This window comes from Prunus avium, chromosome 8 (assembly GCF_965620075.1).
Source record: "Prunus avium chromosome 8, drPruAviu1.hap1.1, whole genome shotgun sequence".
Lineage (NCBI taxonomy): Eukaryota > Viridiplantae > Streptophyta > Magnoliopsida > Rosales > Rosaceae > Prunus > Prunus avium.
In genome coordinates this window covers 24,340,392-24,411,926 of record NC_142291.1, presented here as the reverse complement: position 1 = coordinate 24,411,926, position 71,535 = coordinate 24,340,392, and the positions used below count along the sequence as shown (strand labels likewise).

Below are 71,535 nucleotides of genomic sequence, written 5' to 3'. Positions count from 1 at the left end.
AACTCCATTCAACACTCTGGAATCTGTTGGCAAGCCTTCTAATTTCCAGAATTGTGGGAAGGATGGACCAAGCACCATTGTTAGTCTTTCCTTCAACACTCTGTTTTAAAATAGTTGAATCTGTCTCAAGCATTACTTTTGAGAAACCCTTCCTCTTAGCTAAAGATAAGCCACGAAGGGTAGCCTCAGCTTCAGCATGAAGAGCCGAACAACAATACAAGTTTTCCGCCAAACCACCACAGACATTCCCTGCTGAATCTCGAATTACCACTCCCACTCCAGAGCGATTACTTTCCTTAATCCAGGCTGCATCCGTGTTGACCTTCACAAAACCATCACTTGGGGGAGTCCAGGCTCTCGTACTGATAAGAGAAACAAAATCAGAGTGGGTGGATTGGGAAACATTAGCTTCAATAAACTCATTTGCAGCCCTCATAGCCTGATCAAGCACATGAATGGGATGAAGTTGCCTTCCTTCAATCACAAATTTGCAACGGGCTTTCCAGATTTCCCATAGAATGAAACTAATGATGGTCATTAACCAATTCCTGTCCGAACTGGAAGTAAGGTTGAGTTGGAACATACTGTTCAACCAGTTATCAAAGGTAGTGATACTTTGGTTATGGACCCTGTAGTTTAGTAGGGAGCCAAACCACACAGCTGCTGTCCATGGACGGAGAAGAAATAGGTGTTCCACAGATTCTTCATTATTTTCACAGACGGGGCACATGGGAGACTGGCTGATTTTCCTTTTAAAGAGGTTGAGCTTTGTAGCAATAGCATTGGATAATATTCTCCAGCAGAAAAATTTGATTTTCGGAAGTGATTTTAGTTTCCATAAGCCCTTCCAAACCTGAGTAGACACGACATGGGATGTCTGAGGTGGACCAACAATTCTTGAATTTGCCATTGAATGAGTGATATGATACCCAGATTTGACTGAGTATTCTCCATTTGAAGTCCAAGGCCAAATCCATCTATCTGGCAAGCTTGAAATGCCAATAGGCTGAGAAATAATGCATCTTATAGTCTCTTGATCTAAAAATAGGCTCACTCTGCTTAAGTCCCAAGAACGCTCGCGTTTATTCATGATCTCCTCCACAAAAATTGGAGTGTTAGCAGAGAGTGGTCTAGTGGGAACAATAACATCATTATGCGGAAGCTTAAGCCAGCGATCAACCCAGATATTAGTTTCAGCCCCATTAAAGATTTGCTTCCTTGCATGCCTGAGCACAGTGTCTCTCCCTTCTATGAGACTTGCCCATGCCCATGAGGCTCTGTGTCCCACCTCTGCATTCCAAAAGTCACCATTCGGAAAGTAACGAGCTTTTAGAATACGAGCCCAAAGAGAATCCGGGTTATTGATTAGCCGCCAGCATTGCTTGCCAAGGAGGGCAAGATTAAAATCCAAGAGGTCACGAAAACCAAGCCCTCCATTCTCCTTTCTCATGCCAAGTTTGTCCCAGGACCTCCAATGAATCTTGTGGTCATTCTCTTGATTAGCCCACCAAAACCTTGCTAAATCACTGTTGCGTAGATTCAGCTGCACCAAAATGGGCTCAACTGCATCCTCAACTTGTGATACTCGCAAGTGCACGAACCGTTGATAGTTTAGCGTATGTAAGTGCGAGGTCGATTCCACAGGGATTGGTGATTGAATGATCCAATTCAGTTTTCCTACACAAAACATAAATAAAAACAAAAGAAACAAAACAAGAAGAAAGAATGTACATTACAAGAAAAATAAATTACAACTACGAAAACATTAAGGAAATTAAGAGAACTTTGAGGAAGAGAAGAAAGTGTTGAGAACTTTGAGAGGGAGAAGAAAGTATTGAGAACTTGGAGGATTTTGGAAGAACATGTGTTTGAGAGCTTTGAGGATTTTGGAAAGGTTGAGACATGTGTTTGAGAGATTTGGAGACTTTTGGAAGAGAGGAGAGATGTGTTTGAGAAAGAGAAGGGAGGAGTGTTTGGGAACATTGAGAATTTGATGAAGGAATGGGAGAAGTGTTTGAGAACATGGGGAATTTGGAAGAGAATGAGAATTGTGTTTGGGAACTTTGTGGATTTTGGAAGAGAGAGTGTTTGGAAAATTGGAGAACTTTGAGAACTTTGGAAGGGAAGAGACATGTGTTTGAGGAATTGGAGAATGCTTGGAAGAGAATAGAGAAGTGTTTGGGAAGTGTTTGAAGATTTAGTAAAAGGATCATATTACAACAATTGAGAACTACAAAGGGAAACTAAGAGAATTTGAGGGAGATAAGGGAAGGGAGCTCTAGAGAAGTGCTTGAGAGCTCCCCCCCTTGGGGTGTTATTACAAGCTTAGAGAACCTCCCTATTTATAGGCCTAGGAGAAGTAAAAATCTGAATTCAATATGGCTAATGCATACAACACTTGTTTTATAAAATCTGAAATGGTTGATGCACTTGTATTAGAAAATCTTGAATGGTTGATGCACTTCCCCAATAAATCCCACCAGCAGCCCTAGCTCATCTTCATGTCACCATGACCAAGCTTCCAACCAGAAATGATAGCTCATGCCTAGCTCACCATGACCAAGCATCCAACCAGCACATGCTGAGATCAGCATGACCAGCAACTTCAAGGGCTTACAACTTGGGCTTCTCTTAATCAAATTAGGACTTTAAGCACTTGAAATTGAAGTTCAGAATGTCTTCTTTCCAGCCATATGTTATTTGGGCCAATCCAAGGTCGGAGTAAGAAGTTAAGGCCAAAACAAATTGCTAACTCATTTTCCGCGCTGAAAACAATCCATCCTGAGCATGGCTCTGTGTTTGCTAGGTAACGGACTCCAGATTTATCCAATGGGCCTGCAATTTGGATATGTTATAGTACACACCCATTGGAACAACTTTCATGAAGAATGTGGCCTCATCCGAGCTATGTAGGTTGCTGAAACAAAGCTTGCAATATGACCTACGGAACTGGACTGGCAGGGGGCTGTAGCCATAATGAATTTGTCTTTAAGCTCTTCATCAATTCATCCAAATTAGGCCTTAACATGCTTGAATTGCATGAATTATGTTCTCCAAAGCCATCATTGTTACCTAAAGCTCAATTAACTGAAAGATAAACACAAAAAGGATTAAAAGCACAAGTTTAACTCAAAAACATAACCAAATCATAAGCTAGAAGGGTAAGAAATAATATACAATTATGAACCGATCAATCACCATTTATTTCTTGACAAAGCCCTGCCGGAAATTTGAAGCAATGCATCGGGTAGGCCGGAACTGCCATAGCAACTGCCTTAATCAACACTTCCTTGCCGGCTAAGGAAAGACAGCTTGCTTTCCACCCTTCAATTTTCTTCTTGACTCTCTCTTTAACGAAGCCCAAAGCCATTTTTTTTTATCTGCCCCATATTGTTGGGAGACCAAGGTGGGTTCCAGGATTTGAAACCTCTTTAAATCCCAGTAATGAGCTGATGCTGGACATAGTGTTAGCAGGGGTATTCTGGCTAAAATACATACAAGATTTATCGTAATTTATAGACTACCCCGAAGCTAAACAGTAATCATGAAGTAATTCACGGAACCTGTAGCAGTTTCGTTGATTTGCCCTTAAGAAGAACAACGAGTCGTCGGCGAAGAAAAGATGTGATAGAGTAGGGCTGCCACGAGCAATTCTAATGCCTTTGATTTCACCAGATTCAATACACTTCATAATATTTCTAGAAAGGGCTTCAGTGATGATGAGGAAGAGGTATGGGGAGAGGGGATCACCTTGCCTCAAACCCCGAGTAGGTTGGAAAGGTTGCCCAGGAATCCCATTGACCAAAACTGAGAATGAAACAGTGGAAACACAAGCCATCACCATATTAATCCAGAAATCACTGAAACCCAATTTTTTCATTACTCCTACTAGGAAATCCCATTCGACTATGTCGAAGGCTTTACTCATATCAATTTTCAAGCCAGCTTCAAGCTTGCACCCGGTTCTCTTCAGCTTTAAGTAGTGGAAAGCTTCGTGGGCCACGATTATATTATCTTGGATTTGCCTATCTTGCACAAAAGCCGTTTGGGATTCAGATATCACCTCAGGAAGCACCGATTTGATCCGATTAGCCAAAACCTTGGACAAGATTTTGTAAGAGCTATTGCAAAGGCTGATTGGTCGAAATTGGCTTGTGGTTTCAGGGGCTTGCACCTTCGGAATTAAAGCAATAAAAGTTAATGATCCTCATTTGGGCTATGCCATTGAAAAGGTCTCCTGCTGCTCCTGTCACAGTTTCCTTAACATCTTCCCAAAATTTATGGTAGAAGGAACCTTGGAAGCCGTCAGGTCCAGGAGCTTTAAAAGCTCCTAGTTGATGCGCAGCCAAAGAAACTTCCTCCTCAGAGAATGGGGCAGTAAGCAAGGAGTTCATATCATCAGTCACTAACCTTGGGATTGCATCTAAGATATTCCCCCAACTTCTCGGACCTGCAGAATTTGATAATAGAGAAGTATAAATTGTGTAGTTAGATTTGGTTTAGTTCCCTCTTTTAATATAATTTGATCACCCAAATGCTACTGTCATTTACTTCAAGAGGCCAAGAAATGGTACTGTCATTTACATTGAATCCAATGTAGACCATGAAGTATGTAGCCATTGGTTTTGTTGGAACTTGAAAGTATTGCTGAAATATTGAATGAGGATTATCCCTCTCTCAGTTTCATTTGGAGGAGGAGGATGACATATTATTCTTCCTCTCTCTCTTCTACAATTAAGTATTAATTTTAACATGTTTTCCATATTTATCATTGAGCATTTAAATGTCATTTTGCTTATAGTACTTTGCTTCAAAGCTCAAAGACAAAGCATTTGTGCTCTTATTTCAATTTTTATTCATGCATTTGTTTGGTCAAGAATGATTAGAACATGCTATTGTTGGCTCTCTTGCTATTATTATGTTTATATTTTAACCATCAATATGTTCCACTGTAATAGTTATGATTTCATATTAATTTTGAAGCTAATAAAAATGGCTTTGAGGAAATGAGATTGTTTGGAGTCATATATTGTGCACAATTGAGTTCAAATTTTCTTTGCACTAATTTCAACCAAAAAGAGCAGCTAATTATATTTGGTAATGTATATGTGCACGATATGAGATGCCATTGGTTGAGGATATGTCATTTATTTTGTTTTTTTCCTGATATTTTCATTTTTTTTTTCTCTAAGTCCATTTTGATAGATGTACACACATGTACACAAAACTTAAACATCATAGTTAAGCTTTAATGTCTTCGTAAAATTAATGCATCTCTTTGCATCTCTTTTTCTTGCGTAAATACCCTAAACTTGAAGAGTTTATGATTACTAGCTGGTTATCTATTGTGGTAGATTCTCTCTCTCTAATGCCGATGCTCTTATTTGGCAGATAATGTGATTAAGGAGGCTCACAAAGGCAGACATAGGCACATAAAGGGTGTTTTATTTGGAGCTTCTAATTCATTGATGTTAGATACGTTCAGTTTTAAGTACAAGTTTTTTATTCAATTATTGTATCTAATCACTACATTAAGTGGAAATGAAATTTCAGTTTGTTATTTAATATATATATTTGGAAAATGTTTGAAATACCATACTATATTAAGTGGAAATGAAATTTCAGTGTGTAATTTTTTTATTTATTTAAACAATTGGCATTGAGCACGGTTTTGAAATTGTGCTTAGTTCACATATGTCAAATCACTTTATTTAACAATTCAGTCACTTGTCAAAATAAAAGCACAAATACTTGGTATTCGTGCTCTAAATGCCTGCCACAAAGTAAACCATTCGTGCTCTATAATCAATGGAAACTGCTATATAGTACACCGACTACTTTAAAGTGGCTGCACTGTGGCCTTCTTCATAGGGCACAATTATCCGTGCTATTTGACATAAAACAGCACAAATGGAATTTGTGCTTTTAGCCCAGTTTTTAGTAGTGTATATTAGTAATATGTTAATTGTTTTTGTTTCATTATAGTGCTAGAAAAAAAAAAACATTCTTAACACTAGTGATAGTGATGTAAGGGAGATGACGATCACAATCCGAAAGCTTCGACCACAAGTATGCACCTTCTTTTTAATTTTGTAATAATTGTTTGTTTTATTTTTATGATATATTTATTTTAATTTTTTCTTTTATCCAATAGGCGTAGTCGGCGAGCTTAGCATGGTTAGCGTGGTATTTGATATACATCAACATCTTTTGCCCTTAACTAAATAAACATAAACATTATTAATTTGTGATTTATGATTAATTGACTAAAATCCGATTCCGATCCAAAAGTGCAAAGGAGATTATCCTGATTCTGAGACAAAACCTTACTGTACATTGGGTTGAAGGTGGAATAAATTAATCAACCACCCTACTCACTCTATCTCTACCTTTTTACCATCTCCTTCATTTTTTACCCTACTAATGCTGCTTTCTTATTCAAAATCAAAAACCAAATCGATCTCCATTCTCACTCCTACTCCCACTACTTCGCATTCTTCTTCTTCTTCTTCCACAATGTTTTGTCGTGCATGGAAGGTGTTGAAGTCAGTACTGACGACAGCTTCGGGAGCACTTGTGCTTTGAAAGAAGGTCAAGCAATTGGGCACTTTCGGATCCTCTCTATTACACAGATGCAATAGCAGTAGAAGCTGCCAAAATGGTCAATAAGTATATCGGATACACCGGAGATAAGGTAACATATCATTTCTCTACTTGTTTTCTGTTTTCTTTTCGTTGTTATGCTTAGATGGTTGAATTTTCTTGTTGTGCCTTTTTCTCTGTTGTCTTTATGTTTTTTGTCTTTGTGACTTTCTAATGAAATATTTTCTCGACCAAAAAAAAAAAGGTGACAACTTGCCTAGGCTCATAAATATTAAGGAAAATTAGGTATTAGACATAGATAACTTTACTTATTAGTATTTAAGACATTTGATATTTTGGTTTGGGTTTTAATACCTAGAAAAGAATTGTTATTTTGGATTAGGCCAAAAAGGAAGACCAGATTTGTTGACCCATCTTACATTAGTCATTAAAAAGACAATTATACCCTTTTCATTTAAAAACCTAACCCAAATCCGTTAGTTTCTCAGATCGATCTCTCTCTCTCTCTCTCTCTCTCTCTCCACGTCTTCTCCCTACTCGTCCTTCTTCACCCCCTTGGAGTTCGGCTTCTTCAGAGGTCTGCCGAAGAACCTCTTCCTGCTCGAAATCGCAGGCTAGCTCGCCTTTCTCATCGACAATGTCGTCCGCTTCTTCGTCGCCGACCGCGACTTCCACTCTCACCGACTTGTCTACAATCGCAACCTCATCGCCCTCCGCTACTTAAAGTCTCGCTTCCTCCTCGATTTACTGGGTTGTCTGCCTTGGGACGCCATCTACAAGGTAAGCTAGGGCTACAATTAATTAACTTCGATTTCAAATATTAAATTAATTTAATAAATGATATCTCATCTTAATTGCATTGCAGGCTTCTGGAAGAGAAGAGGGTGTGAGGTACCTGTTGTGGATATGTTTGAGCCGAGCATGCCGAGTGCCAGAGTTTTTTGAGAAGCTGGAGAAAGATATAAGGATCAACTACCTTTTCACAAGAATTGCCAAGCTTTTTGTTGTGGAACTTTACAGCACACATACGGCTGCCTGCTTCTTTTATTATCTGGCCACAACCATGCCTCCCTCCCAGGAGAGATACACTTGGATTGGAAGCTTGAAGATGGGTGACTATAGCTATTCCCATTTCCGAGAAATTGACCTCTGGAAGCGTTACATCACCTCACTCTATTTTGCCGTTGTTACCATGGCCACTGTTGGTAATTAATCAATTAATTAAACTTCTTAATTCATTTCTTATTATATATCCCTGATTTATTTTCAAGATGGGTTATAAATGTGTATGCTTTTTCCTTTTTTGTTTTCCAGGATATGGAGATATACATGCAGTGAATGTGAGGGAGATGATATTCATCATGTTTTATGTGTCTTTTGACATGATTCTTGGTGCTTATCTGCTGGGTAACATTGCTGCATTGATTGTGAAAGGATCGAAAACAGAAAACGGAAACTGCATTGCAGAAAACGAAATGTGCAATGCAAAAAACAGAAACATGAATAACCTATTTTACATTCTAGGTGGTTTTCAGTCTGATTCCCTCTCTCCCAACATGTTTTGAATAAAAAATAAACTATTGTTTTGTTTTGTTTAACTTTAGAGCTGAGCATTTTTGCCCAGGCTCAGCATTTCAGTTTCTATTTCTGCATCGCAGTTTCTGTTTTTGCATCGCAGTTTCTGTTTCTGCATTGCAGTTTCCGTTTCTGCATCGCAGTTTCCATTTTAGTACTTTCATCTCGGTTCCTCCATTTTGCTTCTATTAAATTAATTATATATATATATATATATAATTGATATCTACATTGTATTTTTGTTGCAGTTTTTGTGTGAATATGTGGTGAAATGATTTTTTTTTTTAATTTTTAAAACCGTTGATCGTTTATATAAATATTGTTTAATTGAATAAATATTACAAAATCAAGTTTGGTGTAGTGGTTTGTGAGTGAGCCCTCTTCCTTTGAGGGTCAAGGGTGGCAGGCCGACGATGGGTGGTTGCTGGCTGGCGGCGCTGGAGTCTAGCGGTGGTAGATGGCCGATGGCGACAGGTGGCCGGCGGCGGCTGGCCGGAGGTGGCCGGCGGCGCTGGTCGGAGGCGGCCGGCGGCAGGTGGCTGGCTGGATGTGGACATGTGGCATAGTATGCTTGCCTTAGAAGGAGTGGCATTGTGTGTAATTTTGATATTTTTTAATGATATTTTTGTAAATTAGGTACCACATTTTGGTCTTTGGCCTTATGCTAATTAGATGAAATTGTATTTCTATCTTCCAAATTAGTAAACTATATTGTGGTTTAAAACTAAAGCTCCCTAAATATTATTAAGTCCAATGCAACTTATAGCCGCAAAGAGAGAGCTATCAAATTGCAGAAATGAATTGGCGTGGCAAGAACGTAATATATCTACAATTGTAGTTATGTGATTAATCACTAATGGTTATGCTTTAGTTATGGTTGGATTGATGGTATCCTTTCCTCATTTGTGAGTGTCATAGAAGTGATGATTTATCACTAAACGTCTACCATGGAAAATATGGTGGAGAGGTGATTAATCATGCATGTGTGAGGCTCCTTTGTGCGTGATTAAAAAAAAGGCCCCTTGCACTCATACATGTGCGACGCTCCTTTGTAAGTATATTAGTAATATGTTAATTATTGTTGTTTTATTACAGTGGTATAACACATACTTCTAACACTAGTGATGGTGATGGAAGGGAGATACGGACTTTGTCCAACATGATGAAACCACATACTTGGCATGCATTAACTCTAACATATCAAGATTTAAAAAATAGTGTGTACCATAAGAATAAAGTTCCATATCATACAAGTGTCAAAGTAACAAAAACAATATGCACTTGATTTGTCAATTATTATCATATTTCATATGTTGTGTATCAATCCAAAGCAAACTTCTTTAGTCTGTGGAAAGAACCAAGTATCAATGGAATGGAAGCAATTAGGATTCCCATATTTGAAACAAAATTGGAAGTGGCTCAAGTCTTATATAGGATAGAAACTTACAAGTATAGAATCTCTCTAGGGTTGAGAGTACATCGAAAAGGCTTAGGACCATCAGGGGCCGTTTGTTACATAGGCTTGTAGTAAAACGTTTGTAGGTATCGTAACTGGTAAACGCTCAGGAGACACAACTCCTCCTACTAGGGACACTTAGAGGTTTAACGGCTTGTGGCACATGCGAAGTGCCATCGAGATTTCCTGCGAAAGTGGTTTAGTTAGCTTTTCGTTTTATTTTTATTTTTATTTCTAATTTTGCTCGAGGACTAACAAAGATAGGTTTGAGGTAGTTTGATAGATTCATATTTTGCATATATAATCTATCTCTAATTGCATTGTTTTCGTGTGAAATTGGTTAGTTTAATGTGTTTAGTGAGGATTTTGTAGGCAATCGGCCCTAGCAAGGCTATAAAGAAAAAAACAATAATTTTGGAAGCTTAAGGGAGCAAAATGGGTGGAATTATCAACTTAACGAAATCTCAAAAACTTACTCTGTCATTTCATTAAACACCTGGAGTGCATCTATGCAAGTGTCAATTTATACCCACAACTAGTCACAGTGACCAAAGCCAGAAAGATAGAGTTAGTGGAGTTTACCATCAATTTTGGAATTGAAATCGTTTGCAACTATTTTGGAGAAGAACCATGTGTATTTAATTGGTGGAGCTAAAGAAGGTGTGTTGGCTAGTCTGTGTTGATTTGTGTGAGTGTGTTGGCGGATGCTTTAGCAAGACTTTTAGTTGTTGCCATCCCATTTGATAAAGGGCTAAGGTGTTGTTGTGCGTATGTGAAAGACTAGGTGGAGGTTCCAAGCCAAATGTTGGCTAGGCATCCACTTGCTTTCTTCTTTGTGTGGAGTGTTTGTGTCGTGACTTGAGAAACCAGAGGAGGAGTTGTCACAGATTGAAGTGTTGGCATTTGTTGAAGCAATGGCTAGGCTTTATTAATCATGAGATTCAATATCACATGGCTGGGCTTTCTTTGCCACATCACTTTTTCTCTCAACTAATAGGAGAAGTGCAGCCTTAGACTTGTAAAAAAATTAAAACAGCCTCAGCCGCTCATTTTCTCCTTTTCCAATTGGGACTTTCCCATTATTCCCATTATTCCTATATTTCCTAAATACTCTCTAAAATATATTTTCCTTATTTTTGGAGGATTCTCTTAGCCTATAAATATAAAGCTTTAACCTAAGAGCCAGACCCATCATCTTAATACACTCACAAATATATCAGAGAGAGAGCCAAGAGTTGTTGTCGCGGTGCTTTTGGAGCTTACGAAAGTGTTGATGTGAAGAATCTAGAGATCAAATCCATCTATCAAATTAGTTTTATGACAACAATTCTTTTGTTTATCTTTTCTTTTGTCATGAACAAATTTCTCTTGGGCTACGGTGAAGCCTAGCCATGAATACTTAATTTTTATAGTTATATTAATTTCTGATTACTATTCCATGTTGAGTATTTGGCATGAATCCATATTACTTAGAAATTATGAGAACTATGATTTCATACTGCATGTTGTCAATTAGATGCATACAATCTAAGATGATCAATCAAAGGAAGAAAACACATAGCATATAATTAAACTATAAGTTTTTTTTTATTATAGGACTTTTTCTATTGAGAGGGACGATATTATACTAAACTCACACACACTATACGGATGCTAGCATTCGAACCCAAGACCTTATTTGAGGGAGTAAATAATCCAAACCACTATAGTAGTGGGTCCTTTGCGAATTAAACTATAAGTTAAGTACTCATTAACATGAAAATATGTGAACTTATAAACCTAACACTAGTGAAATTGGTTGAATATGTCAATTGCTTGACGATTTGCATTTTTTTCGCAATCTCCTACTCTATGATATGATGTGACAATATTTGTGCTTTGTCTTTAGCTTCTAATCCAATTTTCTATGGAAGGACCAAGCACATTACATTGGAATATCACTTTTTTGGGAGCTAGCCACTAACCAAGCACTGTAGTTCAAGTATGTATTTTTTCAAAGTGAGATTGTTCATGTTTTTACCAAATCATTGTAATTTGCTCTATTCCTTTATCTCAAAGACAAGCGTCAAGTTGCTCTCATTTCTACATTCCTATATTTTTTAGAAAGTTTTAGATGGAGAAGTCATGCCAAATCAACCTTATGAACACCAAATTAGGCTTGTGTATTGAAATTATTCTAATTACTGACGTTCCCTTCATTTACTAACACACATGAATAAGAAATTATGTGGGTGACACATCACAATTCGTAATATAACACCTAAAAAAGGAGGAATTAGATTGATTATGGGAAGTAGTTAATCCAATTCTAATTCATTTTTTCCAATATCCCAAACATCCCAATTAATATTTTTCTCATTCCAAAGCATGTTTACTTACTTATCAGGAATAAGAGAAACCATGAATAAAAAAACTTAATAATAAGGGAATGAAGGAATTAGAATTGTTGATCACATTCCTGATTTTGAGAGTATTTAATTACAGATTTTAACGTAAAACCCACAAATTTTTTTATTTCTTATATGTTAGTATACACAAGAACACTTGGGAATTGAAATATTTTCAATACCTATGTGTTTGTAGGCATAGTAAAACTAGGAATTGAAATAATTTCAATATCCATTGGGAAGAGACGTCAGCCTGTGTTTATGAACAGTGAATATTTTGTCCCTAAAGCTGCGAAACGGGTCCTGCTGGCGGTGAATGACCCGACCCATTTCACATTTATGAAAGTCAAGACCGTAGCAGCTGGATAGTAAATTTTCCTTTTTACAAGTGCCCAAAGCCATTAACAACGTGTCACTCTCACTGCACAAAAAACCCAATCAGATAAAGTCCATCGCAGATGTATCAGATCAGAGTTTTCCAAACTCTCCAAAATACCCCAACTGCAGTTCCCATACTCCCACCCTATCCACCGAACAGTCCCCGTCATTTCAGTCAAACCCCAGGTCCTATTTCGTCAACCCGAAAAAAATCCACCCTTCAACTCTGTCCTAACTCCACCCAAAACCAAAGAGAGCTGAAAAGGAAAGAGAAGAGAGAGATAGAGTGAAGAGAGAGAGAGAGAGAGAGAGAGAGAGTGACATGGAGTTCCATTTCAACACAAACAGAGCGGAAGCGGAGCGGTGGCTGAGCACGGCAGTCAAGCTACTGACGACACGTGACCTGCACGGGACCAAGAGCTTCGCGATCCGAGCCCGAGAGTCTGACCCGAGATTGGAGGCCACCGAGCAAATAATCGCCGTTGCCGACACGCTTCTCGCCGGCGACTCGCGGATCAGCGGCCACAGCCAGCAGCCCGACTGGTACGCGATCCTTCAACTCGCCCACTACACTCAGAACCTCGAACTCGTTGCGACTCAGTACCGCCGACTCGCTCTCCTGCTCAACCCGCACCGGAACCGCTTCCCGTACGCCGATCACGCCTTCCGGCTTGTCTCCGAGGCCTGGAACGTCCTCTCTAACCCTTCTAAGAAAGCCCTCTATGACCACGAGTTGAGCATGTTCAACCGGTTCGACTCGGCTCCTTCCGGGTCGACTCAGTTGTTCGAGAGGCAATTCTTGCAAATGCATAATGTGCAACAGCAGCCGCCGCCACCGCCACCACCGCCACCACCGCAACCACAAACACTACATTTCCAGCCTCCACCACCACCATCCCAAGAAGTACAGAGAGCACAACATCAATTTCATCTACATCAATTAAGACAAGAGCAGCAGCAGCAGCAGCAGCAGCAGCAACAACAACAACAGCAACAACAGCAACAACAGCAACAACAGCTTCAACAACCACCACAGCAGCAGCAGCAGCAGCAGCAGCATCAACAGCCACCACAGCAGCAGCAACCGGTGAGGAAAAGCCCTAGGAGTAAGGATGGAAGAGTGGCGATGGAGGAGGAAAGGCCGAGTCTTAACAATGTGACCGAGTCGACTGCTCCTCCCTCCGAGTCGACTGCTCCTCCCTCCGAGTCAACTCGCCCCGTTGAGGCATCTCCCCCTTCTGAGTCGACTCGACCGGAATCGGAGCCCCGAACGGAGAGTTTCTGGACTGCATGTCCCTACTGTTATAATCTCTTTGAGTATCCGAGCGTTTACGAGGATTGCATGCTTCGGTGTCAAAATTGCAAGAGGGCGTTCAATGCGGTGGTGATAGAGGCACCGCCTGTGACGGGGAGTGACGGTGAGGTCAACTTCTGCTGTTGGGGTTATTTCCCGCTGGGGTATGCCGAGAATGGTAAAGATACAGGCGGGTCAGCTGAGTGGACGCCGTTTTCGACCATGTTTGCTTGCCCAATACAAGGGAAGAAGAAGAATGCTGGACGAACTAAGAACGCTAATTCAGGGCCGAGGGTCTATATTGACGATGATGAGGCGTTGCTTGATATTTCGGATTCTAGTGAGGAATCTGACGATGAGTGGCAGACGGATAGGAGGAAGAGGAGGGCAGTGAAAGCAAAAGGTAAAGCTTCAGTGGCTAAAACTCCAGTGAGGGCTTCGGATAGAATAAGGAAGGGGAATCAAAATGTGGTTGGGCAGGGGAAGGTAGGAAGTGGTGGGAGTTTGGGTGGTGGGTCTGTGTCGAAGCCGGAGTCGAGTAAGAAGTCGAGTTCTAGTGCAAGAAAGAGAGGTGCAGCTGCTTTGGGGAAGTTGGATTTGAATGTGGAGTTCAGTAATAATGAAGTGGAAGAGCCAGCAGCTCAGACAATGAGTGAAGGGAATGGGACTGCAAACGGGGAGGAGGATAACATTGAAGGGATTAGTTTTTTTGAGGGTCTTGATGAGTTTTTGAGTAGTCTGCCCATACTCAATGTTGTGGGTGATGACAAGGTTAAGGCTAATTAGTGAAGTAAGGGTAAGACTCGTTCCTTTTGGTTATTGCTGCTTTAGCTGTTGTACTTGCACTATGGATGCATGTTGTATTGAATGATGTAGAGCTTCTCGGCATTTTGTTTCATGGCTCTCACTCTTTGGATCTGTTACATAATCTGCAGCAATGTAAACTTAATTCAGCTTGTAGCTTTTAAAAATGTTAGTCTGATTTCTGTAGATTATCTTACGGTGTTAGCATTGATGGCTAAAATTTGGACTAACATGGGGAATCAGTTCTGGTGATAATCTCATTTTTCCCGTGTTGAAGTTAAGAAATTTTGGTATACTATAATGTTGAGGTTTCTTCGTGAATCATGGTTGAAGCTTGGTTTTAGGGTTTGTTTGGAGACCATTACATTTCTTGATGTTAGTATGTTATAAGTATTTTATATTCGTTGGGATTAGAATGGGAATGTAACATGTGGGCTTCGATTGTTTCACTCACTTGATAGATGAAATGCATCAAGTTCTCGATTTGGATTGCTTTATATACCAATTTAGGCTCAACCCAGTTGTATTTTAAAAACCCATATCCTATATTCCACAAATGGTTCAGGATCAACTATAATGTTATAGCGTAAAAGGTAGCAATCGCTAATGGAAGAAAGCAACACAAGGAGCAAGCTCAAGAGAATCTGTGTGTATTGGGAAAGCAACTTTGGCCACAGAAAGGTCTTTGGTGACGCTGCTCTTGAGTACGGCAATAAACTGGTGATTCAGATGGAGATGAATTAGAGGAATTTTCACAATTATAAAGAGGAGGGTTTGGGGGGTGGAGAAGCTTTGAGAGACGATGAGATTCCTATGGCATTGCTTTCTATTTAGGGGTCTTTGTCTTTCCACTATTATCCTAGTTTGGAAAACAGCTGCAGTTTAATTTCTTAATTTGTTTGCTGAAGTTTTTGTTTTTGCTTTTATCGTGTGGATAGTTTTATAGTTTTATATATATTATATACTTTTGGAAAGCTTTTTTTATAAATAAAATACGTTTCTTCTATGTACATATATACATATACATTCCTTATTTGCTGATGTGCTTCAGAGAAGATGCTTCGCTGACCTCTTTTTAATATTTATTTTATGTTTTATTTTTAAATCATTATTTATTATAGTTTCTAAGTTTCTTATTATACACCATCTCTTAGTCGTCAAAGAGTGAGTAGGATTAACTGTAGTTTCCCAAGCCCTAATTTGAATGTAGAAAAAACATGATCTCCCTTTTACGTTATTCTGAATTTTCACCTCTAATTGATTAACCATTCAACTGTGTTTAGTGCTCCTCTGTGGAAAGATATGTATCTATCTTTGCTAAAACAAAATGCTGGCTGCTTGTTATCTTATTTCTGCAAGGATAATCTTGGATGCTTAGCAGCAATTTGATTCTGAATTTGTGTGTCTGTTGTTCTAGGAAACATGGAAAACTTATTTACTGTGTTGCACTTGCAGCATGGTCTTCTCTTTGCTTGAGCCTATTATTGTGAGTTTGATGACTACTGTTGTACCTTATGTCTTATATATAATGTTGTCTTCACTATTGTTTCTTCTTTTTTCATCATTGTGACATTTGAAGTTAAATTTTAATTTTTTTCCGCCTTCCACTCCAGTTGTTCTGTACAATAGGTGTATAATACATAGCAAGCAAGGAATGATCTCAGGCAACATTTAGCTTATTTGGAAATGGCTTTATGCCTTTGAGCAGCCTTTTTCATGTCTAGATAGTTGAAGGGCATCTGAACGTTTTATTAAACGAACAAAAAATCAAAATGATGTTCTCGTGAGCACTTCATCATTTTCATTACCCTCGTGATCATTCTGGCGTCAGTTAATGGAAGTCGACATAATAGTCAAATTGTTGATACTAGATTGAGGATTCGAATTGAATTTTGGTGTTAACAATGAGGGTATAAAGTTTTCCTGATCATAGTGTTTAGAAATGTCCATTAATCCAGACTTCAGCAGCAATTAAACTTTTATTAGAATTTCTCATTAAATTTCCAATTTGATTTGGTGCATATTGTAGAATTTGTACTTCAATAAGTTGGTTGGTTGTTAGTTTGTTTTCTTGTTTTATTTATTTATTTTTGGTAAGATTTCCTTGCCAAATAAAAAAAGTAGTGTGGTGATTTTATAAGCTGAGTCATAGTGCTAGCATATTTCTGTTATCTTGTGTGTGATATATTCATCCTTGTCATTTTCTCTTTTCATAATGGATGCACAGTGGTAAAATTAGAAGTGGAGACAGATTTTTGGTGGCAATATTCAGAGATACAAAACACCTAGTGGTACAATGTTATGCAGAAAAATAGGTAAATAGGTAATGCAACACCTAGTGGTACAATGTTATGCAGAAAAATAGGTAAATAGGTAATGCTTTCAGTGAAATTGTTCCTCATATTGTTGACTTAAGGACTATTCATGCTGTGGGGATGGATATGGCAGCGGCATTATCGATGTTTGTAGTTGCTGTATTTCCTTTAGACCTAACTACGGTATCATTGCCTGTCATTCAGATGGGGTGACATGCAATGATTCAGTTGGGATAAGTAGTTAAGTTATTGACTGAAAGAAAGGTCCCAACAAGACTCATGGAGGAAAAGTTTGAACTGAATTGTTTTGAGAAGAAAACGAGTTGTTCTCATAGTCTGGGAGCATGATTTCGATTCGATTTGTAGCCTTGTAGGGTGTTGGATTTGATGTAATATTTTTGTATGATTGCAATTCTTCATGTTCTTAGATACTACAAGGCGGTGGATTTGTTGCGGAGACAGTACTCTTTAGAGCAAAAACTCGTCTTGTGAAGCTCATGAAGTAGGGAATAGGCATTCTGTGGTTCTTGTTAACCAAAATGAGAATGATGATCTTAAGATGAAATAAAGGGTAACTGGGAACTTGTATTGATTTGAAAAATGAGTTTCCGTTAAGTTTGAGTGATGTTGATTATGTTCGTCTCCGGCTCATTGTCTTTTCATAGTCCACTCTTTTGGTCGGAATCAAAGATCTAGCTGAACTACAACCAAAGACGGAGGTGGTGTAACTTTGCGATTCGCCGCTCTCAGCCCAATCCTTGCCGCCCTTGCCGCCTCATGGGCAGCACGATTCATGTCTTGGAATCGAGCAGCACTCAACTTCCTGAAAACCTGCTGCTAATCTTCTAATCTCATTGATCAGAAGAAATAAGGTTCATGCCCTGTTTTCCACACAGCCATTCATAGTCACTAGTGCCTCGGCAATCAAAGCAGACCGTTTTTGACCTTTGATAGTCTCTAGTGCCTACAAAAGCGTAGCAAAAAGTAAAAACAAATATTTAACTTGTATCTTTAATCTTTGTTTGTGTGTTTAGCTGTCCTCTATGTCTTTGGGATAGCTGGGGCCTTCTGACCGACGTGTTTGTTGTTTTGGCTTTTTGCCTCTTTCTTTGCCTTTTGGCTGTTTATGAAGTATCTTTTCACAAAAACAAAAGATAATAATAATAATAATCTTTGCCATGATCCATCAAATTCCAAATCAAACAGAAACTTCATCAAATTTAATCGATTTTCCATATTTATATTCAATTTTATATAGTTGAACCACAAAGACATAGATCCAATTCGATATTGGGCTATGACAGAAAATCAAGTCCAAGTACTGTCCAAGACTTCTTCAAGTTTTCAGAATTCAAAGCCCTATTTATTTGATGCCTGATTACTCGATTAATGAAATGACCTTGAGAATTGAAACTAAAAAATAAGTTTTTTGAAGGATGCTCTTTCAAATTTTCAAGATTATTTTGATAAAAACTAAACGAAGGAATTTATTTATTTATTTATTTTTTCAAAAAACCGTTTATTTAGTGGAAAATGAGACAAAATAGTAAACATGTGCAGGTCATGAAAAATGGTTGATCTGGTGAAATTTTAGTGAAAGTGGTAAGCTGTTGGTATGCAACATGCTAGTGGTCTGCGATTCGATCTTCCATGACACCGTATGTGTGAGTATACCCCCGTCTTCCTTCCTAAATCCGAGTAAAAGTTGAGGTAGTATTGTTAAATTATTTCCAAATAAAAAAAAGAAAAGGAAAAACAGGGTTAGAGAATTAAAAAAAAGAAAAGAAAATACAAAATACAGTGAAGTGGCACAAGGTGGTCTTGTTTAACTCCCAACTGTCTTTCTGTCCTCCAACATTACATTTTCGAAAGACAGTTCAGCATCAAACTTTAACAGCTTCTAGTGTTGCATAGAGATATAGATGTGGGGTGTCCATTGGCATTGTCTTCTATTTTATCTTCGTTTTCTCCGTCTTTCTGGGAGACTGACAAATGTTTCTTGATCTGACCAACCAACTCAACCAAACCCAACGTCTATTAAACACCTTCTTCTTCTTCTGCACTCTCTATGCTTTGTCTCTGAAACCCCATTTTCCTTTGGAGCTCTCTTTCACTTCTCTCTCTCTCTCTCTCTCTCTCTCTCTTCCATGGCTATTCTTGCGCCAACCTCTGTTTCAAAAGACCCCTTGTTCCTCCGCACCTCCTCCAATTCCTCCTCCTCGGATCTCCAGAGAATCTCATTGAACCCGCCAAGAGTAAATTCTCGTTTGTTTTCCTCTTTCTCTCTCAAGCATTTCATTTCATTTCATTTCGTTGGTTTTGTTGATTTCTTGAATCTTTTGCTGCAGATCTTTGGTTCTAAGCTGAAGTCAGGGAAGATTGAGCAGACCCAATTGAGATTATTGACTGCTTCCAAGTAAGTTGCTGCATTTCTCACCTATGCTGCTGAACATATTGTTACGTTCGCTTAATTTGCATTGATATCTATCTATATGTTTCAGGTTTCTTGATTTACTTTGTAATTTCCAATCTTCTGCCTTGCCTTTTATGTTCTTTCCAATTGTGGCCATTTGAGCTCCAAATTTACTAACCTTGATTGATTTGAGAAAGGAAATGTTAGTGAGACGAAGTAGGATTTAGTTTGAATGTTCTGTTTTTGTGCTCATAGTACTGTTAAGGCACAAACAACGTTAAATTTCTGTCGTTTACCCATGAGAATTTTGAAATTTGAAATTACTGTGAGAAAAAGAAATCCAGAATCAAGGCTAAATTTACTGGTACAATGAGGGATTTTCGTTTTGGTTTTCACACCTCGCTGAAATTCAAGGCTGCTCCTTTATTGGTGAGATCAATATGATGGGTTTACTTAGATCTGTTGTGTGGCATCACAAAGACTCTAATTATCTTTGTTTGGTACTACAAAGACTCTAATTATCTTTGTTTGATGGTTTGTATATAGGAGATGTTTACAATATAAGATTACGACTACATGCAACCTTCGGATTGGTCCTAAGAGATAAGAATGTCTCTATTTTTGTTTAAATCATCAGCTAAGTAACTTGTAGAACTCGAAATTTCATAGGTAGTTGGTTGGTGCTGAAATGTTTTCCTTTTGCTATTTGCAGCAATTGCTCCGATTTAACTGCAAAGGCTTCAAGAAAGCCGTTAGGGCTCACTGAAGAACTTAAAAACAACAAACTAGAGAGCGTAGTAGAAACTGATGATGGGAGCGGTTTATTTGAAGATATGAAACGTCGGTTTCTAAGCTTCAAAAAGCATAAATATATGTAAGTGTCCAAGGACTCAGGTCTTGAGGTTCTTCAGCTTAAAGTAAAGTACTTCTGTTCCCTAATTTGGCTTTCATTTTGAATAGGGAAAACTTGGAACATTATCAAAATCTTGCAAAGGGTCAAGCGCCAAAGGTTGTATTATAAATGTGTACTTTTCCTTTCTTCACCCCATCTTCCCAAATTTAGTCATTAACTGTGCATGTCCATATGTATTGAACGATCTAGGACATCTAGATAGATTCATTTGATGTTTGCCTCAATCTGGTATTGAGTGTCAGGGAGAATATGTATGTGTACTGATGTTTCTAGAACAGTTCATGGTGATTTCTTGTGCAGATTCTAGGGTATGCCCTTCAACCATTTTGGGATTCCAACCGGGAGAAGCATTTATAGTGCGCAACATTGCGAATTTGGTGCCCTCCTTCGTGGTATATTATAAATAAATTTGAATTATTGTCTTCATCTCTGCTTCACGGAAGGCTAGACATTAATGCCACAAGAAGCGAACACTCGCCAATCAAATGAGATTATATTATTCAATTTATTTTTTTCCGTTTTTGCAGAGTGGACCCTCAGAAACAAATGCTGCATTAGAATTTTCTGTGAATACCCTGGAAGTAAGTATTCTGTGAATAAAATCTAAAATAAAATGCCAATTATTTCCTTGCTATCTCCCTTGCAACTATTGGTTACACATCCCTGCTTATTGAATGACAATAGGGAGGTAGGAAATGTGTAGGCACTAGAGACCCACATTGCTGATAAGAAAGGGTCTTCCAAGTATTTTAGTATAGGTTCTTAAAGTGTAGGTTCTTAAAGTAAGAAATGAAATTCTGAATGGGGTTGTGGGGAAAGAACAGCATTAACAAATCTTCATATGACATATACATTTATTTTCAATCAACCTTGGGCATAAAAAGGTGGCTAGTCTTTGCTGTATCAGGAAAAGTTGAATCTCTGAGGTTCAGTGTGCTTCTTAATAGAAGAGTGGGAAGAAGTAAGCCGGTTCGAAATCTATTCTAAGCAATAATTATTTTGTAGGTTGAGAACATATTGGTCGTTGGTCACAGCTGCTGTGGAGGCATTCGTGCTCTTATGAGTATGGATGATGAAGTAGAGAAAAGGTTGGGTAAATTTCTTGTTGTGTACTTTTCAAGTAGTGCATGTGGTCATTGCCTATGTTTGACTTAAATTTGTTTGTTCAAGAAACAGTCAAACAATGTTTCTCACTTTGCTAAAAACTCTTTTATGCAGTAGCTTTATCCAAAATTGGGTTGTTGTTGGTAGGGATGCAAGGTTGTGGACAAAGGCTGCTGCCTCCAAGCTCAGTTTTGACCAGCAGTGCAAACACTGTGAGAAGGTAACATTAATCTTTTCTAATTATTTAATATTTCTTCTGTCCTTTTAACTTAAGTAAAAAATTCTGTGTTTGGAATTGCTTGCCGTGACATAATTGTTCACCATTTGTATTTTTCTTCATTTCATTGGCATAAGCCAAATGAAATTCAAAGTAATTACTCTTATTACTATGTTTCAAGTGACGAATCCTTTGAGTCTGTATATGTTGAAGCTCGTATCAGCATTCTGTTTTATTTGTATAGTATATCTCCTGATTGATGGTTTGGAAAAATTATGTTTGGGGCGAGGGGGGTAGTTTTTAAAGGTTGAAACAAAACAAATCAGAATTGCATCTGATGACATACCTTTAGATATTGAATTCAGTTTGAAAGGTCATTTATTTTAGTCATTATTGACCTCGTACCTATCTGGGAGTTAAACCCAATTCTTTCGAAGTCCACAATAAAGTTCTCCTGTTGTGGCATAAATTTGGGTTGCAACTAATGGAGGCTGTTTTATATCATAAAATGGTGCACCAGGTTCATAAAATATTTCTCATATTGAATGGTATCCTTTTGCAGGAGTCAATCAACCGTTCGTTGTTGAACCTCCTCACGTACCCGTGGATAGAAGAGAAAGTGAAGAATGGTATTCTTTCTGTGCATGGTGGTTATTATGACTTTGTTGACTGTACATTTGAAAAATGGACACTGGATTATAAGGAAGACAACTTGAAGGAGAAACACGGCAGAATTTCTGTTAAAAATCATTTGTTTTGGTCCTGATTTCATGTGTGGCCTTGTTGTATCTTATTCCTCAGATAAGTTATTTAAAAAGTTGTTTGTATTATAGGGGCATTAATTTAAGAGAACTGAAAAAATAATGTAAAGTGTGGTGTGTTTTGCACTTGACAGAGTTGTATTTAATGTCAAAGTTCACAATTCGCAGAAATGGCGATGCGGGCACCAATTCAGGATTTGATCTTCACTGTTCTTCATTTCATTGCTATGCTATCACCTAATGTTTAGTGATTGGGAATTAGATCGAATTGGATTACATTGGATTGGAGAGGATTACATTAAAGGACTGGATTATTTGAAACATGCTTTTACATAGGTTAGTATGATGAGACATAATCCAATCCAACATAATGTCAAACCTTTTTTGGTCTAATAAGATTAAGCATAATCCAATCCATGTTGTTTTTAGACAACCAAACGAGTCCTCGGGGTTACCAAAACGAAATTCAAAGAAATTACTGTTTACTAAGTTCACCACTGCCTGATGTGATGATCCATCTATTTCAGTGAGTATATGTTCAATTCAAACTCCTGTCTGCATTCTGTAACTGAATGCATTCTCTTACTGATCAAAAGTTCAAGTTAGGAGAAAAATTAAAACGTAACACATTATTATAATCAAGTGAATTAGGGCTTTCCGAAGAACTTAAAAACAACAAACTGGAAAGAGTAACAGAAACTGAGAGGGGAGGAGATTTCTAAAGAATGTGCAACATCGGTTTGCATAACGATATGTACCTAATCAATATGAACAGGGGAACCTTCCAGGGGCTCAAACACTTACTGATTAGTTGTTTTAAGTACTCTGTTTTTCCCAATGATTAACATTAATAGTGTGAGTTGTAACAATTTAGAGCCCGTTTGATAACCATTTCAGTTTTAGTTTTTAGTTTTCATTTTTTGTGCTCGAGTATAGAGGGAAAAGAGGGAGAATGGAAGTGAGAATGAGGGAGGAGGGAAGAAGGAGTAACAAAAGTGAAAACAAAAACTAAAAACTGAAATCTATTTGAAATTATTTTGACTTTCAAGTTTAATATTTATGTTAAACAAAATATAGAGTTCTGTTTTTTCCATAACAATTTTCCAAATGAGCGAGTAAAGATACTATCAGACCGAAATTTAAAATATAAGAATAAATTAAGAATAATAATCCAACAGAAGCAACCATAAACACTCTTATGTATTAATACTCAAACGTAGCAGTACATGATAAGAAAGAAACACTGAAGAAGATATGATGATTACAAAGATATAAATAGTGAAACAAATTAATTAGAAATATTTTAAGAGAATCAAGGGAGGGTGGTTTTGTGAGGTGGGATGAGTGAAGGGAGGGGTGTGGCCTTGGGGAGGGTTGGGATGGAGGGCAATGTGGGCTTAGGTAGCTCAGCTGGGAGATGTGGCAGAGGTGGAATTTCAGGCAACTTTGGCACTTCAGGCTTCGGTAAAGTAGGGACATTGGGCACTGCTGGCAGCTCGGGCTTCGGCAAAGTTGGGAAATCGGGAAGTGGTGGCAATTCAGGCTTTGGAAGTTGAGGTAACTCATGCAAGGTTGGGGCATGGGGTATTTCAGCCAACTTATGGCCTTCCTTTGGCAAAGTTGGGACATGAGGTGCTGATGGTATTTCGGGTTTAGCCAATGGTGGCAGCTCAGGCTTTGGAAACTGCGGTAGCTCAGGCTTAGGAAGCGGTGGCAGCTCGGGTTTTGGCAACTGTGGAAGCTCAGGCTTAGGAAGTTGTGGAAGCTCAGGCTTAGGAAGTTGTGGCAGCTCAGGCTTTGGCAACTGTGGAAGCTCAGGCTTAGGCAATTGTGGCAGCTCAGGCTTTGGAAGCTCGGGCACTTGAGGCAAGGAAGTCTCGAGAAGAAAACGAGCCCCTGCAACCATTGATTTGGAGCTCATAAGTGAGAAGGCAAAGAGCAGAAGTAGTGGTAGGACAAAAGCCGGGAGGCGAAGATAGGCCATTTTTGGAGCTAGCTAATGACAAAAAGGATGATGAAACAGGTTATGAGTTGTGATTTTGCTTTTGCATCTAAACCAGTATTTATAGGTAGAGAAATGTTAAGAGCTAGACTTGAAAAACATCAAGGTCAAAGGGTGTTGGTGTTGTTAGCTCAACTTCTGCATATATATTGATCTTCTTTGTTTCTTTACTTAATTTCCACAAGTATATCTTGACAAGTTGACAGCCATATATATGGTAATTGTTTCCCATATAAGCTTTTGTATATCTGTTGTATTATATATATTAATCATGGCAATGTAGGACCCACAAAAGAATAATATTGACAGCTTTATTCTGTGGTTAATTAGATCTAAGTAATTAAATTAAGGGCTTAATGTAGATAAACGGACTCACTTAGGTTGGTGGTTGGCAGCAACCCCAACAGATCAACTGATGCTGGCTCCCTTTTGCTTTTCAGTCAGTCATGATATATTGGGTGATTTTGAAGATATAGTTTCTCGAATTTAGATCTCTCTCAAGTTTGAATTATGTTGATAACTTTTTGGTTGTGTTTATTTGGGATCATTGACAATAGTTCTCACAACGGCGCTAGTTAAAAAGTTGAATTCCACATGGTTACATCGTATACACGTGTTATAACATGAGTGGATGACTTGGTTTATTTTCTCCCTTTTCAGAGAATAGTATTAATAAATATCCACTTATATTATAAAACGTGACTTTACTACCATAGTATTCTATAATCACTCCAAAAAGTAATAGAAGACAAAATTGAAAATATGGTAGAAAAACAAAAGGAATATTGATTACTTGTCAAGTACAAAAAGGAAGTAGATGTATATGAAAGCAGTTCAGAAGTTGAACTAACAACAGCAATACCCTTCGACCAAACCTTTTTGAGATCTCCATGATTTTCAAGTCTAGCTCTTTACGTTTCTCTTTCTATAAATACTGGTTTAGATGCTCAAGCAAAATCACAACTCATAACCTTATCAAGAAAGAACTAAAGGTTTCAGAATTTCATAACTCGTCCAAAATATGGCCTATCTTCGCCTCCCGGCTTCTGTCATACCACTATTTCTGCTCTTTACCTTCTCACTTATGAGCTCCAAAACAATGGTTGCCGGGGCTCGCTTTCTTCTCGAGACTTCCTTGCCTCAAGTGCCCGAACTTCCAAAGCCTGAGCTGCCACCACTCCATAAACCTGAGCTTCCACAGTTGCCAAAGCCTGAGCTGCCACAGTTGCCGAAGCCAGAGCTGCCAACATTGCCGAAGCCAGAGCTGCCAACATTGCCGAAACCCGAATTGCCACCAGTACCCTATGTTCCAACTTTGCCAAAGCCGAAAGGTCTCAAGTTGGCAGAAGAGCCCCATTTCCCTGAGCTTCCAAAGCCTGAATTGCCACCACTTCCTAATTTCCCAACTTTGCCAAAGCCTGAGTTGCCAAAGTTGCCTGAAATTCCACCTCTTCCCCATCTCCCAGCTGACCTACCTAAGCCCACATTGCCCTCCATCCCAACCCTCCCCAAGGACACACCCCTCCCTTCTCTCATTCCACCCCCCAAAACCACCCTTCCTTGAATATTCTTAAATATTTGTCTTAGTTAAATTGTTTCACTATTTATATCTATGTCAGGGTTTATGGCATACACATATCTTTGTAATCATTATGTCATGTCCTGTGTTTCTTTCTGATAATGTATTGCTACATATGAGTATTAATGCTTAAGTGTTCTTATTCTTACTACTGTTGGGTTGTTATTCTTAATATTCATTCTTACACTTGTGTATGCGTATAAGAACGAATGAACTACATTTATCTTACTCTTTCCAATTTTTTGTGTTTTTAAGCTTTCAAGTCAGCCCTAATAATAGCTCTCAAATCAATGAAGATTCAAAGTTGATTAATTTAGGGCCTGTTTGATAATCATTTTTACTTTTTAGTTTTCATTTTTTGTGCTAGAGTATAGAGGAAAAAGAAGGAGAATGGAAGTGAGAATGAGAGCGGAGATTGGATCAAGAGGGAATATGAGAGGGGAGGATGAGAGGGAGGAGTAACAAAAGTGAAAACAAAAACAAAAACTGAAATCTATTTGAAATTATTTTCACTTTTAAGTTCTTGTTTTCACTTTTGTTACTCCTCCTCCCCTCTCATCATCTCTCTCAATGTCATCCTCACTCCCATTCTCACTCTCATTTTCCTCTATATTCTAGCACAAAAAAATGAAAAAAATAAAAACTAAAATTGAAATGGTTATCAAACGGGCCCTTAGAAATCAAAATTTGAAACCGAGTTAGGTATATGATCCCCGATTGGAAAGAGCTTAAAAGGGAACTAAGCACAATTAAAATTACAAAGCCAACTTGCTAATGATTAGTTTTCTTTTTATTAAGCTCATAATTTCATACATATACATGCCCTATTTACTTAGTCATTTTGCTTAGTTTCTTAGAATTCTGAGTCATTTACCTCTCTTTGTGTGTTTTGTAGGTAAATAGAGGAAGACAACATAATTCATGCAATTCAAGCATGTTAAGGCTTGGATAAATGGAAGAAGAGCTTAAAGACAAACCCAATTTCGGCTACACTCCCTTGTCAGTCCAGTTTCGTAAGTCCTATTGCAGGCCTTATTTTAGCGATCTACACAGCTCAAATGAGGAGACATTCTTGAGTAAAGTTGGTCCAATGGGTCTCTACTACAACATATCAAAACTGAGAGGGGAGGAGATTTCTAAAGAACAAAATCGGTTTCCATAACCATATGTATCTAATCAATATGAATAGGGAAACCTTGCAGGGGCTCAAGCACTTACTGATTAGTTGTCTGAAGTACCCTGTTTTTGCCAATGATTAACATTAATAGTGTGAGCTGTAAAAATTTAGGCCCATTTGATAACCATTTCAATTTTAGTTTTCAGTTTTCATTTTTTGTGCTAGAGTATAGAGGGAAACGAGGGAGAATGGAAGTGAGAATGAGAGTGAAGATCAGATTGAGAGGGAAGATGAGAGGGGAGGAGGGAAGAAGGAAGAACAAAAGTGAAAACAAAAACTAAAAACTGAAATCTTTTTGAAATTGTTTTCACTTTCAAGTTTTATATTTATGTTAAACAAAATATAGAGTTCAGTTTTTTCCATATCAATTTTCCAAATGAGCGAGTAAAGATACTATCAGACGAAATTTAAAGTATAAGAATAAATTAAGAATATATCCAACATAAGTAACCATAAACACTCTTATGCATTAATACTCAAATGTAGCAGTACATGATAAGAAAGAAACATTGGAGAAGACATGATGATTACAAAGATATAAATAGGGAAACAAATTAATTAGAAATATTTTAAGAGAATCAAGGGAGGGTGGTTTTGTGAGGTGGGAAGAGTGAAGGGAGGGGTGTGGCCTTGGGGAGGGTTGGGACAGAGGGCAATGTGGGCTTAGGTAGCTCAGTTGGGAGATGTGGCAGAGGTGGAATTTCAGGCAACTTTGGCACTTCAGGCTTTGGTAAAGTAGGGACATTGGGCACTGCTGCTGGCAGCTCGGGCTTCGGCAAAGTTGGGAAATCGGGAAGTGGTGGCAATTCAGGCTTTGGAAGTTGAGGTAACTCATGCAAGGTTGGGGCATGGGGTATTTCAGCCAACCTATGGCCTTCCTTTGGCAAAGTTGGGACATGAGGTGCTGATGGTATTTCGGGTTTAGCCAATGGTGGCAGCTCAGGCTTTGGAAACTGCGGTAGCTCAGGCTTAGGAAGCGGTGGCAGCTCAGGCTTTGGAAACTGCGGTAGCTCAGGCTTAGGAAGCGGTGGCAGCTCGGGCTTTGGCAATTGTGGAAGCTCAGGCTTAGGAAGTTGTGGCAGCTCAGGCTTAGGCAATTGTGGCAGCTCAGGCTTTGGCAACTGTGGAAGCTCAGGCTTAGGCAATTGTGGCAGCTCAGGCTTTGGAAGCTCGGGCACTTGAGGCAAGGGAGTCTCGAGAAGAAAGCGAGCCCCTGCAACCATTGTTTCGGAGCTCATAAGTGAGAAGGCAAAGAGCAGAAGTAGTGGTAGGACAAAAGCCGGGAGGCGAAGATAGGCCATTTTGGAGCTAGCTAGCTAATGACAAAGGATGATGAATCAGATTATGAAAGATATATAGTTGTTTTAAAGGTTATGAGTTGTGATTTTGCTTTTGCATCTAAACCAGTATTTATAGATAGAGAAATGTAAAGAGCTAGACTTGAAAAACATCAAGGTCAAAGGGTATTGGTATTGTTAGCTCAACTTCTGCATATGTATTGATCTTCTTTGTTTTTCACTTAATTTCCACAAGTATATCTTGACAAGTTGACAACCATATATATAATAAGCTTTTGTATATCTGTTGTAATATAGATCTTGGCAATGTAGGACCTACAAAAGAATAATACTGATGGCTTTATTCTGGCATGGGCTTAATGTAGATAAACAGACTCACTTAGGTTGGTGGTTGGCAGCAACCCCAACATCAACTGCTGGCTCCCTTTTGCTTTTCAGTCTTTCATGAAATTTTGGTTGATTTTGAAGATATAGTTTCTTGAATTTAGATCTCCCTCAAGTTTGAATTATGTTGATTATTTTTTTGGTTGTGTTTATTTGGGATCATTGACAATAGTTCTCACCACAGCACTAGTTAAAAAGTTAAATCCCATATAATACATCTATACACGTGTTATAATATGAGTGGACGATATGGTTTATTTTCTCCCTTTTAAGAGAATAGTATCGATAAATATCCACTTATATTATAAAACATGGCCTTAATAAGTTACTACCGTAGTATTCTATAATTACTCTAAAAAGTAATCAAAGACAAAATTGAAATATGGTAGAAAAACAAAAGGAATATTGATTACTTGTCAAGTACAGAAAGGAAGTAGATATATATGAATGCAGTTCAGAATTTGAACTAACAACACCAATACCCTTCGACCAAACCTTTTGAGATCTCCATGTTTTTCAAGTCTTGCTCTTTACGTTTCTCTTTCTATAATACTGGTTTAGATGCTCACGCAAAATCACAACTCTCATAACCTTATCAAGAACTAAGGCTTTCAGAATTTCATACCTCGTCCAAAATATGGCCTATCTTCGCCTCCCGGCTTCTGTCCTATCACTACTTCTGCTCTTTACCTTCTCACTTATGAGCTCCAAAACTGTTAGTATGAAAATTGTATTGTCATTTCCTAGACTCTAGCATAAGTTGAGAAGTAGTGTGTGAATTATGTTTATTGGAAGATTTGGCGCAACACATTCAATCCCGGATTTTCAAAGTGTGACTTGATCGATATGAGAAAATTGATTTCAGGTAAACCATGACATAATCATGCATTCAGTATAGGATTCCTAGTTGGAATTATTTTCACTCAAGTATTTTTATGTTAATCCTATTTTTAATAGGACTAGATTTTATCTCTTGATATTATTTCCTACTTGATTGGTCTAATTCATTTGTTTTAATAGATATTATTTTTCTATTAAAGTTTAGTTGGTTGGCGTCTTTTCTAAGAATCCATTTTGATCAAAACTAATAATCATAATTGATTAACATATGTGGTCCTGTACGTCTTTACTATGAGATTATATTGGATCAAGTTTTGGGGTCATAGTTGAAGAGGTTTGCTGTGAGTTCATATTGCATCAGGTTTTGTAGTGTGGTAGTTGAAGAAGGTTGAAAGTCTTTGTTGAATTGGATTGGTTGTCACGTGGTTCTCTCTCTCTAGCAGAGCCGGTCCTGAGCTCTCAAGGGCCTAGGGCGAAAATCTAAAGTGTGCCCATGTACACACATTAATAACTGAAACTGTAGTTTTTTTTTAAAAATAAACTAAGCATTGATTTTTTTAAGAAAATATTTTTCTAAAGATCCTTTTTAGACTTTGACGTATGTCTTATTTTTCTTTTTTGTCTTTTTAAGATTTTCAGAGTTTTAAATTTTATATTAAATAGAACTAATGACAATAAAAATCTAAACAATCACCACAACAAGTTAGAGGCAATAGCAATAAAGAAACTAAAATATGATCAATCACACTCAAGCATGAAATGTTCAACTCTAATAATTTAACTAATAAACAAAGAACAATATAACATCTAGGTTTTGTGCATATTTTTCCCTTCAAATATAATCACATAAAACTAAACTAAACTAAACATTCAATTCTCATCCTCTAAACATTCAATGCTCATATAAAATTTAAAAAAACTTTCAAATCAACTTAAAATATAAAAAAAATTAAGAAAACTAACAAAACATATTGACAGAATATGGTGGTTAATTTATTAATATGAAGAAGATAGTGTGTGAGTAAAATTGCTGAGCCAAAAACAAAAGGCACTCAACCAAACCAACTCAAAAGGAAAAGAATGAGAAAAAAAAAACAAACGAAAGTTTTGATACCTCTTCAAAAATCCAAATTGCAAAATATCAAGTAGTACCACCTTCATTCAATTGTGCTCTCTTCAAGATGGCCAAGACCCATAGAAGAAATACCATTTCGACCAAAAATGAGATAGAAGAAATACCAGTTCCTTTTTAAAAGTATTTTTTTACTTTGGCTTTGACAGCTGGTTGAAACCCACAGATTGAAGAATCAATCACTTTGATTTTGCCCAACAGTCACTGGCGAACCCATAATTTTTTTTAGCGGAGGTGTAATATTGACTAAGTATGAAAAATAGTTTTTCGGAATAATCATTTTCTCAAGATAATTTTTGGCGGCTTTTGTTCCTCTCACATCAAATAAGAAAACTTGATTTTATGGGATTTTAGTATGAAGTATATATTGACTTAATGAGCCATCATTTTTAGCCTAAATCATATTTTGCACTAAAACCGAATTTTCATATTTTGATTTGGTGGGAATTTGATTTTCTAGTATTTTTATTTGAATCCAAATGGGGGGTACTTCCTTATTTACATTGTAAACTTAAGTAAATGGAGTAATATAAAAATAAATAAAAGTAAAAGGACCAAGACATTTACTTCAATGTTGAAGATGGAAATAAGGTAATCTCTAATGTTGAGCATCTGTTTAATTTCTTCTCTTTTTTTAATTTTTTTTAATTTTTCCTTTTTCAGATATATATATGTTGACCAATATATATATATATATATATAGACTAAGAAAAATTTGTGCCCCATTGTATTTTGGGCCCCGGGCTGTGGCCCTGGTAGCCCTGGGCTAGGGCCAGCTCTGCTCTCTAGTTAGAGAATCCTACTTTGCATAAAAGCATTGGTTGTTTCTTTTTCGAAGTGAAGCTTTTCAAGGCATTTGCATCCTTGAGTATATTGAATCTTTTTGAAAAGCTGCCGTGCTTATTGTTTGTACCCAATTTTGGTCAATGGACCAAAAATGGTTACCTCCCCAAAAAGGAGCATGGCAAGGGCCCAAGCCCAATAGTTGTCTGCAGGATGAATTTTTCAAGAAGATTTTTTCTTGTTTAAAATAAACACCAAGACAAAAAAATGAAGCCCAAGAGCAGAGGGCCCAAAGCGATTGGACTACTGAGAAATGGGAAATCGGAAGCTGTTCCAAACCCACGCGAAGTTGGAGAAGGACCATCAACATTTAATGACGATTTGACTTTTCCCCCTTCCAGTAAGAAAAGCCAGCCGCCTAAGGAAGCCACCAAGCCAGGTAAGAAGCCAACTTGCACATCAAATCGCCAAGTACGAAACGCTTCAAACCAGAGAACTGTTTCGAAGGACCGACGGTTCTCGTCAGAAAAACTCAATCACCCCCGCTATGGACCAATTCAGGACGTCAAGTCAGCAAACTGACTTTGGACAACAGCCAAATATCCTTGCTCAGTCATCATCACTTGAGACCTCTTCTGTTCCTATAAATAGAGAGCTCCCAGCACGGAAGAAGGGGACTCTCTCTCCAAAAGCCAGACGCAACGTCTTGTAAAACACTCAAAAAAGCACTTAAGATATTCCAATCGACTCGCTCGGATTTCAGATAGCCAGACGACCTCTGTGTTCATCTTTTTATTTCTCTGCCATCTTCATGGTACGATTAATTTCTGAAAATGTTCAGTTTGAATTTGTATAATTTAGCCGGCTATAAACCTTAGATCACCATGATAATGTACTTCATAGTTGGAATTAATGAGCAAGGATCTTTACTGTTTCTGTCGTCGGTTTAAGAACTGGATGAATAAGAATGATGGAACTCGTATCTAAAGAACCCTGTTATGCTTGAATATGTGTTCATTTCTATACTCGCAATATTTAAGTATTTTCTCGTTTATATCCTATAATATCATAAAATGTTTTAGCCCGAATCAGACCTCATAGGTCTAAGGGATATGACCCAGTTGGGCCCGAAAATAACATAGTTGGGCCCGAATTCGTGATTAATTCCTATATAAATATATTTAAAATTCAAATTTAGGTTTGTAAGCCCGCGCGAGGTGTTTACTGACCAAGAACTCTGTCTTTTTCCCCTGCTTGGATAGGTGTTGCTCGCACCAATCAAAGCCGACATATACACGAGAGAAAGAATGGTGAAGTCCTCTTAACTGAGGCATAGAAAAGAACTAATCCAGGCCAGTACCCCACTTGGAGCACAATGGCTTGAGCAGAGGTCCAGAAAGAAGGCGCAAACTCCACAAAACACTCATCACACTTGTTTATACCAAGTCTGTTGGACTGGTCTTCTACCCAACAGTGGCACGCCTATAAAGCAGAACTCATGAATCAGGAGGAATCTAAAAGTTAAGCCCAAAGCAGGGCTGGACTGGATTTTTGTCAACCTGATTCAACTTTCAATTTTGTTGAACTTTGAAATAACATCTGCGTGGGCCAAAAAGATACAATCGGGGCATTGGTGTCGGTCTAGCAGCTGCCGTATTCTTCCGAGCACGCATATCGCGACATTTGGTGAAAAGAATACCTGACAGGAAAAGAGACCAACACTTATTTTCTTAGATAAATCATCAAGTATTTCTTGTTTACTTGGGTGATTTATCAAATCCTTTCTTCATTCATATTGCATTCATATGCATGTCAGTGACTCATACGGTTGAGGGCACCAAGACCGTCGTGGCGGTCTCCTCCAGCGAGCTTGAAGCAATTGTGACCAGTATTGCATTCAACATAAGGAGTGTCGAAGATCATCCCGTGACAAAAGTTGAGTTACGAAGAAGTCGGTAAACATTATCTAGAATGTGTCGAGGATAAGTGTGTGAGTACTTCTTGTAATCATCGTTCTATAGTGGATTTGTGTTGGACTGAGGAGTCCCGTGGATTTTCCCCAGAGGTGGGGTTTTACCACGTAAAGTAATTCTCTACGTGTTCTTCTGTTTTATGCCCAACACGTTTCAGGATGCTACCGAAGTTTATTTTTTGTGTATTGATTATAATCTTAAATTGGCCTATTCACCCCCTTGTAGGCATTTTTAGTCATCCTACAGGTATTTTCAAAAACAATGGTTGCCGGGGCTCGCTCTCTTTTCGAGACATCCTTGCCTCAAGTGCCCGAGCTTCCAAAGCTTGAGCTGCCACCACTCCATAAACCTGAGCTTCCACAGCTGCCAAAGCCTGAGCTGCCACAGTTGCCGAAGCTCGAACTGCCAACGTTGCCAAAGCCAGAGCTGCCAACATTCCCAAAACTCGAATTGCCATCGGTACCCCATGTTCCAACTTTGCCAAAGCCTGAAGGTCTCAAGTTTGGCAGAAGAGCCCCATGTCCCTGAACTTCCAAAGCCTGAATTGCCACCACTTCCTAATTTCCCAACTTTGCCAAAGCCTGAGTTGCCAAAGTTGCCTGAAATTCCACCTCTTCCCCATCTCCCAGCTGACCTACCTAAGCCCACATTGCCCTCCATCCCAACCCTCCCCAAGGACACACACCTCCCTTCTCTCATTCCACCCCACAAAACCACCCTTCCTTGAATATTCTTAAATATTTGTTTTAGTTAATTTGTTTCACTATTTATATCTATGTCAGGGTTTATGACATACACATATCTTTGTAATCATTATGTCATGTCCTGTGTTTCTTTCTGAACATGTATTGCTACATATGAGTATTAATGTATAAGGGTTCTTATTCTTACTACTGTTGGGTTATTATTCTTAATATTCATTCTTACACTTGTGTATGCGTATAAGAACGAATGAACTAAATTTATCTCACTCTTTCCATTTTTTGTTTGTTTGTGTTTTTAAGCTTTCAAGTCAGCCCTAATAATAGCTCTCAAATCAATGAGGATTCAAAATTGATTAATTTAGGGCCTGTTTGATAAACATTTCAATTTTAGTTTTTAGTTTTCATTTTTTTGTGCTAGTGTATAGAGTAAAGAGAGGGAGAATGGAAGTGAGAATGAGAGTGGAGAGATAGGATTGAGAGGGGAGGATGGGAGGGAAGAGTAACAAAAGTGAAAATAAAAACTAAAAATTAAATCTATTTGGAACAAAAGTTTGCATGTTAGGAATAAAAAATAATGTTTTGAAATAAAAATGTGCTTAGAACGAAAAGTAGCAGAAAATATATAATATATTGTTGGGCTTTTAAAATCATTTGGAGCCCCCTAAATTTTGGAGGTCCTGTGCGGTCCCATAGCCCGCACCTGTGCGGTCCCACAGGCTGGCTATGGAGATAACCTTCATGCAATAGAATTAATGTATTTCAATCCACATAGAACTAGGAACCTCTAAGCCTTTGTATGCTATTTAAACATTAATATCAGGCTGCCATACGAGATAGAATTTGAGTTCTTGATAAATAATAAGTCTATGCAATCCCTTATTGATTAGAAGATCACTTCAGTAGGTTTAAGACAATAAACCATCTTACATTCCTTTCACCCTTGTTTTGCTTGCTTGATAGGTGGTTAAATTATTGTCATCTCAAATAAATAAATGTATAAAAAGCAATTTATCTTAAATCCTACTGATTGAATATACTAATAGAGTCCCTCTAAATTATGTAACAAAGGTGGTCACTGTGATCATAGGCACGCCCTCTCTCTCACAGCGTCCGGGCCATCTCTTCTCCTCGGAGAGGAAAACTCCATCCTTTCGGTATAATTTGCATCTCCTTGAGACAATTTTACTTATTTAGGCACCAGTGTTCTCCGATTGACTGCCATTTATTTTGCAAGGTTCAAGGACGAGTTCATTCAAGAGGCCCAAGGATCTTCTTCGAATATTCCAAGGGTGAAAAATTGCAGAAACATACATAATCGAACTTGGTTGCTGTGTTATTTGGGTTTGAAATTTATTTTGGTATTCGGGTTTGGTTCTTTTGGTGAAATGACTTGAAGTTTCATATATGTATTTGAGGTTTTGATTGAATTGAATTTTATTGAAATTTCATATCTCTATGGCTTTGGTGCTGTTGGGGAGGAGGGATGGGCGTGGGTGGGATCTAGGTGGGAGGGAGGATTGGGGCAGCTGGGATATAATTTTTATTTATTATGTTTTTAAAATTTTCTAATTAGTTTTAATCATTAGAATATTTTTTTTAATCTATGTGGAGGTGGGCTCCACTTGGCACATCACCCCTCAATTGGTGGATAATTATCCATGTGTACTAAATTATAAAAACACCCGTGTCACGTCATCATAGGTAATAGACTTTTGGATAGGGGTGACAATTTCCGATACCACCCGTGTAGTACCTGCCAACCCGCTACAAAATAAAAGGAAATAGAGACTTCAGTGCACACACAAGGAGTTTTGTACCCCTCCTACTTTCATTCCTCTCAAAACACCTTACCCACCATGCTGCAAATAACTTTGTGATTATATGCTACACCATTGGATATTTATAATATTTCTAAACGTTGTTTTTCAAAGAAGTAGAATTTCACATGTATATAATTTGATATTTATATGTATAACAATTATATGCATAACTATTTTAGTAATTTACACATGTTTCTTTGCACATCATAACCAATTCTCACATTATTATGATCATGGAATTTTGTTTTGCTTTTTCCAATCAATAGAACAAACCAAAAAAATGCTCATGTCTAATTTTTTTCTACTTCTCTTAAGCTCTCATATCATTATCATCAATCCCACTCTCTCTCTATGGTTTCTCCTACTAAAAAAATAATTAATGGATTCAAAACCGAATTCCACTGGTTACTAGTTGCTACTACTTTTTATTAAACATGTTATTAGCTAGGTAACCTGTTTAAGATGATCCAAACCTAACACGACACGTTTATTAAATGGGTTGGGTTTTGGTTGAGCATTCTTGACACGTTTATTAAAATGTCTTTGTTCCTGTCCAGTCCATTACTGATAATCTCTTGCTTTTGAGCTCATGCATTCAGTCAACAAAAAAAGACGAATAAAGGAGCCAAAGGTTGTTGTGAAGGGGATGCAAGATTGGACTGAAATGCCCCTCCATATTAAAGTAATTTGACAAAAAATTGGGGATTGTCCTTAAATTGCTCAGAATTGAAACTACCTGGACAAAATTGATCAAATTGAAACGACAAGTACATAAATGGTAAAAGTGGCAAACTACGGGGACCAAAAATAACTTTTTGCCATATTATTATTTACTCGGTGGATGGGAAGATAATGGGTATTTTAGGAATAATGGTGGGTGCAAAGATAAGAGTATGTTTTTTCAAATTTATATAGTGGGTGGGCCAAAAAATTAGGACAAAAGTGAAAATAGCAACACTCTAATAATATTATTAAGAACATGTGAATTGCCATTTTCTTCTTTGTTTCTTATCTCCAACCTCTTTGAATCCACCTACCACCCGCATATTTTGTTTTCACTTTTTTCTCTTTTCTACACAAAGGGGTCGTTTGGTATTGTGGACTATCATAGACTAGACTAAATCTTGGGACTGTCTCGGATTAGCTCGAATTGGCCTAAGTTGGATTAAGTACTGACCAACGTTTGGTGCTACGTCGGACTAAGAAATTGGATTGTAAAAATATTGAAGACCTATGTTTGGTGTTGTGTCAGACTAAAAAATAATAATTTTAATATTTAAAAATAATAATTTTTAAATAATTAAATGTAAGTTTTTTTGTTATTATAATTACCAAATTGACATGTGCATTTATTTTCCTCCAAACCAAAGGCTTTTCATTTGTTGTTAAAGTTATAAATTCCATCGAGTTTATGTATAATTGAGTCTTTATTTGTATGCAAACGCAAAGAATTTGATTAATGTATCAATAACAACCACCTACCTCAACTCATGCTTCAAGAATTTCAAGAGATGCATATATACAAAACTTAGAATTTACATGTAGATGTCAATGTCAGAATTTCTTCATATATGCAAAAGTTAGAAATTCTTCTTATATGCCAAAGTCATCTACATGACTAAGAAATTAGAGGTTCAGTTCACTACACACAGTTCTACCATTAATACATAAAAATAAACATCCAGAATTTCAAAATGAAACGGTGGCAATACAATGGCAATACACATCAGTCGTGGCATTTGCCAATTAAATCACATATTTGGTTACAATTGTATTTTTTCTTCTTTGTAAGGGGAAACGATAAAACCATGGAAACTAGAGATTGACAAATTTCCTTCTAACTTGCCTTTCATAAATTGATGAACTAACAATGTTATCTCATTACATCTTAAGATATACAGAACATTCAATCACAACTGAAACCAATTTCAAAATAAAAACCAATACCAAAACAGAAACCAATATCACAACTGAAAATGATAACCAATACCAGAACTCAAAATAGAAACCAAAATAGAATTCAAAACAAAAACCAATATCACAACTCAGAAATTTATCTGTGGCATTTGGCATTGTTCAAACAGTTAAAGAAGCACAGTCTCAGAGAAGAAGAAGAGCAAGACAATGGAACTGGATAAATGCAAGAGCTGTCAACAAACCTTGAAGTTTTCCAAGAACCCTTTTCACGGCACCAACACAACCTTGGCATGATACCAACCTTGAGGACTGTAACAAATCCAAGATTGAATTATGAAAAATAGAGAAAACAAAGATCCAACATATGCCAACTTTACAGTATCAAACTTATGTTAAAATATTGGCATTCTCATGAAATTTACAAACTCTCCAATCACTTTTGGACATATCCTCCACCTCAAGACATAATCAATTTATGTAATTCATTCAAAAATCACATCCCAAAACAGAACAAAACAAATTCAGATCATAATAGATTCTTGAAGGTTCATAACGCTTTCAAGTGGCCTGAATGTTCCTTTATATTAGATCAAACAATTCCTATAAAACCAAGAGACCATTGAACCAAATAATTGTGTTTCTTTAATTGTTTTTTGTCAGAATAAAAACCTAACTCAATAATCAAATTTCAATAAGCAAAAGAAAAACTTCAAAATCATTGTAGACTGGACAAACTTCAAGCATAATATTCCTTAAGACAAACTGAGAAATATTTGTTGCACAATCCCAAAATTTTGGTTCAAAAAGTTATTGTATAATTCCACTGAAATAAAATTCACTACAGAAGTTGAAAATATTATTTATAAATAGAGAGAGTAAAATTTTAAATTAAACCCGAAATTATGTTTCAACAAATTTTTGTACAATCTCACTCAAATTTGACTTGGAGGGACTTGAACTCACATCAAGCACCAAAAATCCCAACCCAGATATGAAATTGAAACAAGGAGAAGAAAACCCAAATAATAGATGGGTATGAAAGAAACCAGGAGTTTATCAAACCCACACAGATCCAAACAAGCAAACCCAATCTATTTCATCAAACCCACACAGATCCAAACACAAAAATGGAAGATTTTTCCTTTTTCTTGCCTAAAATTCTCAGCAACCAAACAGAGGATAGATAGAAAATAACAACCCAGCAAACAATCTAACAATCAAATTTCTCAATAACACCCAAAGAAAAAGCAATACCCATGAAAAATTATGCAGATAGAGAGAGCATATGAGAAAAGTGGAAGAAGGAATAAGAGAGGTATCAAAAGGAAGAGACACGAAAAACTAGCCTGGGAGCAGTCGATGTTGAACTAAGGAGAGGTGGAGTCGCGAACGCGAACTAGATAGAGAGGCGGAGTTGCGAATGAGGGAGAGAGGCGGAGTTGCGAACGAGAGAGAGAGGCGGAGTTGCGTGTTCTCAATATAGCGAAGGGCTTATTTTGCGAACCAAATTTCAGGCTCTCTGTATAAGGAGAGCGAGTGAGGAGGTTTTTTTACTGTTGGACTCCACAATCCCATTTAACTTAGTCCCCCATCTTACCACCATCTTACCAAACATGGGCTTCAAGTCCTATTTAGCACAGTCTAAGGTAGTGAGGCCCACCAAACGTGCCCAAAAAGGACACTGTAGGACAACTTGAGGTGACTGCTCTTATGAAAAGGGCACCCCACCACATCCAAGGACAAAATAGTAGATTGTATCTTTTAATGGTTTGTTTTTTGTTATTAATTCAAGTTCTCAAGTTTTTAAATAATATATATATATATATATATATATATTAATTTTAATTGGTTAACACATGTTTTAAATATTTTTTCATGTGAAGTAACTGAAAATGCAAACTTTGCATAATAGATTGACTAAATTGGCTAAACTCAAGCGAACGGGTCCATAACTTAGTGGTAAGAGTATTTGCCTGCATATTAATGGTTTCAGGTTGAAACTCCAATGACACCTCCCCCCTCCCCCTTCTAAATGTTGACAAAAAAAAAAAGGAGCTAAACTCGAAACACAATGACAAAAATATATTCCAAATTAAAATGCAATGATTAAAAAGATATTTAACAAATTTTCTTTAAGTGAAAGGGTTTTATTTATTTGGTTGCCATGTATATATTCAGTGTCATTTTATAGTAAATATCTTTTAGTGGGGTTTCTCTTTGGTAACTGTCGTGTTTTTTTTTTTTTTTTAAAATATATTATTTTTTCAAGCGAGGGTTTTTATCTTCAGGGAGATTTACCACCCCCATATGAACAAGAAATTATAGAATGGTACCGTAGCACCACGTCAGCTGGTGATACTTCCATTCAAAATTTGCCATGTGTCAATTTTTAATAAAAACAAATATATTTTTCTTTACAGCTGGATTTAAAACCTATTTTTCACATTCAGAATAAAACTAAACCCTACAGAAATTAAAAGAGCAAAAAGGACAGAGAAGACCCCAGAAGCCACCCACCAAACCCAACCCCTTACCCCGTTGCCTCCCTTTACTCTCTCTCTCTCTCTCTCTCTCTCTCTCTAAAATTGAAAGGTCTCTTGAACCCACAGAAGCACATGCAAAATATCTTAAGCATTGAAATTCAATTATCATTAACACCCACCTCTCCCCTCAAGCTTTTACAAATTTGATGACAATCTGAAAATTAGTAGTAAACAAATGAGTGAGACCTTCAAAAGGAGAAATATAACTGGGTCTTGGGGTAGCCATCGAAAGGGTGAGAATGAAGGATTCATATATGATTAAGTTGTTGAAGTGCGTCAGAAGGAGGAGAGAGTGTGGAGGGGGGCGGTGACCAAGGGGGGCAGTGCGAGTAGGAGACTGGGTCGGGTGGGCGGTTCTATCTTTTTTATGATATATTAATTTTATTTCAAAGGGTTATAATTGGGTTTTATGTCCAGCTGTAAAATAAAGTTTTAATTGTTTTTAAAAATGACACATGGTAAATTTTGAATGGAAGTATCATTGGCTGATGTGGTGATACGGTATCATTCTATAATTTCTCCATATGAACACCCTCAACAACCCCTTTTTTGGTGTGTGATAATGGTCTTTAATCCACAATTCCTAACACAATTTCCCCTTTTGTTTATGTAAGAGATGAGTGCAAAATAATTTTTTTAGAATGCTAATAATTATTTTTAACTCATAAAAAACTATATATTTTTTTAATGATAATTGTAAGCCTCATTTTTTTTTTTTTTTTGTTATTAGAATTTGGAAAAGGGTTCTTTTAGCCGTTAATTTTTTTTTTCCTTACGGTAGGTTGGTTTTGTCGTCTTAATTATATTTTTTCTTGGCTGGCTTATTTTTATTAATTGGGTTTTTGAAAATATCAGAAGGACTACAATTATTGACCTCGAGGAACACAGGGCACTTGTACTGGCTGGTGCAGTAGTCAACATCTATGACATGTTTACTAATCCAGAATTGAATTGAGGAGGTGTTGGATTGAGGAGAATTAGATTCCGGATTCCTAATGAAGTTGTTTACTAAACCATATGGATTGAGGAGAGTTAGATTCCGAATTCCACTACTACAAAATAGTTAAACCACGACACAAAATAGATGACGGTGCATCTTAAAACCGTCATTATGTTTTAAAAGACGACAGTATTTTTAAAACCGTCATGATATATCATCTTATACACGGTTTTTTTTAAAGATGACGGTTTTTTTTAAAAACAGGGTCGTCTATTATATCTAAAGATGACCGTTTTTTTTAAAACAGGGTCGTCTATTATGAAGTAAAGATGACAGTTGTTTTAAAAAAAGGGTCGTCTATTATATCTAAAGATGACGGTTTTTTTTTAAAAAAGAGTCGTCTATTATGAAGTAAAGATGACGGTTTTGTTAAAAAAAGAGTCGTCTATTATATGTAAAGACGACGGTTTTTTTTTGAAAGAACTATCGTCTATTATATGTAAAGATGACCGTTTTTTTTTAAAAAAACGTCGTCTTTTAAAACACGCTAAAAAAAGGCCAGTTAAGTGAATTCGCGCTCGACAAATTTTCAAATTTTCCCTTGTCTTTGAAAACCTTATCTCTCATTAACAAGCGTCGTCTTTTAAAACATGCTAAAAAAGGCCGCTTAAGTGAATTCGCGCTCGACAAATTTTCAGATTTTCCCCCGTCTCTAAAAACCTTATCTCTTCCTCCTTGAAACCCTCCTGAGCTTTCTAAAACACCCTCATGAAAGGTTTGATTTGAAAGTCACCTAATCTCTCAATACCCTTCTATATCTTGCTAGTGAATTCTGGATTAGTCTCTTGGCGTTTCTGGTATGTTCTTTGTCTCCTTGATTTCAGATTTTCTGTCTCTCTTGATTTGTCTAGTTTGTTTACATATATTTTTATTTATTTCTGGTTTCTTTTTAGATTTTCTGATTTGGTTCTCAGGAGATGAGGAGGAAGCTTGCATATTTATAACCTTTTCTTTTGCAGGTTTTCTATGTGAGTCGTATGTTTTTTTGTTGTTGAAAATTTGTTACCTTCTCTTTTCACCATCATTTTATTTATATATTTTTCCTTTTGCAGGTTCTCGATGGTCTTTTTTATGCCCATTTTACAAGTTTTCTATGGAAATATGGTCCAATGGTAAAATTTCTCTTCCACCTAATTTTATATGTTTATAATCTTAGCTTTTTTTCTCTCTTTGTCATTTTGATTTTTTTACAGGGATGATGGAGGAGACTTTAGTTGTACATCATTTGTATGTTTGGATGAGGAAGGCTTGGATTAGGAGTACGTAGGTCTTGTTAGGAAAAGATTGTACTACTTAATTGGTAGGAATTATGTTTGTTGTAGAATAAAGATTGGTTAACTATGTAATAACTATTGAATCTTCAAGTTTTATGAAAGAAACTGTTTTTGAGTGTATATATTCATTAATAAAGCATTATGGTTGGTTTTCCAGTTAAAATCGTTGTATAGCATCATATGAAATAAAAAAGAACTAAAATGTAGCAGTTTGGGAACTTATTAGACGACGGTTTTCATAATAAATCATGGTCTTTACAGATAATTAACGACGGTTTTTATAAACCAACCGTTGGCTTTATAGATAAATAACGACTGTTTTTTTATAAAAAACCGTCGTCTTAACCTACAATCCACGACGGTTTTCATAAAAAAACCGTCATCTTAACCTACAATCCACTACGGTTTTAATAAAATCGTCGTCTTTCCTCCTATAATTAACGATCTTTACCTATAAACAACGACGATTTTCTTTAAAAACCGTCGTCTTTACAGATAAACAACGACCGTGAAAAGCCGTCGTAGTTTGACACCCAAAAAGATGGCGGTTGATTTAACGACGGTTTTCAAAGCATTACAACAACGGTGGATCCCCGTCGTCTATTTCGTTTTTTGTAGTAGTGTTCCTATTAAAGTTGTTTACTAAACCATATGGAATTGGGGTAGAAGTGGTACAAATTACTAAAATGACCTCATTTTTTGGTTAAAGTAGATGGCATACTTGGAATTTTGAAAATTGTGTGAGGATATAATGGGTAAAAAAGATGAATTTCTAATGGGTGAATTCTCCAGGAATTAGAATACCACCTCCCATTCAGGAATTGAATTCCTCCAAAATCAGGAATTCAATTCCTAATTTTGTGTGGGCTCCGCTTACTTTTCAATTCCTTGATGTGAAGTAAATGCAGGAATTCTCCATAGGCGGAATTCAATTCCTGATGAGAATTCCAATTCTTGATTAGTAAACATGCCACTAAAGTAAATGCCATTCTGTACATTTTGTAATTTTCTGATCAAGTACATGCATACCTTCATAAATAAAAATATTTTCTCTATTCGATATATTTTATTTAATAGCTTTTTAATGTTTAACTTCTGTAAAAACTTGCGGTGCTTCCACTTTCCAGTATTTTTTTTTTTTGGCTTTTTATCATAAATGGTTTCTAAGGTTTACGAAATTATCATCTTTCATTCCTAATGTGTTTTTGTGACGCTAATGGTCCTAAAGGTTAGCCTCCACACATCAAAATGGTCCATGTAAAGCTTCCGTCAAATTTTCTGTTAAATTGATGACGTGACACACAAATGAAGCATACACATCCAATGGATTCAATTTCTTCATCTCTCCATTATCAATCTCGTCACTTCCTTTTCTTAATTCAATTATATAAATTATGGATTCAATTTTTTAAATGTTAGAATGTGAGCATTCAATATCAAATTAATTAGCAACTTATTTATGTAAAATTTCTAGACCTTGTGGTGTAGGGCAACATTAAAATAACAGCTCCTATGTAGAAATCCTCCACGTGTAAAATCAGTACATCCTGTGCAATAAATACCCATTCCTCTTCTCTCAATACCTCCACACAACTTTTCAACACCTTATCTCTCACTCAAAGATATACAGAAATATCATCTCAAAGCCTCAGTCCCATCTCTCTCTCTCTCTCTCTCTTCTCAATGGCACCTACAGGGACTTCAATGGAGGCATATAATGGCCATGAAGTACCCAAAGTAGCAAGCATCAAAACACTAGCTGACTCAGCTGCCCTCACTTTTGTACCTTCTGAGTACACCTACACCAAAAATCCTAACGAACAAGGCGATGCAAACGACCCAGAGCATTCAATCCCAATCATTGATTTTTCCCTTCCCACATCAGGATCTCCTGATCAACGAGCAAAAGTGATTCAGGAGCTGCGCAGAGCTTGCGAGGAATGGGGCTTCTTCCAGGTATGTACCTTAATTTGTTTGTACATGCCTAGATTTATAGTAATGTTTTGTTGTCAGATTTATGTTGTTAGACAAATACTTATGTCTACCTTATAATATCAACAAAGTATTTGGTACCAGAGAGCCTGATGAAATCAATGATTGACGCGTCTCATAGATTTTTTGATCTGCCGGAGGAGGAGAAGAAGGAGTTCCAAACAAGGAACCTGTTGGACCCAATCAAGTGCGGCACCAGCTTCAACGTCGACATTGAAAAAGTGTTGGAATCCCACATCGGTGGGGTGAAAGAAAACAAATGGGTTTAAATAGAATTACCACACTCTAACTAATATCGAGGCCTTTTGTGGTAAAACCCCACACCTGACGGATTGAGCAGGTGGTAAAGTGGGGACAGTATCGGTGTTGTTAGAGTGGGACCCAACGGGCAGATCCAAAACTTCAACATGGTATTAGAGCCAAGGCCCATACAAGCTAACGAAGCTTGTCACCAAGAAGGAGAAACAAGTCGGACTTTTAAAGGAAAAAAAAAGAAAAAGAAGCCAACGAAGGTTGAAAAGAGCCGACCTCTGAGTTCCATTGAAAACAAGTGGGCCCAACGAGAGCCGACCTCTGAGTTTCAATTGCCGATGTATGGATCTTTACGTGTGAACCACTAAAAAGGGGTTACATGTGAGGGGGAGTGTTGGAATCCCACATCGGTGGGGTAAAAGAAAACAAATGGGTTTAAATAGAATTATCACACTCTAATTAATATCGAGGCCTTTTGTGGTAAAACCCCACACCTGACGGATTAGGCAGGTGGTAAAATGGGGACAGTATCGGTGTTGTTAGAGTGGGACCCAACGGGCAGATCCAAAACTTCAACAATAAGTTTGTCTCTAGAGGGATTTCCTCAAGGTCATAGTCCACCCTCAGTTCAACTCACTCTACAAACCTGCTGGATACAGCGAGGTTTCACTAGAGTTCAGCAAAAGAACTCGAGAAGTAGCCACAGAAATGTTGAAAGGAATATCAGAGAGCTTAGGGTTGGAGGGTCACTACATAGTAAAGGCCATGAACTGTGGCTTACAAATTCTGGCCGCAAATTACTACCCGGCTTGCCCACAGCCCGATAAAGCAATCGGTCTACCTCCTCATACCGATCATGGACTGGTGACCCTCCTCATTCAGAATGAGATGGGTGGCCTTGAAGTCAAGCACAAAGACCAATGGGTGTTGGTGAATGTTGCTCCGGGAGCTTTTGTTGTTACCATTGGTGACCAAATGCAGGTACCAAAATAACACCCAACTTTTTTTAATCCAAAACCCATCTTATCTAAGAATTACAATCTAATAATTCTCTACTTATTTTCATAAATTAATGGTACCCATTATTTATGTGTATGGTTAATTCTTTGTGGCAGATTTTGACAAACGACAAGTACAAGAGCATATGGCATAGGGCTGTTGTGAACAACAAAGCTACAAGGATATCAATAGCTGTGCCCCGTGGACCCTCACTGGACACACCAGCTTTACCAATCCCAGAGTTGTTAGAGAGAGAAGGCCAAGCCCCAAAATACATTGGGATGACATACGAGAAATTCATAGCAAGCCCTGCTGCCCTCATAAAACCTTTCTTAGATCACCTGCGGGTCAAGCATAACTGAAGCTACAGCCTACACATAATCACTAGAGTCCTCTTATCTCCGTGACCGTGAATAAGAGCTTTGTTGCTCCTATACATTGTCTTGTTCCGATTCTGAATTCACAATCTTATATATATTTATAGCTCTAACTATGCCATTTAGTGTCCCGATTTTATTTATTTTCAATTATAAACCACAATCTCTGATATATGCAATTCAATGACCCTTATAAGAAAATTGACGGGGTACCGAAAGGATTACTTGAGAATGCGAGTACTGAAGAAACAATGGCGGAGCTAGAGCCTATATATTGAAGGGGCAGCAATAATTAACATTTTTTTTAAAAATAAATTGCACACAAATTGTCAAGTTTTATATAAAATGTAAAGGAGTTTTTGAAAATTGGGGGCTACAACCACTTCTAGCCTTGAAACAGGAAAAACACTATTTCGCTATATTCGGTCAATAACGCTTTGATAGTGTGACACGTGTGATAACACTTCCACGTGACATAGCATTATAGACCGGGAATAGCAAAACAGTGCTATCCAAGTTGTAACTAAGTTTTTCTTGAATTATGTGGCTCCGCCCCTATGAAAAGGCTTCTTGCTTGAGTTGTAATCTTAGAGTATCTCCAAGGGAAATGTCAAATATAAAGCATTAAATTGAAATTTGATGACTTACGTTGCAATTTGACATATATTGCACAATTTCATTCCACTCGATATGTCCTTTGTGTTCCGTAAAATAAGCAATCAATAAAGTAATGATAAATGAAGAAAGAAAAAGGCATAAAATAAAATAATGATAAATTGTAGAAGTGATGACTCCAATTTGTGATCCTCTAACAAATGTAATAATTTTAAATAAAAGCCAAGACGGTACAAAGCTCAAATTAATGATTTGTGGGCCATTTAGTTTAATAAGTTGCAAATTAAATACAAAGTAATTTAACAAATCCTAAAAAAGTTAATACGTACAGTCTGTACAGATCATATATTCCATTATGTTTGTTTTTTTTATAGGTTCAATCATGTTATTCTCATTGTGTACTTTGATGTTTTTAAAAGAAGAGAGAATTACTAAAATTAATAGAATTTTGTTGAAGATTATTTTTTGATAGTTTGTTGCCAATGATACAAGTTATGCTTAGAATACTTCTAAAGGAAATTAAAAAGAGCTTTAATTATTTTGAACAACTACAATGGAAAATATTTTGTTGATCAAATTAATAAGAGATGCATGCTTATGTTAAAAGTGGAAGCCTTAGTGTTTTAATCAATTGAATTTTCTTTAAATCAAATCTTGTTCAATTCTACTTCTTTATCTCAATTGTTCTTTTTCAGCTCTATTATTTTCTTTACATCGCTCTCTGTGGATACGACACTCGGACTTCTCAGCTACACTACTGTACGACATCTCCTTAGGACTTATCAGGCTTTTTGTGTAGGTTGAACAAGTGGTCAGTTTGTTTCTTGGTCGTCCAGTAGGAAGTGTACTCCTTTGTGAAGACGAAAGCCAGCTCCTTGAAGTAGTTGATTGACTCGGACGACAGAGTATGGAACCAGTCTTGAGCTGTTCCTCACGAGGTCATCGCAAACACATTGCACATCAGCGCATCCTCGGATTTGTAAAGAATCATGACACTTTTGAAATGTTTCAAATGTCTCTCGGGATCGGAATCCCCTTTGAATGGAGTGAAAGACGGCGTTATGAATCGCATTGGTGAAAGGAGAGGATTTTACTTAGTCTACCTTCTTGCACAGGGTATTCTCTAAGTCTCCTCCAACTTTCAAGTCTCGAAGTCAGTCATTCACGAGCTTCTTGACGTCTTCTACTCGCAAGGCTTGTGGCACACTTTGGTGTCTCTCACGGTCGGGTGTCGCTAACTGACCTCCTCATTGACTCTCGGAGATGGATCTCCTTAGTTATCCTGCCTGAGTAGCGTATTGGTGGACTGAGTTTGCGAGGGCTTTTGTGCTGCTTGTCGCCGTGTACTGGCTCTTCCAAAGCGGGTCGGTGAGCCCCTTTCTTTAAACATTTTTTGAGGTGGATCGTGAGGCTAATCTCCCTAGGGGCCTAGCCTCACGTGAATGCTTCTTTGCAGGCCCAACCTTTCTTGTACGTTGGTCCTTGGACCTAATCTTGCTCGGAGGCTCGATCTACTTTGGCTGGAGCCCACAGATGCTTGTGACATGCTTGCTTGCTGGTTCCTACTCGACTTGCTTGCGACCTCTCTCCTATCTTCACCATGGGATCCCAGGCCAAGGTTTTGGACCAAGTTGATCTGCCTGAGGAGCTGTCCAACCAAGTTGTTTTGGTCGTCCACTCTTTAAGCTAACTAGTCAACCCTAAGGTTGAGGTCTGCTTGACTAAAGGCATTCCCTACCTTCACCATCCAACAAGTTACCCGGACATAGAACACTTATGCAGATGCGCTGACAAGCCTAAGATCAGCGACTAGACACCCGGTTCCGACGCTCCATCCCCGTTGATCATCTTGACTAGCTAGACATTGTTGTGAAATTATTGCAAGCGCACAATTCGCACAAGTAATATAGTGATATGTGAAGTGTCGTTCTCACGAAGAGTGATTTAATTTACTAATTACTGATTGTGATTAACCCAATACTTTATTTGAACAATGGAATGATGAGATTCGATTGATAAATTAACTAAAACAATGAATAAAAGCAAGTGTAGAAAAATAAAGTAGTGAGATTCAAGTTATGAGAGCATTAGAGCTTCCGATTTCACCATAGCCAATTCCCTTAGCATGTTAATCTTTATTATTCTCCATGTTGACAGTCGATTTTTCCTACTTTATTTGATACTCCATCCCTGGTTATACCAAAAGTATTCTTATTGCCAACCCACTCTATCCCTAGTAATGGAATTAAGATAATAAGAGCCCATTAAATTCCTTGGAAAACCTCCAAAAGAACCACATAAGTCATGACAAACATCCCTGTCTAATCATGTAACCCATGGCATCTATTACAAGAAGCAACCCCAAATTGGATATCCCTATCGTCAATTTAGCATCAAAACAATTAAATGTTGGCCAAACATTCAAAGCATTAAGAATAGTAATAGATACTCAACATGGAAAAATACTTGGAATTAACATTGACTAAAGAAATTGAGTATTCATAGCTAGGCTACATCGTAGCCCTAGCAAAAAGGAATTAGTTCATGACAACTTTAATAAAAACCTTGATAAAGAGTGTCATAGAAAAGAAAAACCAGTTGAAGATTTCATCTCTGCACCACAACAACTCTAGGTTGTTGACTTCTTTTCACGAAAACTCTCTCTCCGCTTTATGCTTTGTGTCTCTCCGAAAAAGAAAATAATGAACCCCCAACCTTAGGTTAAGGCTTAGTATTTATAAGTCAAAGGGAATTGTCCAAAAATAAAGAAAATAATAATTATTTAGGAAGTAGATGAATAATAGGAAGGCCAAAAAGAAAAACCCAAACTGAGGAGGATAGTAAAAATAGGGTGCGGCAGAGAGAGAAAAAGGAGTATTTGCCTTTTGGAAAGAATAAACCCATTTAGAAAAGGAGAAAAGAAACTGAGACTTGTGGAGGTAATCTTCTCCAACTCAAAGGAGAAAACATGACTGGAGAAAAAATGGTCACACCATCTTGCATTTTATTTTGACTTTGTTGTCCAATCAGGAAATCCCCTTTCATCGTCCCAAAGGCTCCAAGTCATTTATAAAAATCTTGCTCAGGAAAAGCTAATGGAAGATGAACTTGCTGATGGGTCCCCCACTGTGGTGCCAATGCAACGAATCCTTAACCTAAGGGTTATCAAGAGAGCTTATCTTGACTTTGTTGCCCATGTACTCTCTATTTAGTCACTTCAACCTTGCTCTTCTCTTTTACATTATATTGCTTTTCAACAATCACTACAACTCCAATTTGCATATTAGAACTGGATCTTGATTCCAATTACAAAGGTGAGTTATTAATGAATTTCTTCAACTGGGCTTTCAATTGGTTCTCTTTGTGTTACACCGACTGAATTTTTCTTTTCCAACTCATATAGATAGCCAAATAGAAGAATATTTGCTTCAACTCTCAGCCAATCCAATGCAGCCCACTACTCAACCAAAATTACCAGCTACAAATGACTTTAGTTTCCAAAATTGATGGTAAACCTCTCTAACTCTATCTTTCTGGTGCTGGTCACTGAGATTAGTTGTGGTTATAATTTGACACTTGCACAGATGCACTCAAGGTGTTTGATAAAATGACAGAGTGAGTTCCTGAGATTTTGTTGAGTTGATAAATCTACCCCTTTCTGTCCCTTAAGCTTCCAAAATCATAGTTTTAGCTCCAAACCCTTGCTAGGAACGAATGCCTGCAAAATCTTCACTGAACACATTAAACTAACCAATTTCATACAAAAAACAAAGCAAATATAGATAGATTATATATGCAAGATATTAATCTATCAGGCATCGAAGAGGGAAATCAGACAGACTCAATGCAGATCGATGAGGACCCAACGTGGCAAGACCCCATCATCGACTATTTGGTGAATGAAAGTTTGCCAAAGGACAAGTCCGAAGTCAGAAAGGTCCAGCAGTTATCAAAGAGATATTACATGCATGGAGCAAGCTCATTCGCAAATTATACTCCGGTCCTCATCTCACCTATATAAAGTACCCTCATACCTTTGAGGTGCTCAACAAGATCCATGATGGCGAGTGCGGCAACCACTCCGGGGGTAGGTCACTCACCCCGAAAGGTCTAAGTATAGGCTACTTATGGCCTACCATACGCCATGATTCTATGGAGTATGTTAAAAGATGTAATCGATGCCAACGGTACAAGCCGGTTCCTAGCCTACTTACTAAAGTGTATCATCCGCAGAACATCCCATGACCATTCATGTATCAGAAAGGTCTAGCAGTTATCAACGAGATATTACATGCATGGAGCAAACTCATTCACAAATCATACTCCAGTCCTCATCTCACCTATATAAAGTACCCCCATACCTTTGAGGTGCTCAGCAAGATCCATGATGGTGAGTGCGGCAACCACTCCGGGGGTAGGTCACTCGCCCCGAAAGGTCTAAGTATAGGCTACTTATGGCCTACCATACGCCATGATTCTATAGAGTATGTTAAAAGATGTGATCGATGCCAACAGTACAAGCTGGTTCCTAGCCTACTTACTAAAGTGTATCATCCGCATAACATCCCATGACCATTCATGCAATAGGCCATTGATTTAATGGGTCCCATGTCACCGGCTCCTGCCAAGAAGAAGATGACGATCTTGGCCACCGACTTCTTTACTAAATGGATCGAGGCCGAAGCTTTATCCTCTACTAAAAAAGCTGATATGGAAGGATTCATCTGAAAGAACATCATCTAACGGTTTGGCTACCCATAGTCGCTAGTCACTGACAATAGGTCGTAGTTCATTGACAAGAAGATCACTGGATTCTTTTGTTCGAGAAAAGGTATTCCAAAGTGCCCCAAGGGAGGCATATGATGACATCCAAAACGTCCTAAGGGAGACGTAGGATACTGTCCAAAATGTCTTAAAGGAGATGTAGGACCCCGTCCAAAACATCCTAAGGGAGATGTAGGACACCACCCAAAATGTCTTAAGGGTGATTTAGGGCTCGTTTGGTACACAGGATTGGCTTGGACTGGCTTGGACTAAATTTAGTACTATGTTTGTTTTATCTAATCCTAGTCTTAGAAGGGATTGCTAATACCGGGCCCACCAAAAACACCTCCTTAGGAGGGGACTACTAATCCCATGTGGAAAGGGAGGATTAGCTAGTCCCAATGCTCACCAATGTATAAAATGCATATATTATATTGTAAAATTAATAACATATATTATTATCATTAAACTTACTTACACATATACTATAATGTACATATATACATGTATATACACATATACTATAATGTACATATATACATGTATATACACATAAATATATCATATATGTATATATGTATATATATACATACACATATATACATATATAATATATATAATATACATATACATATATACATGTATATTATTATGATAATATACCCATATACACATATACATATTAATATTATAATAATAGCATACGTGTATATATGTAATATATATTATATATTATAATACATATATATATATATATATATATATATATATATATGTGTGTGTATATATATTATACCCATGTATGTATTATAGTATACATATACACACATATATACACATATACATTATATATGTATTATATATATTGTAATATACATATATACATATATATATATATATATATATATATATATATATATATATATATATATTATAAAATACATATATATATATATATGTATGTATTATACCCATGTATATATTATAATATACATATATACACCTATATACACATATATTATATATGTATAACGTATGTATATATATATATATATATATATATACATATATACATGGGTATAATACATACATATATATATATATACATACATATGTTTATATTATTTATAATATACATATATACATGTATATACACATACATGTCACATATATTATAAAATACATATGTACACATACATAATACATGTATTTATACATATATACATATACATAGATAGTTTTGAAAAAAAAAAAAAAAAAATCTAGTCCTAGTCCAAGCGTACACCAAACGCAGGATAAGTGTTATCCAACTTAGACCAAGCCAGCCAAGCCAAGACAGTCCCTAAGCATAGTCCATGCCAAGACAGTCCTGTGTACCAAACGAGCCCTTAAGGTACTATCCAAAATGTCCTAAATGCGACGTAGGACACCACCCCAAATGTCCTAAGGGAGACATAGGGTACCATCCAAAACGTCCTAAAGGAGATCTAGGACACCACCCAAAACATCCTAAGGGAGACATAAGGCACTGTCCAAAACGTCCTAAGGGAGACGTAGACACCGCCCAAAATGTCCTAAGGGAAACATAGGACAACGTCCAAAAAATCCTAAGGGAGATGTAGGAAAACATTAAAAGCATCCTAAGGGAGAAGCAAAATAACACCCCTTAAGCAAGCAGTGGGTAAACATTTAAGCATTCGAAGAGACAACTCACACAGTTACTCAACCAAGGCGCCAACAAACTACTCAACCAGTTCACAAGACTCAGTGAAAATTGAAGTTAAAGAAAAACTGAAATTTCCATAGCAAAGTAACCAACTGGCCGAGTTCAACAAAAAAAAGATGGTCAACAGAGACCTATTATTGCAAAAGAAAAGAAAAGCTACAAAACATGAAAAAGTTAAATGTCTCTATCGATTGTGAAACTCCGACAAGAGACGCAGGGTCAGCGACCTCCTCAACTTCAGCCCGATCAATTGCTCACCAACCTCAACTGTCAGCTCATCAACTTCAGCTACAAGCTCATCAGCTTAGATCACCTGCTCGACCACCTCGACCGCCTCACCGACTATGCCGTCCTCAGCCTGATCCACCTTGGCTGCCAGCTCCTTGGCCACCACCTCATCAGCCGCCTGCTCCCCATCCATTGCAGTGACCTGCTCATCTTGAGTATGAGGCACCTCTTGGCAAAACAACTCCATATCTCCATCTTCAATGGGGTGATAGGAAGCAGCTTCTCTCTTGCAATCCAATAAGCATCAACCACGGCTTCAGACTTGGATGCATTAGTAGCTTCTTGATGGGCGTTGAACTTGTCTAGCAGCTTATCATAATTGTGGATCATGTCAGCGAGCTCACGATCAAGACGGTTATAAGCATCCTTTTTCTCAAGAAGAAGAGTAGTAATGAAGTCAAATTCCCCATCCTTTAGAACGAGGGAACTCTCCAACAAGGACAAGTTTCTCTCCAGCATAAGCAGATGAGCCTCCCTGAAGGTTAATCTTGAGTAGATCAGGCGCATGCATATCCCCAACAAGAACAGACTTGGTCTTCCTAGGTAGATCATCACGACTTTTAGCTTGAGCAGATGACTAGCTTCGACGACAGTCAATGAGGCTGGACTAGCTCCACCCTTGGTCTCTCGTATTTCACCAGATGATGCATGCCCGCCAAGCGAAAAAGCAACTTTCTCGGTTCGGTTCTCCTCCTGAGAATGGTGCAGACGACTCAAACTCCTACGAGGAAGGTCAACTGCTCTTCACTCGCTCGGTAGGGGAATCAGGATTGGCATAAGCATCTCTACAGGGCAGATGACCAGTCTTCAATTTCTTAGCTAAAAACTTGAGCATGGCATCCCTAATGTCTCGCATGTCGTGCACCTTCTTGCTATCAACACCCACAACGTGTTTGACTCTAGCAGCCGATGAATGAGAAATTCTCATTTGAGTCTTCTATGCAGACGAGACTTCTTTAGAAGAAGGCTTTATCACAACGAAAAAAAGACGACACTTCTTATTCAAGGGGGACGCTTCCCTGGCTCGTGAGGTCATAGCTTCATCCCTAGAAAGCTTAGGAGCCACCTTCCTCTTTCTAGAAAGTTCGGTCGAGGATTTCTCTCGTTTGTCAGGCTGATCATCCAAGTTAGGACCATTCTGCTTCCACCTTTAAACATCCCTCGGAGGGGGCAGGCCACCATCCTTCTTTCGATGTTCGCTCAATAGCCATCGCCGTCACACCAACAGCCGTCGACGATCACGGCAACAACCAGCTGGCTGGCCATGGTTTCCCAAACCGGCCAGCTGGTCCTCATAGCGAAGAAAAATCTAAGAAGAAAAAAACCCAAGCGTGACTTACCTTGGTATGCACGATAACTCCTCTCCTCGACAAGTAGTACAATCCTCTAAGATCTCTATCACAAGATAGAAAGTAGAGGAAAATAAGTTTGCAATTTGAAGATGAGTGAAGAGAAGCCCTGCATTTATATTGGTTGGCATCCTTGGACAAGAAGGAATCAAAAGCCTACTCCAATTAGGAGCCCAACTCCAAGAAGAAATCAAAAGCCTCCTCCAGTCAGGAGCCCAACTCACAAAAGAAGCCCAAGTCACGAAAGGAAAACCAAATGCAGTTGGAAAGCCCGATAAATATTTCTCACCTCCTCCATGCCATGCATGTGCCATGCAGAAGCTGGGGGGCATTTGTGGGAACAAATTTTTGGGCAACCAATCATGAGGCGCCGCGTGGACAATGAGAATGTCTCTTAGGTCAAAAATTGTGCTCCATTTAATTGAGGTATTATCATTAATTAGGGATTTGATTCTTATTAAAATCCCTAATTGACTCAATCTCTCCATTTAAGGGAAAGAATAATTCACTTCCTTATAGGAATTATTCTTTGAAAAACCTTAGAAGTCAAGAGCACTATAAATACATGGCCACACAAGAAATTTTAGGTCATTCTAAATTCATACTCAAAACTCTAGTCGAAGCCCTCTCTTTCTCTCTCTTTCACACCATTGGGCTCTCCATCTCCTCACACCGCTAAGGGCCACCACATACGGCTCCAGCCACTTGGTTCTCTCGTACCTTAGAGAAAACTCTGACCTTTCTGTTATCTCCGCATCTTTTTCAAGATCTTTTAACTGACTTAGGCATTGGAGGTCCTTTGGCCAACACCCCTCGAGTGTGGTCTATTTTGACAGGACCCGACCCAAATTCCACTTTGGAATCCGAGTCGAACCCTGTGCGTGTTCGACACCTGGCAAGTGTCGGGCACAAATAACCTAATTGCCCTTCTAGTCAAATTTCAATTAAGCTGGGGTTTGACTTCTGCAGAAAATTCAGCAGTCTCCCCTGCAATTAGACCAACCCCAAAACTACACCTGTCAAACAAGCATATAAATATATACCCCAACTGTTAGCATGCAAAAAAATACATTCCAACAGTTAAACATGCATTCTAGGGCAATACCAGAGCATCTATACAGATTAGATTACAAGTATAAAATAAATATACATGACCCTACGTGTTCAAGGGAGGTGGCGGAAGATGGACTCGGCCCGGTGGTAGCGCACTGACGCACGACTACTGCCTGGAAGTAGAGCATATCTTGTGGTGCCTTTGTTTTGGTTTTTCATAAACCTGAGGCACACAAAGCAAATATAATTAGTCTATTTATAAATGGAGATGAAAAGGAAAATGGATCCCACTGGGCGTGCCAAAAATTATGTTGAAGAAAAATGTGAACCTCCCAACACAATTTCACCACCACTAATTAAATAATGGGGTTTTATTATTTTAGGTTCGACCCATTCGAGACGCAAGTCTCTTAATTACAATCCCTTCCTTAAAGGGAAAACACTTTGATTCCATCATAAAGAAACATAACGTGTGTGTTTGGTTTTGCAGCTGCTCCCAAGTCCAACCTCAAGGTGCCTACGTATCCCTCGCGGGAATCAAGCCACTCTTAGTTCAAAGAATTGCAATGAATGAATGACTCATTGCAAAAGGGAAAGTTTGTATGAATTTGATTGAGAAAGTGTTTGAGTGAATTTAGCTGAATAAACTAGGGATTCGATTTTGATGTGTGTTTGGGGTGAATTTCGTTAAGAATAACCAGGGATTCTGTTTGGATTTGAGATTTGGGCGGTTGCATCTAGATTGAATCTCTAGATTGCCTACGTACCCCTTTTGAAAGGATCAAACCAACGTAGTTCGGAAAAGATTGTTTAATTTGCATGGTTTTGTACCACTTTGGATTTTGGCGTGGTTTTGTACCACTTGGGATTTTGGTGTGGTTTTGTACCACTTGGGATTTTGTGTGGATGCGGTTGCGTCTATTAGGATACTAGACTGCCTACGTACCCTTGATGGGATCAAACCGGCGTAGTTCCAACAATGATTTGTATGGAGAGAGATTTGTTTTGTGAGAATTTGGTTGATGTAACCAGTGATTCAAATTTGTTTGCAGTTGCGTCTATTAGGATGCTAGACTGCCTACGTACCCTTAATGGGATCAAACCAGCGTAGTTCCAAAAAGATTTGAAATTAATGGGTAAGTGTAGCCCAATAATTTAGAATTTGTGTCTTTGAGACAATTTGAAAATTTTCATAGGTAGATGACCTATGAGAAAAATTGAAAATTAATGGGTAAGTGTGGCCCACTAATTGAGAATTTGTGTCTTTGAGACAATTTGGAGATTTTCATAGATTGAGACAATTTGGAGATTTTCATAGGTAGATGACCTATGAGAAAAATTGGAAATTAATGGGTAAGTGTGGCCCACTAATTGAGAATTTGTGTCTTTGAGACAATTTGGAGATTTTCATAGGTAGATGACCTATGAGAAAAATTGGAAATTAATGGGTAAGTGTGGCCCACTAATTGAGAGTTTGTGTTTTAGAGATTTAAATTTGATCTCATTGGAATTTTCATGGGTAGATGACCCATGAGGAAAATTGGATGGTTTTGTACCATCTTTCTTTTTGTCAATGTCCAAGAAAAATAATGAGCAATTTTGATTAACCCACTCATTTTCTAAAATTGACATTTGCATTTGGACCCAAATATGGCTATGAGGATTTTTAAAATTAATCCATTAACCATATAATGGGAAATTTGGGCCTCTGTAAATTTAATGGGTATTTATTTGACCACCCATTAAAAATACTGGGCTTTTTGAGAATTAATGGGCAATTATTTTTAACAGCCCATTCATCCATTTTGGGCGTTTGATTTTTGTTGTCAATTAGCCCACAAGAAAGGAGCTCAGAAAAGCTTTGGTGCAGCAGCCGATTGAAACAACCTAATAGCTATTCAACTCTTTGTAGAGCTTGTTTCCAAGTAAAATCAGACCTTGCACTCCGACATTTATCTGTAATACTTGAGATCAGTCCAAATTGATAGCAATCTTTGTATCTGTTCAGCCTTTACAAGATTACACAAAGCCACAATTGGTACAGAACCTTTGCAAGCAAAAAGAGAGAACTGCCGCAAGCTAGGAAGAGATACCAGCCCTTTTTCTTTTTAATATATTTTCCTTTTTGCTGACATCTTTCCTTTCTTCTTTGCTGGCCTATTAGTCTACACAACCCTTAAGCCAAACAGAGTGGCGTACAGCCACCTCCCTCTTCCTTTGCTTTTTTTGTTTTTTTTTGTTTTTGCTGTTGTCCTCTTTGTTGACTTTTCTTATTTTTTTCTTTGTTTTTGGTTTGCTGCACAACACCAAGCTACCCCCCTTTTTTGTTTACTCTTCTTCAAATCTCAAACAAAGTGGCTGACGCCACTTTCTTCCTCTCTTTTTTTTGTTTTGACTTTTTCTCCTTTCTCCAACATTTTTATATATTTTTTTCTCTGCTCACACACCAGCAACCATGCCTCTGCTTTGCTTGTTTGCAAAACACGATTCCAAAGTCTGTACGCGGCCCTTTTTTTTCTTCTTTTTGTTTGTTGCTGGGAGCAAGACACAGCCAGGCAGAGTTCTACTTGCGTTTTGATTTCGTGGTGGGTTCACCCATACATCCTCGTCTGTACCATCTTCATCACGAAAATGTCCAAGTCAGAATCAAACCTCTGCTCTTGATTTCCTTGTAAAGACACCAGATTTGGTTTGGTTTTGTGATGATTGAAACCACCATGACAATCCCCACAGATTGAACGTTTGTTTAAGATGCTTGAAGACATCGTAGAGACCCACTGGTCTTGCTTGCTGTTTGGGATGCTTAAAGGCATCGTGAAGAGACCCAACAATCTAACATCTTTTGGATGATGGATTGAACATCCAAGAAATTTGATTTAAGGGATGTCATCCCACACGGATGGCCATCCATTTGCTTGATTAAAGGGTTGCCACCCATACATGGATTGCCATCCAAGAATTTTGATTTGAAGGTTGCCACCCATGGATTTATCATCCAAGAAAAAGATTTGAGGGTTGCCACCCATCGTGAATTAATCATCCAAGAAAAATGATTTTTGAGGGTTGCCACCCAGTATGGAGGATCTCAAGAGAGAAGTTTCATGGCCTTGCAGACGTTTTTTTTTTCTTGAAGCCTTCCTCTCTCTACAGCCTGCCGGCTATCCCTTTTTTTTCCTTCAACACTATCGTGCGTTCTCTGCAGCCTGCCGGCTGCTTTTGTGGCCTTGTGAGCTCTCCTTTTTCTTTGAAGCCTCCCCCTTTTTATTTACAGCCGTGCATTTTGTAGGCTAGCCATCAGAGATCACTTCTGTGAAGGACTCTTCATGCAATAAACACTCCACCAAAATAGGAACCACCAAACTCCCTTGAGAGCTTTCATTGGTTGGTCAAACTCCTATTTTTATAAAACTCCTTTAGGATATCTTCACGTGGGATCAACCCACCTTTGAATTGTTTTATCCCTTGACTTTGAAACTTGGAAAACCTATTGGATAATTGGCTTTACTTTTTTTTTGTTTTTATGGTTTTTGAAACACTTATCAATTAGATAAGCTTGTTGGACGTGGGCTTAGCCAAACACAATCCAAATTTTTTGTGTGAATTTTTTTGGTTCAACAAACCCCTCTATTTTAAAAACTGTTATAAAACTAAGTCATTTCTTGTATATATATTCGTACTGAAATCAATGCATTCATACCTATATCTATGGAGTCAATCACACACTTGATCAAACATTAATTCCTTGAAAGCATTGAAATCAACTTTAATCTACCACCTAGGTGTACCCATTTATTATTCCGTCAATTCCTTGTAATCCGTCAATTCCTTAATTTCCATCAATTCCATCCTCATACCACCGAAGTAACACGTCCTAGCAGATCTCGAGAAACACAAAGTCACCCAATTCACAATCCCTGCAGGATTCAAGGGACACTTGGCCCACCTGATCCGTGTTCCTTGCACCACACGGTCCGGGCGTCCCCGAAACTCATGGGGCGTGTCAAGCATGCTGACCTACCCGAAGGCAACTGGATGTCCGTCAACATCAATATAACCGAAGGCAACATAATCTTATTCCGAAGGCAACATTATTTCCGAGGCAACATTTATTATACTAAAGGCAACCTTAATTCTTCTTGGGTACCTATGGTGGTTTCTAAAATATATATAAATAATTCTAAAAAGGTTTAACTAATAAACAAATTCCTGTTTAACCTTAAACTCTGCTGCCATTAAATTGATACTTAATTAGATTTTTCCTTTCCCTATATCCTTTAAGGATATCCTACTCGGTAGCTTATAGATTGAAATACTTAAAAGCATATAATAATTAGGCAAATCTAATCTTTGAATAAAACTTATTCAAGATCAAATAATGAAATAAATCATATAAATTCATTTATAAAAATAAATAGTCCACTCACAGATCCTCTTTGATTATTAATGAAAGCATTTTCAACCAAAAAAAAGTATGCTTTACCAGTAATTGCCAAATCTCTATCCCAAAATTGCCAAATCAATACCCATTGCCAAATGGATATACAGTAATCGATATACAGTAAAGTGACGATTTTATGTTGTGTTGGTCCCCCTATACAGGAATAGAGAGGAGCCGGGTCAACACAAATGCCCCGATTGGATTTCTTGCTTGTGAAAGGACTCCTTCAATTTAAGATGAAATTGAAACTTGGATCTTGTTGAGAAGAGCGGGCATGCTCGGGCTGGACCCTGATGACTTGCCCCTTTTGGCCCGATCCTAGGTTGCATAGGCGTGCTACTATTGGGGATGAGACAAGCCCAATAGACCTGGTATGTGTGATGCAGGGTGCCTGTTTAATGGACTTGCGCTTGTTCTAGACCTCTAATCAAAGCCATTGTGCTGCAAGAGGGGTACTGGCTCGGATGAGTTCTTTTCTATATCTCAATTAAGAGGACTTCAATATTCTTTCAATCGAGCGTCGATGGTGTGACAGATACGGATGGTACCTAGCCAAATAAGAAGAAAACCGATGATGAGGTTAACGCTTCCTTGATCGGGTTCAGAAACTTAATTCAGGCCTAAGATGACCTTAGATTAGGTTAAGATTCAGCTAATTCGGGCCCAATAGTATGGTTCGGGCCCGGGCAAGCCCTTGTTTTCGGGCTAATAAAGCCCTATTTGGACCTAAAACCCTTATTTTGAGTCTATCTGAAAATGAACAGTTATATTCAAAAAGTTTCAAATATAAAAGATGCGGGAAAGCAAATTGTCATAAAATATGATACAAAAGGTAAATGACGAGAATGTAAAATACGATTAATATAAATTGCAAAGAGAGTAAGACTTCCAGGAACTAAAGATTTCTCCATCTAGCCCCAGTATGATAACATATTAAAATAAAAGCCAAAGATTTCTTCATTTAGCTGCTTTTTTTTCAACAAGTTACAATATTGAAAAGGCTGGAGATTTCTCTTATCCAATCTGTACAGGTTTCAGCTATTTAGCAGAAAACTATATCTAGTGTTTAAACAAGAATCATACCATAGGGATGGCAAAGCAATAAAAGATAAATGTAGGAGTTGTCAACTGGTTATTTGGGCAGAAAATTGGCTATTTGAAAAATCTTGAAGTTTGTTCAAGTGTTTACAAGACGTTGCGTCTGATTTTGGAGAAAGAGTCCCTTGTGTTGTTTTCAAGCCTCTATATTTATAAGCAAAGCCCGTAATGATGACGGTGAGAGTTGGAGGAGGATACTTGGCTGTTGTCCAAAGTCAGCTGCTGATCTGCCCTCGTTAATCAATCCAAAACGTAGGAGAAAGGAAATCTTAGACGAAAACATTGGTTTTAAGGGATGTCCCTCTCGATTTGTTGTCTTTTCACAGCTGGAAGACCAGTTGGAAGGCGGTTCCTTTTGGTTATGTTGTCCATTATCCATCTTGCTTTCTTGTTGAGAGAGACGACGGTTAAGTCATTATTAATGGCGAGAGCTCATCTTCAGAGTGTCACCTGGGTTAATTGGTAACGGTTACCCATTTTTCTTACTTTAGTGCGGGTCCAACTCCAAAAAAGCCTTTTTCATTAGTTTTAAAAGAAAGAAATTGGGCTTGGGTCTATTGTAATTTTATTTCGAAAACAAACCACATTTTCCAAATATGGTACAAACATTGCCCCCTAGTTTCAATGTGTTTAAGTAAACCCTTCATGTCCTTCAGGCGTCAAATCATCCTCCAAAAGGAATATTTTCGAAATTAACGAGCCAAACTGACAGAAGCAACTGTCACATCATTAATTTCGGCTTGCTGAATAAACCCTCCACCTTCTTCTTTTTCGAACTTCATCTTCTTTTTCTAAGAAAACTGTCGCGAAATCTTCATATGAAAAACCTAATCTAGTTGCAACTCAAACTTTTCTGACATTTCCTGAAAAATGGCACCAAGGAAATCAAAAGCTTCTAAGGTTTCTGCCGACGTTCCCAATTGGGTTTTGTGACTCGGCGTTGCAAAACACACTAAGGAATTCCAGGCGGCTTTAGCACAAGAATAAGCAGGAAGCTCGGCCAGGCTTTATTTTCCTTTAACCTTAAATTTAAGGGATCCCCCCTAGGACCCCCTTTCTAGGCCCAAACTATCATCAAGCCAAGCTGGTCAGAACCCTATTTATTTATATTCTGGAGGATATAGACTAAAGGTGTCAAACGGGGCGGGCCGGCCTAGCACGACACGAACCCAGCCTGTTTAAATGAGGCATGGTCTGACACGAGCACGAATATTAATGGTCTGTGCTCGGCACAGCATGAAAACTTAGGCTGGGCCGGGATCGAAAAATGAGGCCCAATGGACTGGGCCGGCCCATGACTCGACATGGGCCTGGCTTGGCCTGAGCCCTCTTCATGCACAGTCCTAGCCCAAGCCTGCTTCAAGCACGGCCCAAGCCTGGCCCACTTAACAATTTCTTTTTTTCTCAAAAGTCAAAATGCAATAATTTGACATCTAATGTCATTGTTTATATAGTTTTTTTTTATATATAATCATAAACATAAATTTGATGTCTTTCATTTTAGGGAAATTACTTGGGTCCTTAATTAATTAAACATATCAACTACAAATTAATTAAACAACATTGGACTTGATATCTAATTAGTACATATGACATATACGCTTATCTTATAATCAAAGCAAGACATTTCTTCACATATAAAGTAATAAGTTGTTTAAAGATGAAAAGTTGAAGGGGACTTTGTGGAGTGGGACACTTTTTGCCCTCCGTCCTTTCATATTGTTTGATTGTTTGATTGATTAATGTTTTCAAATAGTTCATCATTTCTTGCCTCTAATTATATTTTTAATGTTTATAATTTGAATTATGTAGTGGAAAAAAAAAATCAAGTGAAAAAAAAATCAAATTAAATGGGTTGGTTCTTGTGCTCGAGTATAGCACAAGCACGAGCACGAGCACGAGCACGGGCACAGCACTTGCCTGGCCTGGCCCGTTTCAATGTGGACATGGGCTTTGGGCTAGGCTGGGATAAATAATTTTACTGAATGGGCCGACACGGCATGTCCCGATAAATTAAATCGGCCGGCCCCGCCCAGCACGAAAATGTAAAAAGCACGAGTTTAAATGGGATGACCCAACCCAGCCCGGCCTGTTTGACACCTCTAATATAGACTGGGGTTCCTGGGAAACCAACTTGGAGAGACTGGGTCCGAATCCTGAAGTACCCATTTCTGAGGATTAACTCCCTTAGACCAGCTTGGTGGACGAAATGATGACCAGATACCAAGGTAAATGGCTGTAAAATGGGATATTTTATGCCATCCTACTATCGACGCATCAAATTGAATTGAATGCGCCTCTGTTGAGTGCCGCTTTGTGCTATTGGGATAGCACTTCTAACACTTTTGCCTTTGGGCCTGGTCCAGTGACCCCTACCCTCTTATACATGGTTGCCCTTTTTGGCTTCAGACCTTGTGAGATGAGCATGGATGGTTTGGGGGACTATGAGTTGAAGAAAACAAGATCGAGAGTCCAATGAAGGCTACCAGAACAGAGATTGTGCGTCTGTGAACCTATTTTGGATTCGTGATGACGTACAAAGGGATGGCTGATCGAGATTAAGAGCATATGATGTTCTTGCTCTTCTGGCTAAATAAATTCATTTTTCGCAACGCTGAAAGGAAGGTGAAGCCAGAATATATGCATCTAGCTGAGGCCCTTCACAACGAAGTAGGTGTGGCTACAGGCCAATTTATGCTGGCCTTTCTTTATCACTGCCTTCACCGAATCACCATCAATCCGCTAAACCTCAATGTCTGTGGTCCAGTCTGGATGGCACAGATATGTCTGGAGTGGTATTCCCCAGAGCTTGGGAATGACGCGTTGTAATTTCTTGAAGACGATATCCCAGCCACTACTTTGGCCATCGGCTCCAAGAGACTTGTTAGCACTGAAGAGTGCTATGTCTTTTTCAGAAAATGCAAGCAAAAAGAGAGAGAGATCTGGCTGCTCTCACTCACCTGTGGCCATCCTTGGTTAGGGATAGAGGTCTTCACCAAGCTCTTACTCATTAGAAAGATCTATCTACCATAAGAGCCGTTGTCCATGCTAACAGAGGCGTTTTTTTCTTATCCAGCATGGATCTTTTCTTTGGTGGGATTCATACCACCAAGAAGTGTCGGTATGGGGTGGTGGCATATAATCCTCAATTTTCCAATAGGAAGTTTGGGTTGGTCCAAGCGATCCCAGAACTGAGGTATAGTTCTGTGAACAAAGGGAGGTCTTGGAGAAAAATGGACCTGACCCCTCAGGAGGTTAAGGCGGTAAGAACAGCCTGAGGACCAGAAGCAAGAGTGTGAGGGTGCCTCCTTATAAACCGACCCCGCTCTGCACTCCAGCCTTCCCTGAGTTTTGGGAGAACAAACTCTTCTCATGGCTCCCAGAATTTGCCAAACTTCTCTATACTATAGCCTTTAAAGACTGCCATTTTGCTTGATTGATGACAGAGCAAGAAGAGTCGTCTATGCTGAACATGTTGAAGCGTCCTCAGAGGCTATAAGTAATAGGTAATCTCTCACCTTTTAGCCAATAGTTACTTAATCTAGCTTGATGAGTAGGTTTTAACAATCTAGATTGTTTTTGGTGTTTGATAGAGACTGTTATGGGCTAGCTAAGTAGCCTTGAAGAGGATGGTAAGAATCTTGTCAAAGTTTTGATTTTTTTCTTTGTTGAATGATGCTAATTCTGTATTCCCTTGTTAGCAGATTGAAGGGCCTCTTTGGTTTCTGGTGGGGATTCATTAGAAGGAGAGAAGGGGGAAGAACACCAGTTCCACCACCTCCCTCTCAGCCTTCTGGCCTGAGCTTGGGCCCTAAGCACAAAGGAAAAGCTCCTCTTGTTGAGGAAGAAGGTGAAGAGGAGGACGAGGTTCTTTTCCAGAGAAAATGCATGCTTTGCGGATAGTCACCACTTGTCAGTGGCTCAGCAAACTTATAAGAATGTAAAAATTTCAAGGATTAACTTGACATTATATTATGTATTGCTCGCTAGTAAGTAGTAAATATTATATTCATAATCAAATTCGAAATTCACTTGCCATCCGAACATAAAATCCAAAGCTCGTAATGCAACATTTTTAGTTTCTTTTTCTTCCAATAAGGGCTCAAACCAATTTGACACAAGTGTTATCCTTATCACTCCATTTTGAGATGCCTGCACAAGAACATTTAGTTTGTTGTTTTAGAGTCGCAAAAGGGTAAAGTAGTTGCCCTCTTGTTGCAACAAACTAATTAATTGTACCTGGTATCTAGTTTTGTACAATTTTACGGTAGTTGCATGAGTAAGGAGCTGGTGGTGTGTTACTAAATATGGTTCAATAGATGAATCTCCGCCGGTCTTCATAAGAAAGGACCCCTGTTTCAGATGCAGGAACTCAGATTTATTCGCATTGCAGTAAGAATGCGGGTAGAAAACACGCTGAAACTTCGCCCAAGTAATGGCAGTAGGGTCGGCATAAGCCCTATGGACCTTTTCCACCAGTGGTAAGCATTCCCCTTCAAGAGTAAAGCAGCTAACTGCACTCGGTCTTCATCAGGGCACTGCAACACTTCAAACAACCTTTCTGTGTCGGTGAGCCAATTCTCAGCTTCAGCTGGGTTTGCACTGCCAAAGAACTCATGTGCTCTCAACTCCTTGACTCTGTTGATATCGGAACCTTCCATGTTACACCTCCCTTGTAGGGACGTAGTGATCGTTCGAGTGAACTGGTCCAGTACATGATGCAAGTCAAACTTGTTCTCACCAGCTCCCTCACCGACAGGTGGAGGTGGTGGAGGTGGAGATGGAGATGGTGGTAGAGGTGGAGATGGTGGTGGAGGTGGAATGGGCTCCCTAGGCTCGGGAAAACGGGTCCTCGGTCTACCACATCTAGGAGGCATAGCGCTATATGAAAGAAAATAGAGGAGCCATTAGTTTCAAGAATGCAAAACAAGCATAAAAGTTGAAGGAAAATGAACTTAATGCTCTGATACCAAGTTGACAGGACCCGCCCCGAATTCCTCGGAATCCGTGACGAATCCTATAATATTTTTGACGTCATACTGATGCCGGGTCCACTTACTAAAAAGGGACGAGACTTTCTGCTGAAATTTCGGCAGTCTCCCTGGAAAAACGGACATTTCCCAAATTTTCCAACCTGTTAAAAACACAGTTTATAAACCCAACAAGCAGCATGCACAATGCAAATTCATACAGTTTACATAATAGGCCTCCGACCTTACATTCAACCCTAGCATGGGCGATAACTGAGCATATCTAAAGAATTTCAGTTTACAAACGAAACGAAGTTCAACATAAATAAAAATAGATCAAGATGGTCCTACAGAAAGTTGGAGCTCGGAAGTTAAGATATGGGCTCGGCCATTTAACTCAGCTCAACTATTGCCTCAGGGGCGTAAAACAGAAAACATATGAGTGGACAAAAACAAAGTTTGTTATCCTTGAAAACAACATATAATAACCCCACCGTTTAGAAAACATTGTTGAAAACGATATGCATTCAAAACAGACATAGCTATATATATATATATATAGCTATGTCTGTTTTGAATGCATATCGTTTTCAAAGTGAAATATGTATTCTCATAATAGTTTACTCACACCATCCCATTCAAACCTTTCCCGTTTTTCCCAAACTACTCTCCCGAAACGCGTGCCCGTTGGCACGGCGAGCGAGGAAGTATCCTCACCGATAATCAAGAATGAATGTATAGGTATATATATACATATATAATATAATATAATATATATTTATGTATGACCAGTACCAAACTTGTACCGGGGAAACAATCCGACAGGAGGATTGTTTGACTAGACCACATGGAAGAATCCGCAATTGACCATGTGACTAGGGAACGAGCCGTCCAACCGGGAGACTGGGCTCACTAGCTTGTGACAAGTCCTATGCGCGCAAACTAACCCTGCTAAGGGTCTACGAAACACCCCGTCAAGGGTGCCCGGGTTCCGTCATATCCAAGTATCTCATAATTCCAAGTATCCAATTCCATTATTCCAAATCCGGGGAGGAACATAGGGTAGTGCTAATAGCACTCTAACTGACATAAACCATAGCCCAACTCACATTCCATAATCCCTTTCTCAAAAACCCATGTACCCCACAAATAACCAAGCATAGATAGAAAATCTCAAAAATAGCATATATCAACTCAAGATAAACACAATATGCCAATACCCAAATGTATTTAAAATACTTTCATAAAAATATCATGTTTCAACATTTAATTACATAATAAACTCAATAATCAATAAATCATTATGCATAGCTTTCTGTCATGAAAATAATGTTTATGATTTAAAAACAAAGTCCTCTCACAGATAATCAAATGCTGCCTGACCCTGAGAGGGTCCCGCTGTTGGGTACGCTGAGCTGAAGTACCTATTGAAGAATACGAGGACTAGATTAATTAAACTGCTTCGAACGAGAACTTTAAAGTAAATTCCTAGTTTTCCCAAGATTTAAAGTGTATGAATTACAAACGAGGAGTTCCTAAAGTTCAACTACGTGTTTCGAAGGGTGGAATAACGTCGAAAGACGCTCAGTCAACTGGCTGGTCAAACTTCCCAAACTTGATCAACCGTCCCCCTTCCGAATTCTGATCCGAAAGTTCCTACGGGTTTATTATACACGTCTTGCAAGATTGGTCATCGCCCGCGATTGCACAATCGGACAGTTACCGTTTAACGCAAACTTTAAGTCATTGAACTGGGGCATTCGGGACTCCGATTCACGATCCGCGAATTCCTACATGATCCTAGAGGTCTCTAGATCAACATGTTTGAAAATGGAATTGATCCAACTGTCTGAACATATCGAACCCGGATAACGCCTAATATGCGTAAATTCGATCGACAGTCAAACTGTAACCAAATTCAAATCCGAGCATACCGTCATGCTCGGGACGACATGGGGAACATTTTAGGACCAAATGGGTCACCCACACTTGGCCCATGCGCCGCCATAGGCGCCGGCAACGAGTGTGTGGCTTGAGAAAATTCTGGTGACCGGAAAATTCTCAAATAACCCAACAATACCTATACCTACGTGGGCAGGACAACGAGTGGAGCAACTTTTGTTCTTGGACCATGGCCAAAAAGTGACCATAACTTGCCAAAAACTCGAGGTGAAAACCGGCCAAACTTTAAGTTGTAATTCAAGTTTCAAAACTCAAAAATCGATCTTAATCAACCCAACCATCAGCTAGATCATATTGAGAGGATGAGAAAGCATACCTAGATCGATAAAAATGGTGGCTGGAATCGCAGGAACGAACGTCGGAAGTTTTAGGTCAGAATCGTCGACTTTTTCATATTTTCTAGCGATTGTAGGTGGCGGTTCCGTCATAGGTGGGGTGGGGTAGGAAGAGGGAAGTTGGCCAGTCATTTTGGGACCGGTCCCAGCGCAAGCGGTGGCCGAAGGTGGCGGTGGTGGCCCAAAAACTGCGACGGCTGTAAGAGAGAAGAAGATCGTGAGGGAGAGATAAATCTGAATTTTAAAATTGGACTTAGAAACATTTACGGTTGTGCCACTGCACTTCCGTAACTTTTTCGTTACAACTCTGATTTAAGCCCACTACGTGCCTACGAACTCGTATTGACGTGATCTATTCTTGGTGCCATTCAATTCCCCAAAATCCTACCGGATTAAAAAGTGACCAAAATAACCCTATCCCCGAGGGCAAAATTGTATTTTCATAATTAATAATTAATTAAATTAAATAATTTAAATGAATAATTAAAATGGAGCTGATCCAATGGTCTGAACATATCGAACTCGGATATCGCCTAATATGTGTAAATCCATTCGACCGTCAAACGATAATCAAATTTGAATCTGAGCATACCGTCATGCTCGGGACGACATGAGAAACATTTTAAGACAAATGGGCCACCACCCCATGGCCCACGCGCCGCCACACGTGCCGTCAACGCGTGGGTGTCTTGAGAAAATTTCGGGGACCAGAAAATTCTCAAAACGCCCAACAATACGTAAACCTACGTGATCAGGACAACTAGGAGATAAACTTTTGTTCTTGGAACAAGGCCAAAGACTAACTAGAATTAGCTGAATCGAAGCCGAAACGGTCGGCCACAAATAGGTTTAAGAATCAATCTATAAAACCTCAAAATTAACCCAAATCAAGCACATAAACAGGTAGAGCACGAAGAGTAGATGAAGTTTCATACCTGGTTCGACAATTTTGGCCGCTGGAATCGCCGGAAATTACACGAGCAATTCCGTCGACTAACGGGGTTTTCGGCTCGGTTTCAGTCGAAAATCGCGATCAATCTAAGAGTTTCGAAGGTGGAAATGGGTATGGACGTGTAGAGGAGGAAGGGACGAAGATTTTGCAAGTCGTTTTGTCTGAAACGGTGGTCGAGCGAAGTCGGAATTGACGTCGGATACGTAGCTATGTGACAGAGAGAGAGAAAGGGTCATGAGAGGAGAGAGAGAGAGAGAGAGAGGCTAACTGGTTTTTAAAAATCTGACTTCGAAATATTTACGGTTGTGCCATTGCACTTCCGTTGCCCATAATTTCTTCGTTAAAACTCCGAAATTGGGCCCACTACGTGTCTACGAACTCGTATCGACGCGTTCTACGCCACGGTGCCACTCAAATCCGAAATATCCTTACGGGTCGAATAGTGACTATCGTGACCTTACTCCGAGGGTAAAATTGTAATTTCACAATTAAATAAATTAAACAGATTAAATAAATGGTTAAACTTGGGTCGGGGTGTTACAATTTGGGTCATTGAAGTTGAGCCTCAAGTTCGATTAAAGATCAGTTTTCACGTATGTGCTCGTATCATGAGCCGTACTATAACCTCTAAACAGTGGTTCACTAAATTTCAAAAATTTTGTCATCGTGCCATATGGTCAAAGTACAATAGAATTTAAACGAATAGGTGAAAATTTGGGAATTTTTTTTATCCTAACACCCCCTGAGGTTTTTCGTGTTTTCACCAAACTCCTTGAGGTCCTGAAAATTACATAAACATCCTTTTATGTTTCAAATTAGTTTCACGTAACTCCAAAAATCCAAAAAAACCTAAACCCTGATATAACAATACTTCTGCATAGACTAGAATACCCCTCATGGTATTAGAATACTGTTTGGATAAAATTGTACCGTAATCTCTGCCCAATATTATACTAGTAAAAATAAAAAAACCAACCCATCAGACACGCATTGTACGCTTGCCCCAAGGAAAAAATGACGCTTTCCTTCTCAATCTCTTCCATGCCTCTCCAATATGTTTCCAATCACAACAACAACAAAAAAAAGGTCAATCCTAACTCAAACCAAAAAATCAAACCAGAGCAACTTCTTCACAATGGCTGAGTACCAGCTTCTTCATTTGCTACATGGGTTTTGCTCACAACGTCTTGACTTGGAGCAGGGCCTTGACTTCCTATTTCTTGGCTTGTTGGATTAACTACTCCCAACTTAAATCATAACGCTACAAAGCAGAAAGATCAAGGTGCAATGAGATAGCAGGATTTGAGAATTCTCTTTCAAAGCAACAAAGGATTTCGATGATGGAGCAGAGATGGAAGAGATGTGAAATTGGTACTTATGTGACGAGAGGTAAATTTTATGACACTTAATCAAAACGCAACAATCTTCACACACTTTAGACCTTGACCAAATACACTTATGACTAGTCAACTGCTAGTCATGAATAACCACAACATAGAATACACAGAGAGCATGCCACAATGTACCTGCAACCCTAGAAAATTACTAGTGACAACCTAGGCACTCAAAAGGACCCGTCAATCTAGGCATCCCCTGTGCTAGCAACAACTATGGTGGAAGTGTGTGAAATCATCATAATCAAGTAAACACCAAACATCAGATAATGATGACTAGTCAACTACAAAGACACAAACCCAGAATTCATATGATGACTAGTCA

The 71,535-nt window shown here is 38.3% G+C and overlaps 6 protein-coding genes, 1 long non-coding RNA gene and 1 pseudogene across 9 annotated transcripts; 6 read left to right on the top strand and 2 right to left on the bottom strand.

Annotated features, from left to right (window-relative positions):
- The first annotated feature begins 12,635 nt into the window (after nt 1-12,635).
- Nucleotides 12,636-14,683, top strand: EIP9 (Chaperone DnaJ-domain superfamily protein). Its single transcript, XM_021979174.2, has one exon. The coding sequence runs from the start codon at nt 12,722-12,724 to the stop codon at nt 14,477-14,479; it is 1,758 nt and encodes a 585-aa protein (XP_021834866.1). The 5' UTR covers nt 12,636-12,721; the 3' UTR covers nt 14,480-14,683.
- A 3,984-nt stretch (nt 14,684-18,667) lies between these two features.
- On the top strand, nt 18,668-22,391 carry BCA5 (beta carbonic anhydrase 5). Of its 3 annotated transcripts, none has more exons than XM_088246380.1 (10): nt 18,668-19,067; nt 19,161-19,228; nt 19,772-19,828; nt 19,938-20,099; nt 20,186-20,234; nt 20,417-20,530; nt 20,666-20,719; nt 21,144-21,226; nt 21,360-21,462; nt 22,022-22,391. In XM_088246380.1, the coding sequence occupies exons 1-10, from the start codon at nt 18,960-18,962 to the stop codon at nt 22,223-22,225; spliced, it is 1,002 nt and encodes a 333-aa protein (XP_088102506.1). In that variant the 5' UTR covers nt 18,668-18,959; the 3' UTR covers nt 22,226-22,391. The 3 variants fall into 3 exon arrangements, with proteins under 3 accessions (XP_088102506.1, XP_088102505.1, XP_021834880.1); XM_088246379.1 differs by having other exon boundaries at nt 18,670-19,067; nt 21,357-21,462; XM_021979188.2 differs by lacking the exon at nt 19,772-19,828 and having other exon boundaries at nt 18,671-19,067; nt 21,357-21,462.
- Nucleotides 22,392-23,398: 1,007 nt separating this feature from the next.
- Nucleotides 23,399-24,249, bottom strand: LOC110774618 (uncharacterized). The gene has a single exon (XM_021979181.2). It carries the CDS (start codon nt 24,202-24,204, stop codon nt 23,533-23,535), a length of 672 nt encoding a protein of 223 aa, XP_021834873.2. The 5' UTR covers nt 24,205-24,249; the 3' UTR covers nt 23,399-23,532.
- Nucleotides 24,250-25,198: 949 nt separating this feature from the next.
- On the top strand, nt 25,199-25,964 carry LOC110774623 (uncharacterized). Its single transcript, XM_021979186.2, has one exon. The coding sequence runs from the start codon at nt 25,244-25,246 to the stop codon at nt 25,784-25,786; it is 543 nt and encodes a 180-aa protein (XP_021834878.1). The 5' UTR covers nt 25,199-25,243; the 3' UTR covers nt 25,787-25,964.
- Nucleotides 25,965-27,435: 1,471 nt separating this feature from the next.
- Nucleotides 27,436-28,343, bottom strand: LOC110774622 (uncharacterized). The gene has a single exon (XM_021979185.2). The coding sequence runs from the start codon at nt 28,277-28,279 to the stop codon at nt 27,557-27,559; it is 723 nt and encodes a 240-aa protein (XP_021834877.2). The 5' UTR covers nt 28,280-28,343; the 3' UTR covers nt 27,436-27,556.
- Nucleotides 28,344-31,682: 3,339 nt separating this feature from the next.
- LOC148292357 (uncharacterized) lies at nt 31,683-34,115 on the top strand (annotated as a pseudogene).
- A 10,066-nt stretch (nt 34,116-44,181) lies between these two features.
- Nucleotides 44,182-46,464, top strand: LOC110769598 (2-oxoglutarate-dependent dioxygenase 19-like). Its single transcript, XM_088245168.1, has 4 exons — nt 44,182-44,602; nt 44,710-44,901; nt 45,485-45,871; nt 46,006-46,464. The coding sequence occupies exons 1-4, from the start codon at nt 44,330-44,332 to the stop codon at nt 46,249-46,251; spliced, it is 1,098 nt and encodes a 365-aa protein (XP_088101294.1). The 5' UTR covers nt 44,182-44,329; the 3' UTR covers nt 46,252-46,464.
- Nucleotides 46,465-49,787: 3,323 nt separating this feature from the next.
- Nucleotides 49,788-56,907, top strand: LOC148292356 (uncharacterized). Its single transcript, XR_015826625.1, has 3 exons — nt 49,788-50,195; nt 50,285-50,390; nt 56,552-56,907. It is a non-coding gene; the product is annotated as an uncharacterized LOC148292356 (long non-coding RNA).
- Nucleotides 56,908-71,535: the final 14,628 nt, after the last annotated feature.

Bases quoted from the DNA above. Each gene is read 5' to 3' on its own strand.
- EIP9 (XM_021979174.2), top strand. From the start codon at position 12,722: ATGGAGTTCCATTTCAACACAAACAGAGCGGAAGCGGAGCGGTGGCTG.
- BCA5 (XM_088246379.1), top strand. From the start codon at position 18,960: ATGGCTATTCTTGCGCCAACCTCTGTTTCAAAAGACCCCTTGTTCCTC. The intron at 19,229-19,771 runs GTAAGTTGCTGC...GTTTGTATATAG, and splicing joins AGATTATTGACTGCTTCCAA to GAGATGTTTACAATATAAGA. The intron at 19,829-19,937 runs ATAAGAATGTCT...TGCTATTTGCAG, and splicing joins CTTCGGATTGGTCCTAAGAG to CAATTGCTCCGATTTAACTG.
- LOC110774618 (XM_021979181.2), bottom strand. From the start codon at position 24,204: ATGGCCTATCTTCGCCTCCCGGCTTTTGTCCTACCACTACTTCTGCTC.
- LOC110774623 (XM_021979186.2), top strand. From the start codon at position 25,244: ATGGCCTATCTTCGCCTCCCGGCTTCTGTCATACCACTATTTCTGCTC.
- LOC110774622 (XM_021979185.2), bottom strand. From the start codon at position 28,279: ATGGCCTATCTTCGCCTCCCGGCTTTTGTCCTACCACTACTTCTGCTC.
- LOC110769598 (XM_088245168.1), top strand. From the start codon at position 44,330: ATGGCACCTACAGGGACTTCAATGGAGGCATATAATGGCCATGAAGTA. The intron at 44,603-44,709 runs GTATGTACCTTA...ATATCAACAAAG, and splicing joins AGGAATGGGGCTTCTTCCAG to TATTTGGTACCAGAGAGCCT. The intron at 44,902-45,484 runs GTTTAAATAGAA...GTTTGTCTCTAG, and splicing joins GGGTGAAAGAAAACAAATGG to AGGGATTTCCTCAAGGTCAT.